Here is a 72,089-nt window from a genome sequence, read left to right on the forward strand (position 1 = left end):
CTTTATAAGAAAAAGGAGAGAGGTTCATACACAGAGACACAGAGGAGGCACTCAGCAAAGAGCCACCATGTGAAGATGGAGACAGAAATTAAAATGATCTGAGTAATGGCCAAGGAAACCAAGGACAGCTGGTCACCACCCTAAACTAGGAGAGGGGCCTGAATAGATTCCCCCTCCCAGACTCAGGAAGTAAGCAGCCCCACTGGCACTGGGTTTCACATGTCCAGCCACCAGAACTATGACAGAGTAGGTTTCAGTTGTTTTAAGCCATACAGTTTATGGTACCCTGTTGCTGCAGCTCTGGGAAACGAACACAACTAGGTGTCTTTTTCTCTCTCCATGTAGCTCAGCATCCTTCCCTTTCATGTGGCTTCACCACCTGTCTCTCTATGTGGTCTCTCCACCTGGAAAACTGAACTTCTTCCATGCATGTTCAGGGTGCGCATGAGCCCAAACTACTCTAAATAAAAGCCATCAGAGTAATGAAAGCTGAGAAGTAGAAGGGGCATTGTGTTACTTCTGCTAAATCTGGTTCAGTTCAGTTCAGTCACTCAGTCATGTCCGACTCTTTGCAACCCCATGAACCGCAACCAGGCCTCCCTGTCCAACACCAACTCCCAGAGCTTACCCAAACTCACGTCCATTGAGTCGGTGATGCCATCCAACCATCTCATCCTCTATCGTCCCCTTCTCCTCCTGCCCCCAATCCCTCCCAGCATCAGGATCTTTTCAAATGAGTCAGCTCTTTTCAAGCAAATCTCAGGTCACACCCAGGTTAGTAGGAGACTGTAGCAGTGATGAGTACCAGTAGTTATATATTTTATCAGTGGCCTCTAGTGTCAGTAGTATAATAGTCTTCTTCACAATTAAAGATAACAAATGTCAAACAGGCAGTATGGATTAAAATATGTTATAGAACATTAAGGTTCTGTTTCAGAACAACTAAGAAACAGTCACGCTCTGAGAAAGAAATCACAATTTAGCAGTTTTGCCTTCTTATTATTTTCTTATGTTACTAATATCTATTAAAATGAAAACTGTTTATCTGTTACATCCATATGGAATCTTCAAAATTTTGACTTGTAGCTACAAAGGACAAGTCAAGTTGTATTGCTTTGGTTTGAACCATTCACATCTGCCTTTAGAGCCCTTTAGTAAATAGACCAAAATTAATGTAAACATAAAAGCCGTTAAGTTTTGAGAATTTTCTCAACACCTCAACTGAGAAATTGCATTGCTGGATAATTGTACAATGTCAAACTTTACAATAGAGGGTAAAGATGACGCTTATAGATAATTACCTTGCCTTAATGAAGCTTTCAGTCTATTGGATGATACAGGCACTATCCAAAAGGAAATATATGTAACAAAAATCCAGTAATAACTGTGATGAAAAGCAAAGCAGGGTAATAAGTCATACTAGTTTCATTAGTGTTCACAAAGTGTTTTCTGAGATGACAAAATTTTGAGCAGAAAGATGAATTAGCTAAGAGTATAAGACACTTGAAGATTTTGGGGAAGCTGCAGGCAGAGAAAATTGTGAAAACAAAGGCAAACAGATGAGAATCCAGTAGCAATTTCTAGAATTTGGGCAGCAGCATTTCAATAGTTTTAATTTGGTCCAAAGATGATTATTGTTTCTTTCATGCCTTACTCTTTTCTGATGTGCCAAAACCACAGTGGCTCAGCTAAAACTGCTATACAAATCCTTGTCAATTACCTTACCATTTAACAGTATCTTGCCAAGGCATTTGATTTTTTATTTTTTCTGAATGGCTTTTAAATCTTAGATGCCAAAAAGAGATTCATTTCTTTAAGGATTTCTTGGCACAAATTGAGACATTGGTCCCATGAAGTTAGCCTCACAACTCAGAATCAATTGAGAGAAATCTTATGTGTGTTTCAGAACCTATGATTTATCTGAATTCCATATGTAACATCCTAAATATAGGTTCCTAAAACTTTTTTAAAGCTCAAAAATTATTTAAGTATAAAACCTGTCATAAAAATTAAGATGGAAATTCTAGTTCAGAACCACTACAGCTCTAGTGTGTGCTCTCCACCTTCAGTTCAGTTCAGTTCAGTTCAGTCGCTCAGTCATGTCCGACTCTTTGTGACCCCATGAATCACAGCACACCAGGCCTCCCCTCTCCACCTTACCACCTCATTAAATAGAACTATCAGAGAGAGATGTAGATTATTTTTTTTAAAAAAAGGATTTACTCACAATGGGCATCATTGAGAATGTTTTGCCAACTTTAAAATAATTGAGAGGAAAACACCCAACAACTACATTATGCTGTCACTTTTGTCACCTGATATCTTGAGAAGAAACATATTTTTCTTTAACAAGCATTTCACTTTCTTTTGTATGGTGGTCACCATTCCAAGTGCTTTGTTATTTCATTTTGTTCATTTGATTCATTTCCCCACAGTTTCCCTTAATTTTTGCCCCCACTGTAGAGCCTTCTGATCACTGAAGTTATCTTGGCCAGCTACAGGTTTTCCCTTTGGAAAATTGTGCAATATGTAGCAGCAGGGGCTCCAAAGGCTGCATTCTAGTTACCAGCAGTGTTCTTTTCAGATTATTTATTTTTTGTAACTGAAGTTAAGATCAATTAATATACTTATAAAATTACCATTACCATCTTGTTTTTTATTAATAATTGGAATATTTAGATAATTTACATTGATATTTTGTGCAATATTGGGGATTCCCTGGTGGCTCAGGGGGTAAAGAATCTGCCTGCAGATCCAGGTTCCATCCCTGGGTCAGGAAGAGCCCCTAGAAAAGGATATGGCAACCCCACTCTAGTATTCCTGCCTGGAGAATTCCATGGGCAGAGGTGCCTGGTGAGCTACTGTCCATTGGATCATAAAGAGTCTAACAACTGAGCAGCTAACACTTTCATTTTTGTGTAATTTGGATATGTTTGGGTTTAAATCTGTGATTTGATATCTATTTTCTAATTATCTAATCTTTTCTTTCTTCTACCTTCTTCTATATAAACTGACTAATTTTTTGTGATTTTATCTTCTTTGCCTCTTGCCTATAACTCTTTGTGTTATTTTAGTAGTTGCATAGGGTTACATTAGAACACTTCAATTTATTACAGTCTGTATTCAAATAATATACTGTATCACATAATTTTTAAGAATCTTGTAAAAATAAACTAGTACTTGTCATTCTCTGGCCTTGATGCTTATGTTGTATGGCCTTTTATTTATATTTATACTGTTTTATATTTGCTTTAATCAGTCCATTATATTGTATAGAGATTTATAATTTTAAAAATTATTTTATATTAATATTTCCTCACAGTTATTATTTTCAGTGTTTTTCATCCTGCTTGGGATCACTTTCCTTCTTGAGAGTTTCATTTGATATTTTTTCTGATATAGGTCAGTTGGTTGTTATTTCTTTCAGCTTTTGTATGTCTGGGGGGGAAAAACTCCTTATTTTTATTTTCTTTTTGAAAGCTAGTTTTACTGGAGATAGGCCCCTATGATGGCAGGTTTGTTTGTTGCTTTTCTTTTCAGTACTTTAAAAATGTTGCTTGTCTGTCTCCTGAGTTAGACTGTTTTCAATGAGAAGTTTCAATGAGAATAAGAAGACTTCTCTTTGTAATTCTGTATGTGGTATGTGTTTATGAGTTCCTGGGTCCAGCGCAGCTGTCCTCTGAGCTACCCTAAGCTCAGTTCCTTCAGCTAGTCTTCTCCCCACCCACCCCACCCCTCCTTCTGGACTCACACTCACTATACTTACTTCCCCCAAGCCACAGCAGTGGTCTACCACTGTACCGTGTGTCCTTCCTGGAAATCCACACATCTGGTCCACACATCTGGCCAGGCCCCGCCCTGGCCTCCGGAGTCCATCATGTTGTTCAGAAGAGGAGAATATCTTCTCTCAGGAAGGGCCAGCCCCACCTAATCCACCATGCTGACAGTTGGACTGGTCAGAGGGAGCAGTGCTCTGAGGCTGTTCTTCAGGGAAAAGGCTCTGCTCAGAGGAAAGACAAGGATGGACTTCCAGGATGAGGAGTAGACACATCCTATACTGCCAGGAGGAACATCTGGCCCCTCGGACATGTGGGAGAGCCTGAGTGTTTTTGTTTGCATGTAAGTGCAGAACTTACTGAGTGAGTATGTGTGTTTGCATGTATTTTTTTCTTTTTTTCTCTACCTTCTATGTGAAGTGCACTTATTTGACTGAGGGATTCACTCTTCTTTGAGAGCAGTATCAGAATGGGGAGCTGGTCCTATGATGCCTTAGGACCAGTTGTAGATGGTATACTTGTTACTATACCTTGGGTTCCAGATATAAGGGCTCTTCTTTCTCTGGGACTCAAAAGAACTGAGGCCATTTCATTCACTGGGATAGTCGCCTAGATATGTTTGTGAGACTATCTAGTTTTCCACAGATCTGGACATCAAGCTATTTTTGTGTTGTTGTTGTTTCACAATAAGGGTCTGAGAGGCTTGGATAGCCTGTGACAAGATACAACATGATTCATGATAATAACATGATATTCTATAACATGTATTCTAATAACATGAATAACAACTATATTCTCTCAGCCACATATCACCATGACACTATACTGAAAGATATCCCTCAGCTCAGTTTTCTACTGGGCTATCCAAAGAGATGAATCTCCTCAATTCAAGACTCTGACACAGAGCAAAACTTTAGGGTCATAATTTTTCTATACAGTGACTTAGTCTGGAGTCAAGGGCAGAGGTGGAAGCATGGTAATATAACACACATATGAATAGTCATACAAAGTGCTAGCTCTGTATTATCAGAAAACAAAACATATACAAAATTTTTACCTTTACAAAGTGTGAATTACTACAGAAATGTAAAATGACTCAATATAGACCATCAGTTAATATAATCACCATATTGATATGATTGAGAAATAAAAATCACATGATTAACACCATTAATGTTTAAATGAACTCAACTAAACACATATTTTGTTTAAAATCACCTATGATTAAATTATGAATTAACATTTAAGAACATTAAAATATTGATACTTATTTCAGAAAACATCATCCTATTTAAAGAGAAAACATTAGAGATGCTATTATAAGTCAGATATATTCATTGCCCTATTATTGAATTAGAGGTATTGGCTAATATAATTAGGAAGGAGATAGAAACCAGTTAATACATATTAGAAACAAAGTAAAATTGTCTCTATTTGTATAGATTACCTGGAATCTATGACACTGTCAAGCATGGTTTATGTGATCAGGAATGAGGAAGAGGAAATCCAGGGTGAAGGAAGGGTGGGAAACTGAGAAAAGGATGAGAAGAAAGGAGTTTGGAGAGCAGTGTTAGGGAGACCATCTGCAAATTGACATGCTTTTTACAGTTGTAAATAAATAATCCTATACTTTCAGTTCAGTTCAGTCATTTCGTCTTGTCTGACTCTTCATGACCCCATGGACTGCAGGATGCCAGGCTTCCCTGTTGATCAGTAACTCCCAGAGCCTCCTCAAACTCATGTCCATTGAGCAAGTGATGCCATCCTCTTCCAGTCCCTTAATGGACCCGAACCTGGCGGTCCGGAGTCGACTATAAGAAAGTGAAAGAGAGAAAGAGAGAGAGAGAGAGACATGGGGACCCAAGCTCTGATGGAGCAAGGGTGCTTTATTAGCAGAAATGTAGGCTTATGTATCTTTAGTAAGATGATTACTCAGCTATTACACAGGGTGAAATTTTACCAATAGCCACTATGAGTTCAGTACAGTTCAGTTCAGTTCAGTCGCTCAGTCATGTCCGACTGTTTGCAACCCCATGAATCACAGCATGCCAGGATTCCATGTCCATCACCAACTCCCAGAGTTCACTCAGACTCACGTTCATCGAGTCGGTGATGCCATCCAGCCACCTCATCCTCTGTTGTCCCCTTCTCCTGCCCCCAATCCCTCCCAGCATCAGAGTCTTTTCCAATGGGTCAACTCTTCGCATGAGGTGGCCAAAGTACTGGAGTTTCAGCTTCAGCATCATTCCTTCCAAAGAAATCCCAGGGCTGATCTCCTTCAGAATGGACTGGTTGGATCTCTTTGCAGTCCAAGGGACTCTCAAGAGTCTTCTCCAACACCACAGTTCAAAAGCATCAGTTCTTCGGTGCTCAGCTTTCTTCACAGTCCAACTCACACATCCATACATGACCACTAGAAAAATCATAGCCTTAACTAGACAAACCTTTCTTGGCAAAGTAATGTCTCTGCTTTTGAATATGCTGTCTAGGTTGGTCATAACTTTCCTTCCAAGGAGTAAGCATCTTTTAATTTCATGGTTGCTGTCACCATCTGCATTGATTTTGGAGCCCCCGAATATAAAGTCTGATGCTGTTTCCACTGTTTCCCCATCTATTTCCCATGAAATGATGGGACCAGATGCCATGATCTTCGTTTTCTGAATGTTGAGTTTTAAGCCAACTTTTTCACTCTCCACTTTCACTTTCATCAAGAGGCTTTTTAGTTCCTCACTTTCTGCCATAAGGGTGGTGTCATCTGCATATCTCAAGTTATTGATATTTCTCCCAGAAATCTTGATTCCAACTTGTGCTTCTTCCAACCTAGTGCTTCTCATGATGTAAGCAGGGTGACAATATACAGCCTTGACGTACTCCTTTTCCTATTTGGAACCAGTCTGTTGGTCCATGTTCAGTTCTAACTGTTGCTTCCTGACCTGCATATAGGTTTTTCAAGAGGCAGGTCAGGTGGTCTGGTATTCCCATCCCTTTCAGAATTTTCCACAGTGTATTGTGATCCATACAGTCAAAGGCTTTGGCATAGTCAATAAAGCAGAAATAGATATTTTTCTGGAACTCTCTTCTTTTTCCATGATCTAGTGGATGTTGACAATTTGATCTCTGGTTCTTCTGCCTTTTCTAAAATCAGCTTGAACATCTGGAAGTTCACAGTTCACATATTGCTGAAGCCTGGTTTGGAGAATTTGAGCATTACTCTACTAGTGTGTGAGATGATTGCAGTTGTGTGGTAGTTTAAGCATTCTTTGGCATCGCCTTTATGGATAGTCTAATGCATACAAGGTCTCTGTTGCTGAAAAAATCACTGAAAGGGAGTTACTGAAAGGAATCCAAGCAGTTACCCTTTCCCATGATCTCAGGCCTGAGAACTGTGTGCCATTTCACTTGTTCCCATTGCCAGGAGCTGATAAGGAACAGAGAATTTATGAGAAATAAAAAACTGTATTCAGGAATCCTGTTAAATGTTCCCTGACACCATCTAACCATCTCATCCTCTGTAATCCCCTTCTCCAACTACCTTCACTTTTTCCCAGCATCAGGATCTTTTCCAGTGAATCAGACCTTCACATCAGGTGGCCAAAGTATTGGAGTTTCAGCTTCAGCATCAGTTCTTTCAATAAGTATTTAGGACTGATTTCCTTTAGGATGGATTGGTTTGATCTCTTGCAGTCCAAGAGACTCTCAAGGGTCTTCTCCAATACCACAGTTCAAAAGCATCAATTGTTCAGTGTTCAGCTTTCTTTATAGTCCAACTCTCACATCCATACATGATTACTGGAAAAACTATAGCATTGGCTAGATGGACTTTTGTCACCAAAGTAATGCTTCTGCTCTTTAATATGCTATCTAGGTTGGTCATAACTTTTCTTCCAAGGAGCAATAGTCTTTTAATTTCAAGGCTGCAGTCATCATCTACAAAGATTTTGGAGCACAAGAAAATAAAGTCTGTTACTGTTTCCAATGTTTTCCCATCTATTTGCCATGACATAATGGGACTGGATGCCATAATCTTTGATTTTTGAGTGTTGAGTTTTAAGCCTGCTTTTTCATTCTCTTCTTTCACTTTCAGCAAGAGGCTGTTTAGTTCCTCTTTGCTTTCTGCCATAAGGGTGGTATCATCTGCATACCTGAGGTTATTGATATTTCTCTTGGAAATCTTGATCCCAGCTTTTGACTCATCCTGGCTGGCATTTTGCATAATGTCCTCTGCATATAAGTAAAATAAGTAGGGTGACAATATACAGCCTTTTTAAACCAGTCCATTGTTCCATGTCCAGTTTAGACTGTTGCTTCCTGACCTCCATGACTATTTCTCAAAAGAAGGTAAGGTGGTCTGGTATTCCCATCTCTTGAAGAATGTTCCACAGTCTATTGTAATCCACACAGACTTTGTCATAGTCAGTAAAGCAGAAGTATATATTTTTCTGGAACTCTAGTGCTTTTTCAGTGATCCAGCAGATGTTGCAATTGATCTCTGGTTCATCTGCCTTTTCTAAATCCACTGGACATTTGGAAGTTCTTGGTTCATGTACTTTTGAAGCCTGTCTCGGAGAATTTGGAACATTCTTTTCCTAGCATCTGAGTTGAGTACAATTGTGCAGTAGTTTTAACATTCTTTGGCACTGCCTTTCTTTGGGAACTTTTCCTGTTCTGTGGCCACTGCTGAGGTTTCCAAATTTCCTGGTATATTGAGTGTAGCACTTCAACAGCATCATCTTTTAGGATTTGAAAAGCTCAACTGAATTCCATCACCTCCACTAGCTTTGTTCATAGTGGTGTTTCCTAAGGCCCACTTGACTTCGCATTCCAGGATGTCTGGCTCTAGGTAAGTGATCATACCATAGTGGATATCTAGGTTATTAAGAATTTCTTGCGTAAATTTTCTGTGTATTTTTGCCACCTCTTCTTAATATCTTCTGCTTCCGTTAGGTCCATACTTTTTCTTTCCTTTATCATGCCCATTTTCACATGAAATATTCTCTTGGTATCTCTGTGTGGAAGTTGCAGGAACATGGCCCCACTGAAGGCAGACAGCATTTTCTTTCCTCCTGCTCAGCTGTTTTGACCTTGGACAAGTCATTTTGTGATATCCTTTTGCCTCTTGTATTTGTAGTCACCTTACCCCTAACATGAATATTAGGAAAACTGGGATAATATGGGAGGGCCAGGAGCTGGGGCAGTCTGTGAAAAAATGTGGTCCACTGGAGAAAGGAATGGCAAGCCCCTTCAGTATTCTTGCCTTGAGACTCCCATGGACAGTATAAATAGTATGAAATCATATTTGTAGAAACTGAAGAAAAAAGTAAAAGTGTTAGTTGTTCAGTCCTATCTGACTCTTTGCAAGTCCATGGACTTTAGCCCACTAGGCTCCTCAGTCCATGAAATTATCCTGACAAGAATACTTGAGTGGTTAGCCATTCACTTCTCCAGGGGATCTTTCCAACCCAGAGAAGGAACTCAGGTCTCCTGCATTGCAGGAGGATTCATTAGCACTGAGCCATCAGGGAAGCCCATTTTTAGAGATTATTAGATTCTAATTAGTAACAAATCATTTGACTGCTGACCAACATGAGTTAGGGTTAAATTTGAGAACCCCATGAAGAATATGAAAAGGCAAAAAGGTATGACACTGAAAGATGAACTCCCCAGGTCAGTAGGTGCCCAAAATGCTACTGGAGATCAGTGGAGAAATAACTCCAGAAAGAATGAAGAGATGGAGCCAAAGTGAAAACAACACCCAGTTGTGGATATGATTGGTGATGGAAGTAAATTCTGGTGCTGTAAAAAGCAATATTGCATAGGAACCTGGAATGTTAGGTCCATGATTCAAGGCCATTGAAAGTGGTCAAACAGGAGATGGCAAGAGTGAACATTCACATTTTAGGAATCAGTGAACTGAAATGGACTGGAATGGGTGAATTTAACTCAGATGACCATTATATCTACTGCTGTGTTCAAGAATCCCTTAGAAGTAATAGAGTAGCCATCATAGTCAACAAAAGAGTCCAAAATGCAGCACTTGGATGCAGTCTCAGAAACAACAGAATGATATCTGTTCATTTCCAAGAAAAACCATTCGATACCACAGTAATCCAAGTCTATGCCCCAACCAATAATGCTGAAGAAGCTGAAGTTGAATGGTTCTATGAATACCTACAAGACCTTCTAGAACTAACACCAAAAAAATATGTCCTTTTCATTATAGGGTACTGGAATGCAAAAGTAGGAAGTTAAGAGAGATACCTGGAGTAACAGACAAATTTGGCCTTGGATTACAAAATGAACAAGCCAAAGGCTAAGAGAGTTTTGCCAAGAGAACATGCTGGCCATAGCAAACTGCTTCTTCCAAGAACACAAGAGAAGACTCTACACATGCACATCACCAGATGGTCAACACCAAAATCGGATTGATTATATTCTTTGCACCCAAAGATGGAGAAGCTCTATACAGTCAGCAAAAACAAGACCAGGAGCTCACATCATGAACTCCTTGTTGCCAAATTCAGACTTAAATTGAAGAAAGTAGGGAAACCACTCCACCATTCAGGTATGACCTAAATCAAATCCATTATGATTATACAGTGGAAGTGAGAAGTATATTCAAGGAATAAGATCTGATAGACAGAGTGCCTGAAGAACTATGGATAGAGGTTCATGACATTGTACAGGAGGTAGGGATCAAGACCAGCTCCAATAAAAAGAAATGCAAAAAGGCAAAATGGCTTTCTCAGGAAGCATTAAAATAGCTGAGAAAAGAAGAGAAGCGAAAGGCAAAGGGGAAAAGGAAAGATATAAGCATCTTAATTCAGAGTTCCAAAGAATAGCAAGGAGAGATAAGAAAGCCTTCCTCAGCCATCAGTGCAGAGAAATACAGGACAATAGAATGGGAAGGACTAAACATTCTTCAAGAAAATTAGAGATACCAAGGGAATATTTAATGCAAAGATGGGCTCGATAAAGGACAGAAATGGTATGGACCCAACAGAAGTAGATGATATTAAGAAAAGGTGGAGAATACACAGAAGAATTATACAAAGAAGATCTTTATAACCCAGATAATCCCAATGGTGTGATCACTCACCTAGAGCCAGATCCTGGAATGTGAAGTCAAGTGGGCCTTAGGAAGCGTAACTACAAACAAAGCTATTTCAGGTGATGGAATTCCAGTTGAGCTATTTCAGATCCTAAAAGACGATACTGTGAAAGTGCTGCACTAATATGCCATCAAATCTGGAAAACTCAGCAGTGGCCACAGGATTGGAAAAGATCAGTTTTGATTCCAATCCCGAAGAAAAGCAATGCCAAAGAATGTTCGAACTACTGAACAGTAGCACTCATGTCACACACTAGCAAACTAATGTTCAAAATTCTTGAAGCCAGGCTTCAATAGTACGTGAACCATAAACTTTCAGATGTTCAAGCTGGATTTAGAAAAGGCAGAAGAACCAGAGATTAAATTGCCAGATCCGCTGGATCATAGAAAAGCAAGAGAGTTCCAGAAAAACATCTACTTTTGCTTTATAGACTATGCCAAATCTTTCAACTGTTTGGATAACAACAAACTGTGGAATATTCTTCAAGAGATGGGAATACTGGACAACCTTACCTGCCTCCTGAGAAATCTGTATGCAAGTCAAAAAGCAGAAGTTAGTACTGGACATGGAACAACAGACTGGTTACAAATCAGGAAAAGAGTACCTCAAAGCTGCACATTTTCACCCTGCTTATTTAACTTATATGCGGAGTACATCATCCAAAATACTGGCTGGGTGAAGCACAAACTGGAAACAAGATTGCCGGGATAAATATCAATAACTTCAGATATGCAGATGACACCACCATTATGGCAGAAAGCAAAGAAGAGCTAAAGAGTCTCTTTTGAAAGTGAAAGAGGGGAGTGAAAAAGCTGGCTTAAAACTCAACATTCAGAAAGCTAAGATCATGATATCTGGTCCCATCACTTCATGGCAAATGGATGGGGAAACCATGGAAACAGTGACAGAGTTTATTTTTGTGTGTGTGCTCCAAAATCACTGCAGATGGTGACTGCAGCCTTGAAATTAAAAGACACTTGCTCCTTGGAAGAAAATCTATGACCAATATAAACAGCATATTAAAAAAGCAGAGACATTACTTTGCCAACAATGTCTGTCTAGTCAAGGCTATGGTTTTTTCAGTAGTCATGTATGATGTGAGAGTTGAACTATAAAGAAATTTGAACGTCTAAAAATTGATGCTTTTGAACTGTGGTGTTGAAGAAGACTCTTGAAAGTCCCTTGGACTGCAAGGAGATCGAACCAGTCCATCCTAAAGGAAATCAGTCCTGAATATTCGTTGGAAGGACTGCTGCTGAAACTGAAACTCCAATACTTTGGCCACCTGATGTGAAGATCTGACTCATTTGAAAAACCCTGTTGCTGGGAAGGATTGAAGGCAGGAGGAGAAGGAGACGACAGAGGATGAGATGGTTGGTTGACATCACCAACATGATATACATGTGTTTGAGTATGCTCCAGGAGTTGGTGATGGTCAGGGAAACCTGGTGTGCTACAGTTCATGGGGTTGCAAAGAGTCCAAAACAACTGAGTGACTGAACTTAACTGAACTAATTAGTAACATTTTTTCCCTTTTAATTTAAGTAGGTTTTCTTAACAGTCTATATAAGTCAGTCAGTAGTACTGCCTTAAATCCAACTTCAATAAAATTCATTGAGAATGGAAAGGATTGTATCATCAATGTTCACTTTCTAAGTAGAGAGTTCACATTTGCGATAAAATGAAAATGCATCTGGAATTAGAATAAGTATGTAAATCTCCTATCAAAAAAAAAGATTAACTGAATAATATTATTAAAGAATCTTTTATTTGGGGGATCATTGAAATTTCAAGCTTGAAAGGGTTTTTTGCTTTCATATTATATTAGCCCATTTTGAACATTTACCTATGGTAATAAATTATATCTTTAGTCTTACCATATGAGGAAATTTCTTTGATTTGAAGAGGCTTTGACTGTGTGGATCACAATAAACTGTGGAAAATTCTGAAAGAGATGGGAATACCAGACCACCTGACCTGCCTCCTGAGAAACCTATATGCAGGTCAGGAAGCAACAGTTAGAACTGGACATGGAACAACAGACTGGTTCCAAATAGGAAAAGGAATATGTCAAGGCTGTATACTGTCACCCTGCTTATTTAAGTTATATGCAGAGTAGATCATGAGAAACACTGGGCTGGAAGAAGCACAAGCTGGAATCAAGATTGCCAGGAGAAATATCAATAAGCTCAGATATGCAGATGACGCCACCCTTATGGAAGAAAGTGAAGAGGAACTAAAAAGACTCTTGATGAAAGTGAAAGTGGAGAGTGAAAAAGTTGGCTTAAAACTCAACATTCAGAAAACTAAGATCATGGCATCTGGTCCCATAACTTCATGGGAAATAGATAGGGAAACAGAGGAAACAATGTCAGACTTTATTTTGGGGGGCTCCAAAATCACTCCAAAAGATGCTTACTCCTTGGAAGGAAAGTTATGACCAACCTAGATAGCATATTCAAAAGCAGAGACATTACTTTGCCAACAAAGGTCTGTCTAGTCAAGGCTGTGGTTTTTCCAGTGGTCATGTATGGATGTGAAAGTTGGACTGTGAAGAAAGCTGAGCCCCGAAGAATTGATGCTTTTGAACTGTGGTGTTAGGAGTCCCCCAGTCCATTCTAAAGGAGATCAGTCCTGGGTGTTCTTTGGAAGGACTGATGCTAAAGCTGAAACTTCAATCCTTTTGGCCACCTCAAGTGAAGAATTGACTCATTGGAAAAGACCCTGATGCTGGGAGGGATTGGGGGCAGGAGGAGAAGGGGACGACAGAGGATGAGATGGCTGGATGGCATCATCGACTCGATGGACATGAGTTTGGATGAACTCCGGGAATTGATGGACAGGGAGGCCTGGCATGCTGCAATTCATTGGGTCGCAAAGAGTCGGACACGACTGAGCGACTGAACTGAATGAACTGAACTGATGAGACAGCTTCATGTATCATGGGGAAAAATAAATTCTACAAATTATGGAACCTACGTTTTGATTCTTGTAACTTTTTCTTTCGTGTAGCATACACTTAGATAGTCTGTATGTATTCACTTGAATGTAAGCTCAAAGAAATTGTAACACCTTGAGATGAAAAATTTTGGGATGTCCTCAGCATTGTAGAACAGATGTTGAAAACACACACATAAAATGTTAGAACTTATTATTCTTTTATAAAATGAATATAATGTTGCTTTGGAACACAAATGTAGTAAATTATGCTTATATTTTAAATCTTTTAACAATACTCATGGAATTCTTGATTTTGAAACCTGTATCTTTGGGAGCAAGAATATCATCTGTCAGATGCTTCTATTGCTCTAAAACTCAGTTTTAAGGATTAAATTAATATTGAATGAAATGCCCTACTTTATTTAGGCAAATACATTTATTTAATTGAAATGAAAGAATGATATGTTCTGACCTTTATTTTCTACTTTTCCAAGATGAGAAAAGGCATAACAGTATTATGAAGGAAAATATGTTCCTGCTCTGAGGTTTGTTATGTAAACAGACCTCTTACTGTTGGTGCATATTATTTTAAATATATATTATTGTTTATCAACCAAAATGTGAATGAAAATATAAATAAAACTTATGTATCAATCCCTCAAGTATATGAAATCATATCAATTACTTCAGATCTCGTTTGGTTAGAAACAAGCTTTATGGAAAATTGAAACCCCAATGTCAACTTATTTCCTAAATTTTTCTCTTAGAGGAAAACATTCTCCTCTATCTGATGTTTATGGGCACCATTTGTTAAATCCTTTCCCTACATTTATATGTTCTCTTAAGCCATATTTAATATTACTTTACCCACTTTTGAAATATATATCATTTTAAAAAGTTTGCCTGAGTGAAGTATAGGATGTTCCAGAGGTTACTGTATATGTTAATTGAAGAAAAAAGTATTTTTCCTCCAATATCATGTATATAGGTTCATATTTTTTTTAATTTGCATGCACCTTTACTAAAATGTTGTCTGTTTTGTATAATGTAGTGTATAATTTATTGAATCCTATTTTTTTCAACTTAATATATTTGTATTATCCTCCTATGTTCAGTATAATAATGACAGGGTTGTCCAGAAATGCAGAGATAAAATGTTTTGACCTTTCTATAAGGTTGCTAGAATTTTTATAGTGTGTACAAAGAAATGTATACAAACTTTCTTTGTTGACATCATTAACACACCCATGTTAAAAAATTAAAATGAAATCCCAAACCCCATACAATCAAATACTATAAAATGCATAATGTCACTGACATTTTTTTGTCTTTCAATTAATTTTTTTTAGATTCTTATCTAATTAGTAGCCAAGAGCAATGAAAGAAATAATGCATATCAGTAAGAATCTTTTATATTTTTCCTAAGATCACCTAATTTTTTTTAATCATAGTGTTTGTTAGTGTTGAATGCTATTTATTTTAAAATTTTCAAATCAATATGTATAATTATATCAGTAAATGCAAGTTAACATTAAACTCACCTATTGAGAAAAAGCATTTCAATTCCAATCATTTTTTTCTATGAGCATTGTTCACCCGATTATGAAAGAAAAACATACTTTGTAATTGGATTGCATTAACTTGGGACAGTTGTAGTTAACTAGTCTTGACCATTAGATCAATATGAAAATAATACAATTCATCTTGTTTAGATTTCTCTAATATATTAAGTATCCGCACACAAATGCTGCTGCTGCTAAGTCACTTAAGTCGTGTCTGACTCTGTGCGACTCCATAACTGGCAGCCCACCAGGCTCCCCTGTCCCTGGGATTCTCCAGGCAAGAAGACTGGAGTGGGTTGCCATTTCCTTCTCCAATGCATGATAGTAAAAAATGAAAGTGAAGTCGCTCGGTCGTGTCCGACTCTGAGCGACCCCATGGACTGCAGCCTACCAGGCTCCTCCGCCCATGGGATTTTCCAGTACTCTTGCCTGGAAACATGTATCAGATAATATAATTGAAAATACAAACATTCCTACCATTTGAAGAGGTTTCAAACAAAAATTGTTTTACATACGGAAGGTTTTTAAAACTATTTCCCCGTAACTTTTTTTCATCTAGCCAACATTTATTCACCCTTTAATCTTCACTGTAATGCTTTAATAATAGCAGAAATTTAATGGTCAGTTTCTCAGTGCCAGACATCTAGTCAGCATCCATAATAATAGTTGTTTGGAATAGTGCCAGTTTGTAATGGCGTTAATAATGTAAGATGATAAAGTAGGCTTTTCACAAAGGTTAATGGCTTCAGTTAGGTACTGGAACTTTATTTTTTAATATACTGAACATATGACCTTTGCATTATTATTGTTTCTTTAAATTGTAGTAAATATTAATTATAGTAGATATTAATGATGCATATCTATTTTTTATTTCAGAAATTTAGAAGACAACTTACTGCATTTTTACTATGAAGTGTTTTGTTTAAGAAAATCATGAACTGCAATTGCAACAAAAGAGTAGCAGAAAAATAATCTTATTTTAACTGGTATTAACAGCCTGTATCACTGAATTATCAAATGGAGAATGACTCACAGTATCTTTGTGTCTTACAGGGAATATTACATAAATGTTTATATTTTTACTGTTGTGTGATCTAACCTATGTTTCTTCCATTTCTTCTATTGAGATATAATTAACATCTAGCTTCATATTAGTTTTAGGTATACAAATTAATATTTGCACATATTGCAAAATGATTACCACAATCAAAAATTCTAGTCAACATCCATCACCATATATAGTTACAGATTTTTCCTGTGCTAACTTTTAAGATATATTCTCCTAATTATATATTTTTAAATTTTATATTTTTAGCACTTTCTGGGCAACATATTTAAGAAAGTAAAAGATATTAAAAGATAATTTAGAGAAAGCTTTGTTTCCATGTTAGAGGGAAAATTGATTTTTGTGAAAAGTGTTTTGGAATATATTCAAAATTTGCAGTCAACTTATTTAGGTTTCTCTTTCAACATTGTTTTTCAACGTATAGCTAGTGGGCCTACTTATATAAAAAGTGATCAAAGGAATTAACTAAGAGTTTATCAATAGATGTTACCAAAGTATAGGTAGAAAAGCAAAAAACATATGCAAAATAAGCCACGTAGAAATAACTAATCCAAGGATAAACATAGAATGTCAGATGTAATTCTAAGACCTGAAAGCAATTAGCCTCTGATCTTAAAATATATGTGTGCTAAGTTGCTATAATTGTGTCTGACTCTTTGTGACACCCATGGAGTGTAGCCAGGCAGGCTTCTCTGTCCATGGGGATTCTCCAGGCAAGAATAGTGGAGTGGCTTGCCATGCCTTCCTCCAGGGGATCTTCCCTGACCCAGGTGACTCCTGCATTGACAGATGAGCCCTTCACTACAATGCCACCTGAGAAGTATGATTAAATAGGTAGTAAATTAACAGAGAAATAATGTAGAAGTTATGTAAATTGAAAAATAGACACCTAAATACCACATGGAAACTAATAGATACAAGTATCAATAGAAAGAAGCTGGTGAAATGGATAAGGAACAAATAGAATGCAGTATGCATATATGTACAGAAGAAACAGAACAAGTGAAAATTTTCCAAAGAAATGTCATTAATATATAAAAAGAAAATCTGAATATACATATTGAACAGTAAGTTGATGTTCTATAGAAAAATAATGTAGTTAACAAACTAAAAGGCCACCAGGGAAACCCTAACAAACAAAAAAACATCCTATTAAAAACACTAAACTTGAAGAGATGATGGGTAAAAGTCACATAATATCCTAAAAAACCCAATAACTTTATATTTGTTATATAAGTCCAAAAGTTTGAATTTATTTTTTCTTAAGAATATAAACATAGTAGAATAAATTAGTATACACAGTATAAAGATACTCTATGTATTATTTCTTGGTGGTAGGATCCTATGTAAAATGATAAATAAAAAGTAATTAAAAATGAAAAATATGTGATTTGAAATGATTGGGATTGCCAAATTAAACACATTTTAATGAACTGTACCTAAATGATTAAGATATTGCTCACTATATAAAATGTAAGTACACTAATTATTAAAAATTAAATTATTTAAAATAAGCAACATTCTATTTGATAACATGGACTTGGAAATCTACTTAATAACACCCTCATCTTTTGCAGTAGTCCATTAAGATGTTTAAAAATTGTAAATCAGAGGATGTTACAAATTGATAAAGCTGGAGATAGACTTTATAAGAGAGTCTGAGAGTCTGTTTTGAGTGCTAAAAGAAACATGTTAAAAGTATGTACTCAGTTGCTCAGTCATGTCCAACTCTTTGAAACCCCATGGACTACAGCATGCCAGGCTCTGCTGTCCATGGAATTTTCCAGGCAAGAATTCTGGAGTGAGTTGTCATTTCCTCCTCAGGTGGATCTTCCTGACCCAGGTATGGAACCCACATGTCCTGCATCTCCTTCATTGGCAGGCGGATTCTTTACCACTGAGCCACATGGAAAGCCCAGTAAAAGTATATTGTATGTTAAAAAGCACAGAAAGTCAAGAAAAATGAGGAGTTCTATAGGAGTATAATCCAAAATGGAGAGTTTGTTTTAAATAAGGGGCTATTATAAAGAAGACATTTGAACAAAAACATGAAGGTGATGGTCAAGCCATCAGTGCTTCTATCTAACAATGCTTCTAGAGGAAGAACACCCCAGAGACAGAGACAGCTGTTGGTACAAAGTGTACTCATTGTAAGCACAATGGATTTTAATTTAAAAGAAATGGGAGAACCATTTGAATTTTGTTATGTTATAAATGATCTGATCTAGTTTGGACTTTAACAGATTGCTCTGGCTGTTTTGAAAATGTTTGCAAATAAGCAAAAGGGAAAGCTTAGAGACAAGTTTGAGATCCCTGCAGTAATTCAGAAGAGAAACAATGGTGAAACAGAACATAATAAAACAATGGACATGCTGAGAAGTGGTTAGTTTATACATATATTTGAATGTAAAGCAGGTAAGATTTTCTGATGGACTGAAAGCAAGGTGAAAGGAAAAGGTGTCAAGGATAATTTGAAGGCATATGGCTTGAGCAAATGGACGGATAGACCTACCAATGGGTGAGATTGTGAAAATCATCTTTTGAGCAGTTTTTGTATAAGAATTCAGGAGTTAAATTTAGGACATATAAAAATTTTAGATGTTTATTACAAATGTTTTATAGTGATGACAATTAGTTTGAAAATGCAAAATTGAAATTCAAGGGACATGCCCAGAGTGGAGATGTACATTTGGAAGGATTAAAGGTATATATTTTAAAGTTATAGCAATGCATATTTCTGTAAGGGAGTCAGTAAAAATAAAGAACAGTAGAGAAAATAATGTTTAAAAGAAGAGTTGAGAAACTTTTCAAGGAGTATGTCCTGGTGTGTCAGAAGTAGAGAATGGGAAGAATAATTGTCAGAATGAGAAAAAATGCTACAAGTTGGGTAGAAGAAAAATCAGATGATTATGATGGCCTGAAGGCCAAATAAAGAAAGCATTTTAGGGAAAGTTTATCATAGTCTCCTGATTAACCCAGTAAAAGGAGTATGTTCAATTGACCATGAGGTTGAATACCATAGAGGTTATTTGCAACTTAAAATATATTTTTGCTAAAGTAATGAAGTTACAGTCTTGATCGGTATAAGGTGAAAAGAAAATTGGGTCTGAAGAATTCAACATAGTGAATATAGGTAATCTTTAATGCAATCTGATATAAAGGGAAATTGAGAAATAAGAGAAATAGACCCAAATAAAATCAACTGATTTTTGACCAAGCTTCAAAGGAAATAAAAATGGACTAAAGAAAGCCTTTTCAGCAAATGGTGGTGGAACAATTGGACATCCAAATGCAGAAAAAGAAATTAAATCAGCATATAGACTATACTTTTTACAAAAATTAACGCAAAATGACTTCCAGACCTAAAATACAAAGCACGAAACTATAAAAATCCTAGACGATAATGTAGGAGGAAACCTAGATGACCTTGGTTGTGACTTATGACTTTCAAGATCCAATACCAGAAACGCAATCTGTGAAAAACGTATTTGATAAGCTGGACTTAATTAAAAATTTTATAAAAGATAGTTTCAAGAGTGTGAGAAAGCAAGCCATAGACAGAGAAGAATATATGACATATATGATAAAGGACTGTTATCAAAAATATATGAAGAACTCTTAAAACTAAATAATAAGAAAATAATCAATCTGATTAAAAAATCTGCCAAAGATACTAACATACATCTCACCAAAAGATATACAGATGATAAATAAACATATGAAAAAATGCTTTATATCATATGTCATTGGGGAAATGCAACTTTAACAAGAAAAAGCTACTATCTAGTGAGCTCCTCTTGTGCCACTAGTGGTAAAGAAACCACCTGCCAATGCAGGAGACATAAGAGACACAGATTTGATCCCTAGGTCAGGTAGATTCCCCAGGAGGAGGACATGGCAACCCATTCCATCATTCTTGCCTGGAGAATCTCATGGGAAAACTGTTTATTAGAGTGTCCTAAATCTGGAACATTGACAACACCAAATACTGGCAACCATGTAGAGCAACAGGAATGCACATTCATCACTGGTGAAATAGTAGAGCCAGTTTTGAAGACACTTTGGTAGTTTTTTTACAAAACTTAACTTACCCTTATCCTATGATCCAGCCATCACACTCTCTAGAATTTTACCTAAAGAAGCTCAAAACATGTGCACACAAAAACCTGCATATTGATCATAATGGCAGATTTGTTCATAATTGCCAAAAATTGTAAGCAACTGTGATGCCCATCAGTGGGTGAATGGGTTAACAAATTGTAGCATTGTTCAGTCACTCAGCCATGTCTGACTCATTGGCAACCCCATGAACTGTAGCACACCAGGCTTCCCTGTCCTTCACCATCTCCCTGAGCTTGCTCAAACTCATGTCCATTGAGTCAGTGATGCCATCCAGCCATCTTCTCCTCTGTCATTCCCTTCTCCTCCTGCCTTCAATCTTTCCCAGCATCAGGGTCTTTTCTAATGAGTTGGCTGTTTGCATCAGGTGACCAACGTATTGGAGTTTCAGCACTAGTCCTTCCAATGGATATTCAGGTTGATTTCCTTTAGGATTGACTGGTTTGATCTCCTTGCAGTTTAAGGGACTACCATATAGATGCAATGAAAAAGTCATGGAGGAAACCTCAGTGCCTATTAGTAAATGAAAGAAACCAATCTGAAAAGCCTCTGTACTGTATGATTCCAACTATATATGTGATATTCTGGAGAAGGCAAAATTCTGGAGACAGTGAAAAGACCAGTGATTCCTAGGGGTGGTGGTAGGAGAAATCATGACTAGGCAGACCACAGAAGACTTTTGTGGCTGTGAAAATACTCCATGTGATATCACAATGATGCATTCACTACACTATACATTTGTCTAAATTCAGAGAATGTAGCATTCCCAAAAAGTAAATAGTCTTATAAACTGACACTTTTGGGTATTTTGATGTGTCAATGTAGGTTCATTAATTATAACACATGCACACTCTAGTAGGGGGTGTTTTCAACAAAGGGTGCTGTGCATATGTGAGTGGCAGGGATATGTGGGAAATCTCTGTCCTTTCAATTACTGTGAACTTGAAATTACAGGGAAATCTGGCATGCTGCAGTCCAAGGAATCGCAGAGTCTGACACAACTGAACAACTAAAACGACATGGAAAGGTAATCTTGAAGATTTTATATATATATATATATATATATATATATATATATATATATATATATATATTTAAATGCTGACCAACATTGACCAACATAGCCTTACTATTTCTCTAAGCTTGGCAAAACTTCAGACAGACTTCTTCCTGCCTCTGGGCCCATGACCTCACTCCTACTCTGGCCCTTGTGAAATCCATGTAGCCTAACCACAGAGGTTCCTCAGCTCTCTTATCCTGGAACATTTACCTTAGAAAACTTGTGTAATTGAACACTTCTTTGCCTCTTTGAGATACAAATCTTTTTAAAAAGTGTCTTACCAGTTTTTCAACCGATGACTGTCTCCGGGACTTGGTGTGTCATCGTCAAGGATGCTACCATCCCTGCCTGCATCCTAGTCTCTGTGGGAAAGATGGAAGCCTAACCTCACACTGCATACTGCTCAGAGTTATAAAACTACCCTATACCTCCCATCATGAAACAGACCAATAAGCAAACACAAATGGCCTAAGATTCCTTGAACTCCACTCTTAAAAATTCTCCTGTCTTTTTTTTTTTTTTTGAGAAGTTGTGTTCAGACAGTGTTATGTTCTCTCTAGTCTGTTCCAAGAGCCTCCAAAACAATCTTCCTTTCCCTGTTTAACTGCAATTTTTGCTTTAACTAAACTTAGTGTCATTTTTGTTTTATGAAATGAGAGTTTCAAGAAAGAACTGTAAGATGAAAAATACAATACAAATGAATAATACTGATTAGAAATAAACTGTATTCGAATAGCCATCCTTTTTGTTTTCTTGAAAATATCCTTCAAAAGCACAAATGTATACAAGTTTGAATTCTAAAACTAGATATAATCGCTTAAAAAGGTTGGACTAGCAGAGCTTTTTTTTTTAGCACATTGTGATTGTAGTTTGGTAATTGTGTTCGTTTTAATACTTCTGATTCAATGCGTAGCCATTGGCATTTGCCCTGAATATAAAGGAAATATCTTGGACTAAAAATCAATAATAGCAGTTTTGAAAATCATTTTCTATTGATGAGATTCTGCTTCCAGAATAAGACTTAGCCCACAATTTGAAACTTTATAGTAACATGGAAACAGTTCACAATTACTGTAATTTAAAATTTAACTCACATTCAAATTGAAATGGGAGGAAAAATAAATCCCTGTATGAAGCTGTTCTCACTGTATGTGTTTTGAAGCTTATTCTAAATGTAAAATCAACATTGCTATTCTAGTCACAGCAATGCACTTTCCCGAATGTCGTATTAAACTCATTACTGGGAGAATGACAAGGCTTGCTAATGTGATTGTTCTTTCCTCATAATAAAGGCAAAAATTACCAGTGCTTCTGAACTTAAAATAAGATGTGATTGGAGTTAGATGAATTAGTTCTGATGAATATGTATTTCAAATGGTTATGTTTAAAAATATGTATCCATGAGTACTCTTTATTTCAATTTTTAAACTGTATTTAGCAGACTAAATTTTTACTTTGAATATTCTCATAATAACTTTCTTGATATCAAAGTTGCTGCAGAGTTGCATATTAAAGAAAAGGTTGACACAATATTTGGTGTAAATTGAAAGGTTTTGACTTTCTTTTTTCTAGTCTTTGTTATTTACTTGCATCATGCTCATATAGTCTTTGTCACTCTAGTTCCCATTTCCTTGACTTCCTTTTAGAACACTATAATGTGTTTTTCTCTTTGTGTTTAGTGAAATGGTTGGTAGAAAACAAAATTGATGGATATTTTATGAAACATTTTAGCTACATAAAACAGACGCCAGTTTTTTTGAAGTAAATTATAATAGACTACAATAAACATTTGCTATCATCTTTCAGCTACATTTGCAACTATTATGCTTAGGACGTAGTAACAATTTTCTGATTGCAACAAATTATGTTATTGATATGTATGAGAACTTTTAGACAAATGATTGAAGACATTTTGAAATTAGAGGAACATTTGAAAAAAATAGATGCATTTTAGTATACAGGTTTAGGTTTTCAAAGAAATATTTTTACATACTACTTTAACTTCTCTTCAATAAATACAGAGTGAATAACTAATATTTTCTCTCTATTGCCCCCTACTGCTTTTTAAAATTATTTCTTTTTGTTTTGTTTTGTTTTTCTCTGCCACTTTACCAAAATGACCTTGCTCAGGTCATTAAATCAAATTGGCATTTTTCAATTTACCCTTTATTGGTTTCTTTATCAACATTCCAAATATTTGACCAACCTCTGGTTTTTGAGATCCTCTTTGCATTCCTTTCCTCAGGGTTATTTTTTCACATTTTACCAGTTTATCCTAGATTGTATCCTTTGCTGAGCTAAAATCTATCTTAAAGAATGTTAAAGGCCCTTAGGTGTGACCTTAGGGTGTTTTCAACTCCTATCCTCCTTTTTTGCTCTAGTTCATTTGCGATCAAGTACAATTAACATTAGAATCACCCAGGGACAACTGAAAGCCTGCACTTTTTGAGAAATCTGCACACAGATTTACTAGTAATGACAAAACAATGCGACAATGCGGGCCGTCTCCATAGCTCTTGGAGTGGATATCAGAGACAGTCCTGCCAGAGTAATAGAAGACCTGAGCTCTAGCCTTTGACCTGCAGAAATGGCTGGAGATGGAATCGGTGCCCAGAACTTCACCTGACCTGTGATAAAGACAAATTTGAACTTCAAACTACTACTGAGTATAATAAATGTGACTATTAAGAATTTCCAGTTTTCTTCCCAGGAAAAGATATTTTGTTGGCGCTGACTCTTTGTATACACACACAAGCTTTTATTATATTAGAGAATCATAATAATATCATTATTCTGAGCTGCATCTATTCTGAGTAGAAGATTCAGATTTTTATATGTTTCATTTAGAAAAATACATCTTCCTTAATGAGGATTATTCATATATTTCTCTGAGATTTGCACTATTTATCTTTGTAAATATTTCTCTCTCTGTTTGAGTATATTGGGATAACCCTCTTATCCTTGTGATTAAGTGATAAAGTGGTAATCTTTATCCTACCCTGGACCAGGAGCTGGAATGTAATGAACAAGCAACAAATTGATATTTGAAAAGTCACACTGAGCTGTCTTGTTTATTGCAGAAAACAGTACCAGAAAAGAAATCTACTTTGGTTTTAGAGACTACAAACTCAGTTCACACATGTAAAAATATCCCTGTGGTCAGAACTTTCTCTTTATCATATCACCTAGCTGCCTGGTTTGAAGTCTTTATTCACTTGATCTGTGCCAGCTGTATATCACTTCTTGGTCTCAGTTACCTCAATGTCTTAACAGTCAGGGAGCAAACTTTATCTTCATTATCTTTTTCCAGCATAATATTTTTTAAAAACAATGATACCTGAAAACATTGCTACATCTTTGAATTTCTCAAGAATTTGATGAAAGCAACAATGGAAACTCTGCTGATGATATGATTATGTAGTGGGTAGGCAGCCTGTTGATAATGAATTTACTCCGGCATTACCATTTCCTGGATATTATTAAAAGGAATCTCTAGTTACCTTTCAAATAATGTCCATCATTGGGTCCCAGAGGCCGAAGGTAGCTAAAAATTGTTGCCATATGCATTCACATCAATAAATTTAGTCTGATAGAAAATTATCTTCTTCTTTTCTTGACAATCATACAAATATGTTTATGCATACACTGAGGTTAGTCCTGTAATACCAGAGATATTTACCATTTAGAAACCCAAGCTTCAGGGTCAAAGGGAATGCAAAAGCATAGGTGTTGCAGAAGTATCACATGGTTGGCGAGATGATTGGCAGTGAAGTTCTACCAACAGGGCAAAGATAGGAGTGATCAAATTCGAAGAGAAAAGAGACCTATGGAGGAATAAGCCCCACATTCTATGATACTTTTCCCTCAATACACCTAATAATCCCTAAGCTTGGCAATTGAGAGACTTTGATTCCAAGTAGAATGTGGCAGTTATGCTAGTCACACAGAAGTTTTGGCAGTCTCATTAATTGAGAACACAGACTTTATTTTATTTTTTTAACCTTTTTTATTTTTGGAGTATAATTGCTTTACAATGCTGTGTTAGTTTCTGTTGTATAGTGAAGTGAATCAGCTATACATATACCTCTCGCCTACCTCCCTTCATTCTTTTTTTTTTTATATATACTTTAAATTTTTATTTTTACTTTATTTTACTTTACAATACTGTATTGGTTTTGCCATACATTGACATGAATCCACCATGGGTGTACATGCGATCCCAAACATGAACCCCCCTCCCACCTCCCTCCCCACAACATCCTTCTGGGTTATCCCTGTGCACCAGCCCCAAGCATGCTGTATCCTGCATCGGACATAGACTGGTGATTCGATTCTTACATGATAGTATACATGTTTCAATGCCATTCTCCCAAATCATCCCACCCTCTCCCTCTCCCTCTGAGTACAAAAGTCTGCTATACACATCTGTGTCTTTTTTGCTGTCTTGCATACAGGGTCATCATTGCCATCTTTCTAAATTCCATATATATGGAGAACATAGACTTTAAAAATGTCCAAGGAGGAGTGCCCCCAGCAAATTTCTTTGACTTTAACTAAAACCCGAGAAAGGCTGTACATTAGAATTAAAGTCAAATAACCCAGCCCTCTTCAAAACTAAAGTTTCACATGAATCAATTCAATCACTATTTAAGGAAAAGAAATCTTAAACTACTATAGTTACCTGTGGAAAAGTATTCATTCCTCTCTGTAGGAATATGCACTCATTAAGACCTTCACATTTTTAAAATATGCTAGTCACTCAGTAAAAAATAAACAAGCCAGCTAATAAACAGGGCCAAATGACAAAAGAAGAGCTCTTAAAAGATGCTTTTAAATAACTAAATCAGGTAAACCCAGGAACTCATTTCTTAACCTTTATAAAGTACATAAGACCTTATTCTATTCAAAATACTTTCATTCAGTTATCTGATTTCATCTACACAGTAGTCTTTGAGCCTAGTGAAGCAGACAGCAGAAATAGACACAGGAGTTTCCAGTATATTGTAGTTATTAGACAGGTCTTTAAAATAATTTTGATTAATTTATTCTCAGAGTAAGTGATGAAGAGAAAAATCACACAGAATAATGTCATCTACTTTATTCAATAGAAGTTTTAAAAAGGCAAAGGAAGTCATAAAATTTAAGAAATAAACATTAATGTGATAGTATTCAAGACAGCTGCAGATAATAATAGTGATGTTGAAGAGTTTGTATTCAAGCCATGATCATTAACCCATATTTTATATAATTCTATTCATTTATATATCTAAAAAGTTATAGTTAATTGGCTTCCCTAGTGGCTCAGAGGGTAAAAAAACCTGCCTGCAATACAGAAGACCTGAGTTCTATCCCTAGGTCAGGAAGTTCCCCTGGAGAAGGGAACAGCTACCCACTCCAGTATTCTTGCTGGAGAATTACAGGGACAGAGGAGCTATATCAAAAATACTTATTTTAATAAAGTCAATGAAAACTCGAGTTAAGAAATTATTTCTTCCTAATGATAAAAGGATTGGTGGGCCACAAAGTCTTTTCTTGACTCTGAAAAATGTACAGATATGTTAGCTTTATTTTCTTTTTTTTTGGTAAGAGAGTTTTGGAAAATAAACTTTCTTTATAAATTTTGAGGCACATTGAAATATGCCAAAGAATAGATGTCAAAAAAGCACAAAACTAAAGTACCTTAGGCTGCAAGGAGATCCAATCAGTCCATTCTAAAGGAGTTCAGTCCTGGGTGTTCATTGGAAGGACTGATGTTGAAGCTGAAACTCCAATATTTTGGCTACCTGATGCGAGGACCTGACTCATTTGAAAAGACCCAGATGCTGAGAAAGATTGAGAGCAGGAGGAGAAGGGGACGATAGAGGATGAGATGGCTGGATGGCATCACTGACTCAATGGACATGGGTTTGGGTAGACTCTGACAGTTGGTGATGGACAGGAAAGCCTGGTGTGCTGCGGTTCACAGGATCACAAAGAGTCAGACACAACTGAGCGACTGAACTGAACTGAACTGAATGATGTAAGAATTCAGAGAATCATTTGTTAGGTGAATACAGCTAAGTACACCTGTGTTGTAGCCTGTCATTGATTTCAGGCTTTTCATTTGTTGGTTGAAAATACATTGCAATGAACATTCCTTTAACCCTATGAAAAATTTAACATTTTTCTAAAAGTGAAAAGAAGTATCCAGTTCACTTCACTTGTATATGAGTCTTCATTTCCCTCTCCTCTCAGTTCAGTTCAGTTCAGTTCAGTCACTCAGTCGTGTCCGAATCTTTGCGACCCCATGAATTGCAGCACGCCAGGCCTCCCTGTCCATCACCAACTCCCAGAATTCACTTAGACTCAAGTCCATCGAGTCAGTGATGCCATCCAGGTATCTCATCCTCTGTCTTCCCCTTCTCCTCCTGCCCCCAATCCCTCCCAGCATCAAAGTCTTCTCCAATGAGTCAACTCTTCACATGAGGTGGCCAAAGTACTGGAGTTTCAGCTTTAGCATCATTCCTTCCAAAGAAATCCCAGGGCTGATCTCCTTTAGAATGGACTGGTTGAATCTCCTTGCAGTCCAAGGGACTCTCAAGAGTCTTCTCCAACACCACAGTTCAAAAGCATCAATTCTTCGGCACTCAGCCTTCTTCACAGTCCAACTCTCACATCCATACATGACCACAGGAAAAACCATAGCCTTGACTAGACGAACCTTAGTCGATAAAGTAATGTCTCTGCTTTTGAATAAGCTATCTAGGTTGATCATAACTTTTCTTCCAAGGAGTAAGTGAGTAGCAGTCATGTTTTTCTTTATCATCATAGTATTACCAAAATATTTCTTTTTTATTTCCAGGTTTCAGCAAGTCATTATCTCAAGATATCCGTACAGTTTTTAAACATTCAAATCAATTACAAAGCTATTTCCTTCCTTACCTTTTATAATTTTCTAAATGTATTTGATGCCATTATAGTTGAGAAGTAGTTTCATGTTGGTCTGTTTATATATCATTGTCTTCACCTTTTGACATAGCTATGAAATGTCATTTAAAAATGAGTGTCATGTATTATTTATAATAACACTTTACATACTTCAGATTTTGCTTAAGTGTTAAATGTTCAATGAGTAGATAAAGAAGCAGGCTGAAACTGGAAGGACAATTTTTCTTTGAAAGTTTTGAGAACAGTTTAAATAAAACTTTTATGTTCAAAATAGTAATATTTGTATTTCACAAGCACGGAAATTGAAACTGCAATCAGAAATCATCCAGCAAACAAAAGCCCAGGTCCAGATGGCTTCACAGCTGAATTCTACCAAAATTTTAGAGAAGAGCTAACACCTATCCTACTCAAAATCTTCCAGAAAATTGCAGAGGAAGGTAAACTTCCAAACTCATTCTATGAGGCCACCATCCCCCTAATACCAAAACCTTACAAAGATGCCACACAAAAAAGAAAACTACAGGCCAATATCACTGATGAACATAGGTGCAAAAATCCTTAACAAAATCCTAGCAATCAGAATCCAACAACACATTAAAAAGATCATACACCATGGCCAAGTGGGCTTTATCCCAGGGATGCAAGGATTCTTCAATATCCACAAATCAATCAATATAAGTCACCACATTAACAAATTGGAAAATAAAAGCCATATGATTATCTCAATAGATGCAGAGAAGGCCTTTGACAAAATTCAACATCCATTTATGATGAAAACTCTCCAGAAAGCAGAAATAGAAGGAACATACCTCAACATAATAAAAGTTATATATGACAAACCCACAGCAAACATTATCCTCAATGGTGAAAAATTGAAAGCATTTCACCTAAAGTCAGGAACAAAACAAGGGTGCTCACTTTCACCGCTACTATTCAACATAGTTCTGGAAGTTTTGGCCACAGCAATCAGAGCAGAAAAAGAAATAAAAGGAATCCAATTTGGAAAACAAGAAGTAAAACTCTCACTGTTTGCAGATGACATGATCCTTTACATAAAATACCCTAAAGACCCCACCAGAAAATTACTAGAGCTAATCAATGAGTATAGTAAAATTGCAGAATATAAAATAAACACACAGAAATCCCTTGCATTCCTATACACTAATAATGAGAAAATAGAAAAAGAAATTAAGGAAACAATTCCATTCACCATTGCAATGAAAAGAATGAAATACTTAGGAATATATCTACCTAAAGAAACTAAAGACTATATATACAAAATTATAAAACACTGGTGAAAGAAATCAAAGAGGACACTAATTGATGGAAAAATATACCATGTTCATGATTCGGAAGAGTCAATATAGTGAAAATGAGTATACGACCCAAAGCAATCTACAGATTCAATGCAATCCCTATCAAGCTACCAGCAGTATTTTTCACAGAACTAGAACAAATAATTTCACAATATGTATGGAAATATAAAAAACCTCAAATAGCCAAAGCAATCGAGAAAGAAAAGTGGAACTGGAGGAATCAACCTGCCTGACAGGTTGATTCTACTACAAAGCCACAGTCATCAAGACAGTATGGTACTGGCACAAAGACAGAAATATAGATCAATGGAACAAAATAGAAAGCCCAGAGATAAATCCACACACCTATGGACACCTTATCTTTGACAAAGGAGGCAGGAATATACAATGGTGTAAAGACAATCTCTTTAACAAGTGGTGCTGGGAAAACTGGTCAACCACTTGTATAAGAATGAAACTAGATCACTTTCTAACACCATAAACAAAAATAAACTCAAAATGGATTAAAGATCTAAATGTAAGACCAGAAACTATAAAACTCCTAGAGGAGAACATAGGCAAAACACTCTCAGACATACATCACAGCAGGATCCTCTATGATCCACCTCCCATAATACTGTAAATAAAAGCAAAAATAAACAAATGGGATCTAATTAAAATTAAAAGCTTCTGCACAACAAAGGAAACTATAAGCAAGGTGAAAAGACAGCCTTCAGAATGGGAGAAACTAATAGCAAATTAAGCAACTGACAAATAACTAATCTCAAAAATATACAAGCAACTTATGGAGCTCAAGTCCAGAAAAATAAATGACACAATTAAAAAATGGGCCAAAGAACTAAATAGACATTTCTCCAAAGAAGACATACGGATGGCTAACAAACACATGAAAAGATGCTCAACATCACTCATTATCAGAGAAATGCAAATCAAAAGCACAATGAGGTACGATTTTACACCAGTCAGAATGGCAGCGATCCAAACGTCTACAAGCAATAAATGCTGGAGAGGGTGTGAAGAAAAGGGAACCCTCTTACATTGTTGGTGGGAATGCAAACTAGTACAGCCACTATGGAGAACAGTGTGGAGATTCCTTAAAAATATTACAAATAGAACTGCCTTATGACCCAGCAATTCCACTGCTGGGCATACATACCGAGGAAACCAGAATTGAAAGAGACCCGTGTATCCCAATGTTCATCGCAGCACTGTTTATACTAGCCAGGACATGGAAACAACCTAGATGTCCATCAGCAGATGAACGGATACGAAAGCTGTGGTACATATACACAATGGAGTATTACTCCATTAAAAATAATACATTTGAATCAGTTCTAATGAGGTGGATGAAACTGGAGCCTATTATACAGAGTGAAGTAAGCCAGAAAGAAAAACACCAATACAGTATACTAACACATATATATGGAATTTAAAAAGATGGTAATGATAATCCTGTATGTGAGACAGCAAAAGAGACACAGATGTATAAAGCAGTCTTTTGGACTCTGTGGGAGAGGGAGCGGGTGGGATGATTTGGGAGAATGGCATTGAAACATGTATACTATCATGTAAGAAACGAATCGCCAGTCTAGGTTTAATACAGGATACAGGATGCTTGGGGCTGGTGCACGGGGATGATCCAGAGAGACGATATGGGGTGGGAGTTGGGAGGGGGTTTCAGGATTGGGAACTCATGTACACCCGTGGCTGATTCATGTATGTCAATGTATGGCAATGCCAGTACAGTATTGTAAAGCAAAAGTAAAAATTAAAATTAAAAAAAATGATCATGTATACTTGCATAATGTATACTTTGTATACTTTGCTCCCCAAATAGAATATACATATACAAGTGATGATTTGAGCTTTTCATGACATTTAATGTTATCTTCCAGAAATTAAAACTACCTTTGATTCAAACTTTTGTGAGATAATTCATGATAAGTTATGAAAGAAACATTGAGAATGATAATGGATATAATATTAAGATGATGGCACAAGCATTGGGTAGAGATTTTAAAATTTTTCTCTGCATAATCCATAACTAAATCAATTTATTTAGTGCAGTGACTTCAAATGGACTCAGTTTGAGCAAACTTTGGGAAATAGTGAAGGACAGTGAAGCCTGACATGCTAGAGTTCATGGGGTCGCAAAGAGTCTGATAAAAATTTGCAACAGAAAAACAACAACAACTCAAATGTTAACATATTTTAGGACTTTTTTGTGCCAGATAAAAATGCTAAGCACTTGACATGGAATATCCCAACTGATCCTCACTACTGAGAACCCTATGCTGAGGAAATTTTAGAATATATTACTGTTTTACAGTTGAGGAAGTGAGAGTTTGAAACTGTGATGTAGACATTGTCACACAGCTATTATTGATAAAATTCAGAACTGAAAATAAGGTTGTCTAAACACTGCAGACTTAAACCTTTCCCATTGGCTAACTTGGGTAGCAAAGAATTTGTAAAATTTTGATAAATATGAAATAGACGAACCATCAATACAGAGAGAGGAAGGGAATATATGCTTCAATTGGTATATATGATATGTGGTTTTGGAAAAAAAATTTTGTGATTTGCACTTTGTGTGTGTGCTAAGTGACTTCAGTCATTTCTGACTTTCTGTGACCCTAAGGACTGTAGCCTGTCAGGCTTCTCTGTCCATGGCAAGAATTCTCCAGGCAAGAATACTGGAGTGGGTTACCATCTCCTTCCAGGGGATCTTCTTGACCCAGGGATCAAACCTGTGTCTCTTATGTCTCTCTCATTGGCAGGTGGGTTCTTTACCTCTAGTGCCACCTGGGAAGCCTGGAAATCATATTAACAGAAGAAAATAAGGATTGTTATCATTATCTTGAGTTATTTAAGTATACCTTATTAAAAGATAATATAAGCCTTTTTGCTTGAAGGCAAGAAGCCTTCAAGCCTTCTGAAGACATAAGCCTTCAAGACTTATGGTGGAAGAAGACAGGAAAAAATAAAAGTTCTGGAAGTCTTAGCTACAGCAATTAGGGAATAAAAATAAATAAATCCAGATCAGAAAATAAGAAGTAAAGCTCTCACTGTTTGCAGATGACATGATACTGCACATAGAAATCCCTAAAGATAGCATCAGAAAATTACTTAAGCTAATCAGTGAATTTAACAAAGTTTCAGAATCCAAAATCAATACACAGAAATCATGTGCATTTCTATATACTAACAATGAAAAATCAGAAATAGAAATTAAGGAATCAATCCCATTCACCATTGCAATTTTAAAAATTAAATATCTAGGAATAAACTCACCGAAGGAGACAGAAGAACTGTACACTAAAAATTATAAGACACTAATGAAAGAAATAAAAAATGACATAAACAGATGAGAGATATTCCATGTTCCTGGGTAGGAAGAATCAATATTGTGAAAATGATTATACTGCCAAATACAATCTACAGATTCAATGCAATCTCTATCAAATTACCAATGGCATTTTTCACAAAACTACAACAAAAAATTTCACAATTCATATGGAAACACAAAAGACCCAAAATAGCCAAAGCAGTCTTGAGAAAGAAGAATGGAGCTGGAAGAATCAACCTTTCTGATTTCAGATCATACTACAAAGCTACAGTCATTAAGATAGTATGATACTGGAGCAAAAATAGAAATATAGACCAATGGAACAAGATAGAAAGCCCAGAAATAAACCCATGCACCTATAAATACCTTATTTTTAACAAAGGAGGCAAGAATATACAATAGGGCAAAGAGAGCCTCTTTAGTTAATGGTGCTGGGAAAACTGGACAGCTACATGTAAAAGGATGATATTAGAACACTTCCTAACACTGTACACAAAGATAAACTCAAAATTTACATTTTTGAGTTGCATTATATTACATTTACTCAAAAATGTAAATTTTTATAGTTTTATAGTTTCTGGTCTTAACTAAATGTAAGACCAGAAACTATAAAACTCTTAGAGGAAAACATAGGCAGAACACTTGATGACATAAATCAAAGCAAGATCCTCTATGACCCCCTCTTAGAGTAATGGCAATAAAAACAATAGTAAACAAGTGGGACCTGATTAAACTTAAAATCTTTTGCAAAGCAAAGGAAACTATAAGTGAGGTGAAAAGACAACCCTCAGAATTAGATAAAGTAATAGGAAATGAAACAACTTTAATTTCCAAAATATACAAGCAGCTCATAGAACTCAATATCTGAAATACAAACAGCCCAACCAAAAAGTGGAAAAAAGACCTAAACAGACATTTCTCCAAAGACATACAGACGGCTAATAAACACATGAAAAGATGCTCAACATTGCTCATTATTAGAGAAATGAAAATCAAAACTACAATGAAATATCACCTCACACTGGCCAGAATGGCATAATCAAAAAGTCTACAAACAATAAATCCTGGAGAGGATGTGGAGAAAAGGGAACACTCTTGCATTGTCGGTGGGAATGTAAATTGATACAGTCACTATGGAAGATGTTATGGAGATTCCTTAAAAATCTAGGAATAAAACCACCAAGTGACCCATCAATCCCAACCCTAGGAATACCCTGAGAAAACCAAAATTGAAAAAGCCACATGTATCCCATTGTTCATTGCAGCACTATTTACAATAGCTAGAACATGGAAGCAACCTAGATGTCCATCGACCGATGAATGGATGAAGAAGTTTAAAAGGAATGCATTTGAGTCAGTTCTAAGGAGGTGGATGAACCTAGAACTTATTATAGAGTGAAGTGAGTCAGAAAGAGAAAGATAAATATCATATTCTAATGCATATATATGGAATCTAGAAAAATGATACTGAGGAATTTATGTGTGGGGCTACGATGGAGAGACAGACATAGAGAATAGACTTACAGACATGGGGAGAGAGGAGGAGAGGGTGAGATGTATGGAAAGGGTAACATGGAAACTTACATAACCTTATGTAAAATAGATAGCCAACAGGAATTTGCTATATGGCTCAGGAAACTCAAACACGAATTCTGTGTAAACCTAGAGTGGTGGGATGGAAAAGAAGATGGGATAGAGGTTCAAAAGGGAGGGGATATATGTATACTTATGGCTGATTCATGTTGAGGTTTGACAGAAAACAACAAAATTCTGTAAAGGACTTATTCTTCCATAAAAAATTAAATAAAAACCTTTGAATGCAGGTAGTTGTATGTAGGATAAAATAAAAAGCAAATGGAGAGTAGGAGGTGCCCTTTTATAAAGGATCCTCTTTTGATATTTGAGAGCTTGAGCTGAGGCCCAAATAAAAAGAGAACACAAGGCTTATAGGTACTACTTATGATCAGTCTGGACATAGAGACCAGCACTCAAAGGCTTGGAGAGGTATCTGTAGTGGGTTTGAGGACTTACAAGGGAGAGGTACAGCTGGAGTCAAGCAAAGAGAACAGGGTGAGTAGAAGATGGTATCAGAGAGGTAACTGGAAAGCATATGTAGGATGGGGAAATCTTTTGATGAGGAGAGTAGTTTTTTTTTTTTTCTTTCTTTCTTTCTTTTTTTTTTTTTTTTTCTTCTTTTTAGTGAAATAAACCTCTGGATGGATTTGTGACTGGAGTGACAGAATCTGTCATTTCTCAATAAGAACATTTTGGGAATTACCAATTTGGGGCAAACATAAAATCAGGGGAACTATTTTCATTTAGGCTACATAGGAATAGTCCAAGAAAGAGATGAGACTGGGTTGGGATAGATAGTGTGTGATACATATTCACATTCTGCATATATATATATATATATATACACACACACATGCACACACACACACACACACACACACCAGAGATGGAGACAGTTTTAACTGCAGATGCACTGGATGAGATATACAAGGAGATGGGTAAAGAATGATTCCAAGATTTAAAGTTGAGCAAATGGAAGAATTGAATTTAGAGCCAAGTTCCAAAACCTAAGTTTAAAAAAATAAAAACAAAAACAAAAAAAAACTTTAAACCTTTGGCTTTCCTAGAAGAGTTATCTTTGATTGTTACTTTCATTCAAACCACCAACTTTCCCAGAAGTAAAACTGTGTGAATAAGCAAACTTAGAGCCATATGACTTCTGTTTAGCTATAAAATGTATGATATTTTTTACTCCACCTTTATTAACAGATAAGCAGTTATGTAAAGTCCTTTATATCCTGTCAAATTTTCTTTTGGGTGAAATACTTAAATCCTTAGGAGTTTTTAGAAATTTAGTTAATTATACAAATAAGCAAAGTGCATTTTCAGGTTGAGCATAAAAGTAAAAGAGATAACCTGAAAAAGTCTTAAACAAGCTAAAATCCTGTGTTTGTGCTAAGTTTGAAATATAAACCTACTTTTCTCCTCTGATGAGAATTATAAAGTTTTACATTTGGGTAAGCTTCCTATTACCTTTGCAGTTTTAAATTTTCCACTTATGATGTAATTAAACACATTTATTTGCAAGTTCATGTATGAGTACTATAGATTGCCAGGCATTTCTGACCTGAGAGATCAAGGATTTGGTCCATTTCTTTTCATGGGCTTATCCAAAGCTGAAATCCTAGCAATGACAATACCATAGCAATACCATGGATGTTTTAAAACTATTGTTAACAGCTATTTTGTTTTAATTTAGTATAAAGAAAGCAAATATCATATTGTAGTATATTTGCTATTATTGAGAGAGTAAATATTGAAATTATTGTACACTTTGAAAAGGTACACTATAAATTTTTAAGATACTTGGCCCCCAAACATGAAATGCAACCACAAATTGCAGCCCAAGGAAGGCAATATGGAGGAATTTGATCTGTTGGTCCTGAATCAGTGATAGATTCACATGCTCATTTCATGTACACCTCAGCTGAATTTATGTTTTACATTTAACCTCTTTTTTAGTATACTTTATAATTTCTTCCTTTAACTTAGTGTTTAGCCTACTGTTTGTATCATCTTTATATATAAAGAAAAAATATATACATAATCATGTAATTATATATATATATATATATATAGAGAGAGAGAGAGAGAGAGAGAGGCCTCTACAAATGAATATTTTCTCCTATTTTCAAGTTACTGTTTGCTTTTACTACACATCATGTTCATCATTTTATCCTAATTATAAAACATATAAAGAATTATAACATACTGTGTTTTCTTTCCAGTGTGAGTCAACCTCTCAATATTTCAATACCAACTCAACAACATTTTCTCTTGGCTCTCCTTGGCTTAAATCAGTCTTGCCTCTCTCCATGGCAGTTTGTTAGCCCATTACCCAGGAATAGGCCTCTTTGTTGCAGTTGAGCACAGTCAACTTCTGTTAGGTTAACACTGCTAGGTTAATTCCCGTGCGACTAAGTACTTTCTTATGTATCTTATATATTAAATTACAGACATATGATAAACTATTAATGAACTGGCACTTATGCATGGAAACTACTTGTCCAGGGACTTCACTCTAGTGAAAATTGAACTGAGAACCATGTTTTCAACCAGAAGCAAATACCATTTAAAGAATGTGGCTTGATGGTTTGCCACATTTATAGTGTCACAGATATCACATCCTTTGAGAGAATTTATTGAAGACAGCTGGTGTGGTCTCATGATAGGTACTTCAGTACTGTTTGTTCTGAATGATCAATGTGGCTAACATGATCTGGAATTGGCAGTGAGGAGTGAGGAATGTTGCTCTCTCATCACAAACCCAATTTAAGACTAGTGTAGAAAAACAAAACGCAACCCCTGGAGAGACTTTCAGCCAAAGTTGTGCTCTCAAGAGAAACACGTGTATGAATCAGACATAGAAACTGAAAGAAGTAGAGGAGGCTCAAGACAGAACATTCTTTATCCACATTGACAGTCAGTGTTTAGAGTTGGGAAAGGGTACATGAGAACGAGATTAGGGAATGTACCGAATTATGTAGGGATGGAAGATATGGGTAATGAGTGACATCCTGGGACTCTGGGATTTCGTGTGGTCACTGATAAAAGAAAGATGGAAGTGGTGAGGGGTTGTGTCCTGACTGTTTCTTAGCCAGATCTCTGGAGTGTTTCTGGCTGTTTGTCGCTAGAGCCATGTGTTAGCATTCTGTTGTCCCTACCTCATTCTTGTTTCAGGAGGCACAGTGTAGCAAGGAACACCTAAATTTCAAGAGTCTGGTTCTCATTCTTGCTCATGGTGCTTTAGAGACAGAAGAATGTTTCTGGGATCATAGTGAGCTCTGCATATCCTTCACTCCTGTCTATTCCTTCAGGCCCCAAAAGTGTATTTACCACATGGAACTTCAGAATGATAATGCAGCATTATTTATTGATGATAGCATAGTAATTTCATATTTTTTAAAGTTTAATATTATAAAAGTTTCATTTACTTAAGAATGCTTATGCTCATTAGCAGAGAATTAGTGCCTTGCTTAACAGAGAAGTGCAATAATTAATATTTAAGTAGTTGTTTGCAAACTTACAGCAAAATGGTACAAGGTATCATTATTTACTCAGGATATTTTTTTTTGCATCTTGATCTTGTACAATAAAAAGATACCTAAGAAAATTATATGGATTAGGACCTGATTCAAATAATGGAAATATAAATGTTTTGAAGAAAAGAAATGTGTAGAGAATACAGAAGACAGTGAACTTCTTTGTGCAGTGTAAATAGCAATCGAGACTGAGTTTTGAGTATAGCCCCCGAATACTACCACTCAACCCTCTTCCTTTCCAGATATTGGAGAGTATTTCCTCAGGAAAGTTGAAATCACAAGACTCATTTTTAAACACAGGCAAGTCTAAGAGTTCAAGATGATTCCACATTACCAGGTAACACTTAAATTCTTTTTTTTTTTTAAGGTTAGATTTAATGGATGTTTAATAAAATTAGACTTTCTTCTTATTCTAATCATGAAAACAAATAAAATGGTAGAAAGATAAATTATATATATATACATATATATATATATTCACAATAGTTAATCTCCTTTCTTTTGTGAAAAGTAATTCATGACTCCTTATCTATAAATATGAATGGTGACTATAAGTAGGGAGATATATGAAAGAGAAAATTTCAGTTTAGCCTAAATGGCAACAGCTTATACTTCTAACAATTTACATAAACAGTCCAGAAAGCTTCCTTTGCTTTCTCAAAGGATGTCTGAAAAAGTTAATGTTAAAGGCAGAGTTGGGCTTATGGTATACGGCATTTCAGTTTCAATCCAGTTGTCTTCCCCTTATACACTGTTCTGTAGTTGATAGGATGTTACAATTAATATAACTAATAAACTGTAAGTGTTTGTTATGTATAGGCATTTTACATGGATAATCTAATTTAATTTAATCACTACTTCAACCCAATTTGATTAGGATTGCATAGCCAGTGAGCTGAAGAGCTCTTATACCATCCTATGGACTCATTACATGAACTGCTTTGCATTGATATCTCCCATTTTTAGATCATCAGGGTCAGAATGAGGACAGTGAGTGTGGCAGGCCAGACAGTGTCTATCCTGACTCAAATAGTGTCTACTTCTCATTTTATAATGTTTCTCTACCTTATGAACATAGTGTGTTTCCAAGTAGGTTGAGTTACCTAACCATAGCATTCTGTGGAATATTTCAGCCACATAAACATGGTATAATACATAAAATGAAAGCAATTCAAAGTGAGTTTGTCCAGGATTTGTCCTTGAAAGCATGCTGAGTGGGTTTGAGAGCTGAAAAAATAATTGAACTTATTTGATAATGGTTGAACTACACATCTGAAATTCTCTATAATCCTAGGGTCAAGCATAATGTTCATAATTATATAAAATACCTTTAATAATATAAAAATCATTGAAGGCCCTATGTTCTGTGGCAGTCTCAATCAAAGTAAGTTCACTGGTGATATGCTTTTAACAGAACATTCAGCAGACCCTGGAGACACCAAATACATCAATCTGAGGGACTCCTAGAACAGGTAAACTGTCATTAGGTTTGGAGGACAGGTCAGCATAGCAGTCATTTTCAAAGCACAGTCAAGTAGAAATGAATTGAATATAATCCTTGGGCTGTATATATTCCAGATCAGCTGCTCCTAATTTAATAGCCTTTTGGATAAAGTAATTTTTAACAGTTACTCCCTCTGGTCAGCCCATTAAAACAGTATCTTGCACATTAACTTTATGAGGGGCAAGAAATCAGAATACACATAAAATGTGAAGGGAGAGAAATTAATCTATGTCATCTATTAAACAACTACCTGAAATCAAGTTTTAAGTATATTGTGTAGTTTAATCTGAATAGAAATACAGTTGTTGTTTTGTTTTGTTTTGTGTTTTAAGAAAAGAGATTGCATGAACATGAGAAAGAAAAATTTCAAGAAAATCTTGTTTCCATATCATACATATCCTTACTTGAAAGCTTCTCTAGTTTATTTTTTCCAACCTTTCCTTATTCTCACATCTTCTTTGTCTAGTAGGAAGAGTTATCTATTCAATGATTATATCCCTATTATTTTTTCTTTCGCTTAGACATCAATAACGTGTTATATAACCAAATCAGTCCATAGCCCTATGGTCTGTAAGCCATTTGCTTAATATTATAATTTCCCAATAATAAGAAAGACCATCTATATCATTGTCTGCATTTCATTTTCTTCAGTGGCACACGAAATTTAGAAAAATAAATTGTTCTTACTCTCAAACAACTTCAATCAAGTAAGGGGAATATAGCATGAACATACATACTTATGGAATGTTATTGTTGATCTCTGTTATTTTTAAAGCCTGATATTATTTTAAAATCTTTTTTAAAAAGTTTTTCTTTACATGAGAGTTAAAGGGAAAAATGATATTAGAAGTCAGAGAAAAATAAGCTGCTTTGAAATAAAATAGGAGGTCAATAACAGATGCCAGGAGAGTATATCCCTCCCTTCTTTCATTTAACAAACATCTAATAAGCATATCACACTGTACTCAAAGTTCCAGGGAAAAGCTTGATGGTTAACAAGATGACTCAGTCTCTGTCCTCATGATACTTAAAAGTTGCTGAGATTGAGAGATGTGAAAAACTTGCATGTAAATTAGAGGAGAGAGAACCAGGACAAATACAGAAAGGAAAAGGCAAATACACTACTTGGGAAAATAATAAATCTACTTACTACCTTAGACAAATATGATTAATCTGAAATAAGATTGGAGAGAGCCAATTAGGAAAGACTCTGAAGAAAATTAAGAACAAGCTTAAATCATACATTTTTTTCCCGTAGGCAATGAGGAGGTGTTGAAAGTTTTTCAACAGAGCATTGGCATAAAAAAGAAGTTTTGAGGAAAATGAATAGCCTATAAGGTGAACACAGGAAAGAGAAGTTGGGAGTGGCAGTTAGGACAGTCTGGGGTACTTGTGATTTATCCCTCCAGAAGGTGGTACCTCTGAACACAGAAAGGAAAAGTTGAAAACTTGAGTAAGAGGAAGGAAAATGATATTTATTGTTTGTGTTGGATATGTGTATTTAATGTGTGAACCTGCTTAATTCTCATAAAAACATTTTATTTCGTTTGATGTGAATAAATAAACTGGGCAAGTTAATTTTTTTTCTTCAAGAGGCAGGGAAATAAAGATTATATTCACTGTGAGGTACCAGAACATACTCAGGAAAATGGCAGAAAAGAAAGAAAGGAAGGAAGGAAAGAGAGAGAGAGGAAGAAAGGCAAAAGAAAAAAGAAAGGAAAAGAAAGGGAAACAAACTGTAAATGCTAATTACTAGGGACATTTTGAAGCATTTGGCATCAGTGCAAAAAGAACATCCTCTTTGGAAAATGGTTTGACACTTTCTTAAAATGTTAAGCATAGTTTTATCATGTGGTTCAGCAACCCAATACTCCTAAGTATTTGCCCTAGAGAGAGAGAGAAAAAAAAAAAAGTATGCTTACATGAAAGCCTGCATACTAATTATTCATAATTGTCAAAATCTAAAAACAAAATATCCATTAACTTCTGAATCAACAAAATGTGATGTATTTACTTAATAGAATACAATTCAGCAGTGTAAAGGAATGAAATACTCATGCATTAAAAAATGTGAAAAGTGTATATGGGGGACATCTTAAAAGCATCATGCAAAGATTAGGAAACCAATCATACAAGACATTTAATTATTTACATGACCTTCTGCAAAAGGCAAAAATCTAAGGACTGAAAACAGATCATTGTTTGCCAAAGGATGTGGGTGGGAAAGGAGTTTATTTATAAACTTGTGAAATTATTTGGGGAGATGATAAGAATATTCTCTCTCTTGGTTCTGGAAGGAGTTTATATGACTTTGTATAGTTGTGAAAGTTCTTAGGATTGTACACATAAAGAAAAAAAGGAACTTTATTGTACCTAAATTATTACTCCATAGAAAACAGCAAATAGTCCATGAGTGCCTAGCAGAGTAGTGGGTTATAAGCTTTAGGGAATGGCCTCCAGCTATTAATATCTACAGGTCTTTGGGAATAAGTGGTTTAGGTGTTCCTCTTGACTATTTTTTACAATTTAGAATAATTACTTAGCTCCTATGAAATTTAATCTCTTCATCTTTGAAGTAAGAATTCAAGCATTCCGTTGTTCATCCAGTGTTTACTGAGCTTCTGCTATTATGAGATACTTATTTTCCTATTAGAAACAAATCAGTGAGGAAGTGACTCAGTGTCCCATTGCTGAACCCCTTGGAACCTTCGTTATATTGAGTTCAAATAGGAAATAAAATAACAGTAAGAATGCCTAATCCATAAGATTGTTATTGAGGTTCATAATTACTATATATTTAACTTGATAGATATATATGCATACTATATATTTAGTATTATTTTTTAGTATCATTATTTTGTAAGTGGCTTTATTTTTTGCTCAGTGACAGATGTTCTGTCATGGCAAAGTGGAATGCCTGGCCTGTCATCATTCAGTCAGACTGTTGGGAGTGGACACAGTCTCACTTAAAAAGTGAGTGTCCTTTTTTTCCTGTGTCAGCTTTCTTAATGCCTTTGTTCTGAGTAGAAACTCTGGCTTAGTGCCTCTAAGCCTTCCTAGAATGTGAAATGAGATAGTCCTCTGGAAGTGGAAGTGAGGATAGAATATCTAGGGGTGCTACAATGCTGCAGCTGACACGGGTTTTTTTTTTAATCTGCCTTCCTGTTTTCAGCCGCACTCACCTTCCCACTTTCATACCAGGCCTCAAAACCTTTCCAAGTTCCACGATGAGAACTGGTGTTTTCCGGAATCACCCTCTGCCAGCAGCTTAGGTTGACCTGCTACATTCATAATCATTTGCTGCTTTAGTCTTCTTTTCTCTTGTTGTGGGTTATGTGCTCTTTCCTCCCTTTGCTGTCACTGACGTGAGCACGGAGGAGGTGTATTAGTTTGCTGGGGCTGAAGTAACACAGTGCTGCAGATAGGTTACTTATGCCATCAATCCCCAACCTTCTTGGAACCAAGGGCTGGTTTTGTGGAAGACAGTTTTTCCACCTGGCTTAAACAACAGAAATATATTTTCTCACAATACTGGAGGCTGCGAGTCTGAGATGAAGGTGTAAGCAGCTGCTTTCTTCCAGATCCTCCTCTTGGCTTGTGGTTGGCCATCTTCTCCCTATGTCTTCACATGGTCTTCTCTCTGTTTTTGTGTCTCTTTAAATCATCTCTTATAAAGACACAGGTCTTGTTGGATAAGGGCCCAGCAATATGACATCATTTTAACTTAATTACCTCTTTCTGAAGCAAAGGGAGTTAGGGCTTCAGCATACCAATTTTGAGGGGAAAGAATTCAATCTCCAACAAACTATTCAAAATCAATTATTTCTATTAGGAAAATTCTGTGAGCCATTTTACATAGTAACTGTATGTAAATAAGGAAATAAACACTCCATGTCATACTTTTTAGAGAAATTTAAAGATTTTTTTTTTATTAAATAGAATTTATCATATAACCTAAAATAGGTTTCTTACAACTAAGAGCTATTTGTGGGAACTTTTCATCCTAGATTCTAAACCAGAGCGATCTGTATTTGACATCAATGTCCTTACTTCTCTGAAATCTTAAATATAATACTAAATTATGTAAACTATAAACTTTTAAATAAATATTTTAGTGAATAAATGAATAATTTAATATTAATGAATTAATTAATAACTCATTAAATAAATGAACCTAGAATATTGGCCATTTTGGGCTACAAATCCTACCTGTGAATTAATTCACAAATAGCTACACACGTAGCTCCTCTTTGGGTCAGAACTTCTTTCAAATAACGGAAAAGTAATTTTTGAAGAGATAAAGATTATAGAATAACACAAATCAGTAGAAGATATCAGTTCAGTCACTCAGTCGTGTCCAACTCTTTGCGACCCCATGGACTGCAGCATGCCAGGCTTCCCTGTCCGTCACCAAGTCCCGAAGTTTACTCAAACTCATGTCCATTGAGTCAGTGATGCCATCTAACCTTCAATCCTCTGTCATACCCTTCTCCTCCTGCCTTAGGTCTTTCCCAGCATCAGGATCTTTTCTAATGAATCAGTTCGTTGCATCAGGTGGCCAAAGTATTGGAGTTTCAGCTTCAGCATCAGTCAGTCCTTCCAATGAATATTCAGGACTGATATGCTTTAGGATGGATAGGCTGGATCCCCTTACTGTTCAAGGGATTCTCAAGAGTCTTCTCCAACACCACTGTTCAGAAACATATTAGGAAGTCAGAAGAAAAAAAGATGGAGGATTTTCTACCAGACATCAAGACTTTTTACGAAGCTAGAATAACTAAATATTTGAATGAAAAATCCTACTGGTAATTAATGACTGTGGATCTTATATTGAACTGTGGAATCTGTAAACCTTAATTAAGTGTAAATTGGTACAGCCACTATTGAAAATGGTATGGAAACAGTCCTCAAATATTTAAAAATAGAATGACCATATGAACTAGAAATTCCACTATTTGCAAATTTTCTGTTTGTTTGATTTATCCATAGGGGTGAGTGGGGTATTAAAGTTTTTCACTATTATTGTGTTACCATTAATTTCCCCTTTCATACTTGTTAGCACTTGCATTACGTATTGAGGTGCTCATGTGTTGGGTGCATATATATTTATAAATATTATATCTTTTTCTTGGATTGATCCTTTGATCATTATGTAGTGTCCTTCTTTGTCTCTTTTCCCAACATTTATTTCAAAGTCTATTTTATCTGATACAAGTATTGCTACTTCTGCTTTTTTTTTTCTTGGTCTCCATCTGCATGAAATAAATTTCCCCAGCTCTTCACTTTCAGCCTGTATGTGTCCCTTGGTTTGTAGTGGGTCTCTTGTAGACAGCATGTATAGGGATCTTGTTTTTGTATCCATTCAGCTAGTCTTTGTCTTTTGGTTGGGACACTCAATCCATTTACATTTAAAGTAATTATTGATAAGGCTGGAAGTTCATGGTTCCTCTTTATTGTGGAGTCTGCTCCCTGTGGGTGGGGTTGGACTAGTGGCTTGTCAGTGTTTCCTGGTTAGGGGAGCTTAAGTCTGTGTTCTGGTGGACAGAATGGATCTTTTCTCTCTGAAGTGCAACATTTAATTTGTTGTTTTGGGTTCAAGTTTATAAACCTTTGCTGTGTTTCTTGTCTAAAGAAGATCCTTTAACATTTGCTCAAGAGCTGGTTTGATGGTGCTGAATTCTCTCAACTTTTGCTTGTCTGTAAAGCTCTTGATTTCCCCTTCATATCTGAATGAGATTTTTGCTGGGTATAGTAATCTGGGTTGTAGGCTTTTCTCTTTCATCACTTTAAGTATGTCCTGTCATCCCCTTCTGGAATGAATCGTTTCCATTGAAATATCAGCTGTTATCCTGATGGAGATCCCCTTGTGTGTTATTTGTTGTTTTTTCCCTTGCTGCTTTTAATATTTGTTCTTTGTATTTTATCTTCTTTATTTTGAGTAATATGTGTCTTGGGGTGTTTCACCTTGGGTTTATTCTGCTTGGGACTCTCTGGTTTCTTGGACTTGGGTGGCCCTTTCTTTCCCCATTTTAGGGAAGTTTTCAACTATTATCTCCTCAAGTATTTTCTCATGCCCTTTCTTTTTGTCTTCTTCATCTGGGACTCCTATGATTTGAATGTTGGGGCATTTGATGTTGTCCCAGAGGTCTCTGAGATTGTCCTCTTTTCTTTTAATTCTTTTTTCCTCTCTGCTTCATTTATTTCCACCATCCTATCTTCCACCTCACTTATTCTATCTTCTGCCTCATTTATTCTACTGTTGTTTCCCTCCAGAGTGCTTTTGATCTCAGATATTGACTTATTCATTATTGATTGATTCTTCTTTATTTCTTCTAGGTCCTTGTTAAACATTTCTTGCATCTTCTCAATCCTTGTCTGTAGTCTCTTTATCTGTAACTCCATCTTGTTTCCAAGATTTTGAATCATTTTTATTATCACTATTCTGAATTCTTTTTCAGGTAGACTCCTTGTCTCCTCCTCTTCTGTTTGGTTTGATGGGCATTTATCATGTTCCTTCACCTGTTGAATATTTCTCTACCTTTTCATTTTTTTCAGATTGCTGTGTTTGGGGTGGCCTTTCTCTAGGCTGGAAGTTCATGGTTCTTTGTTGTGGAGCCTGCTCCCTGTGGGTGGGGTTGGACTAGTGGCTTGTCAGTGTTTCCTGGTTAGGGGAAGCTTAAGTCTGTGCTCTGGTGGACAGAATGGATCTCTTCTCTCTGAAGTGCAATGAAGTGTCCAGTAGTGAGTTTCAGGGTGTTTATGGGTTTGGCATGGTTTTGGGCAGTCTGTCTTTTAATGCTCAGGGGTGTGTTCCTGCTTTTTTTGAGCATTAGTGTGGTATGTCTTGCTCTGGAACCTGTTGGGTCTAGGATGGAGCTTGGTTTCAGTGTGCATATTGAGGCTTTCGAGTGAGCTCTTATCTATTGTGTTGTATGTGTAGACCTAATATAATATTGTGAGTCATTATACTTCAATTAAAAAATCTATATACAGACCTTAAACAACATAGCAATTAATTCAAGATGGATCATAGATCTAAATGTAAAACATGAAATTATTATAATTTAAAAAGATAACACAAGAGTGTTGCAGTCCTTTAATGGATCAGAACCTGGTGGTCTGGAGTCAACGATAAGAAAGTGAAAGAGATAATGAAGCTAATACTCTCTCATTCATACAGAGAATCAATAAAACCCTAGAACAGGGTTTTACAAAGGCACAGGGTGCCCTCTCGAAGGGGTCTTGTAAGCCCAGGCAGGAGAATGAGCTCGGTGGGTTTCTACATTCCAGAGAATTAGCCAGAGGGAGAGAGAGAGAAGGAGAGAGAGGGAGAGATAGAGAGAGAGAGAAAGACACGGGGACCCAAGATCTGATAGAGCAAAGGTGCTTTAATGATCTTTCTGTGAGTATATATAGGCTGTTGTACAAGGAATTTCTTTCAGCGATGATAAAGATCAGAAAACCAAACGTACAGCAACTGTTACCAAGGGAACAAGGGATTAACAATGGTCACAAGGTCAGGAGACAATCCACATCTCAAGAAAGAGGATTGAAACTAAGCAGTTTTGTTGTAAGGAGAATGGTTTACTGAAGGAGATTCAAGCATGTCTCATCCTATGACCTCAGTCCTGGGAGCAGCATGCCGTTCCACTCGTTTCTGTTGCCATAAACTGATAAGAACAGAGGATTTATGAGAAACAGCATGTAGGAATCCTCCTGTTAAACATTCCCTGATAATTCCCCCTTATTTATTTATTGTATTTGTAAAAAGTCCTTACCATTTGAGTTTGTTTAGTTTTAACAATTTTTGCATAAAGGCAATGGTAGACAACAAATATAATTGTCAAGACAATCATCAAAGTTAGTTCCAGACCTGATGCTGTGAGTAATGTTTAAAATCATTTGTGTGGATCTAGCCCAGATAATTGATCAGCTAATTGTTCAGTTAAAGTTTTCAAATTAGTGGAAGAGGCCAGATTTTTGGAAAAGGTTTTAAAGATTTCTTTTTGTAATAATTGTACATTCAGAGAGGCATTATCATGTGTGTCTTGTAAATGAAATTTGATTTGTTCCCAGTTGTAGTCACTATGATTGAATTGAACAGGAGTAACTCAAAATTGAGTAGAATTACAATCACATTTTACCATCACCTGTTTTTGTACATCTATTAGTTGGTCTCCAACCCATTTGATGGCTGTTTTTAGTTCCTGTATTTCATCTTGAATATCCTCATCTATCTGAGCCTGAGTGGCCCACATAGTATAAGCATATTTAGTCCAATTTTGAATAAAATAATGTGTTTGAATTGAGGTTTGTAAAGCAATGCCAGTGATGGCAGCAGTGGTGCAAATAGCCATTAATCCCCAAATGCCAAGAATCAGCCAACCAATGAATCGTTTAGATCACTGGAGCAGTTTATTAAGCAACTGGGAAGCAAGTTCAGCCATGGGACCTTTTTCCCACGGCCGCTGGAGATTTATTGATAACCACAGACTGCATCGAGATTGAAGAATCAAAAGGGATTCATTTCTTAGGAAACAGAAGGGTTAAGACAAGTATACAATTTGCAATTTATATAAGTTACAGCGCATAAAGTCTTATTGAATTGTAAACTTCCTACAGCTAGAACAAAGGGAAGGAGAGGACAAGCTTGTATGAAATATGATTGATTAAAATGAAAGAAATTGTTTCTATGACTATGATTGGTCCCTGAGAAATGTCCAGTCCAAGTCCCAAGTTCTTCGGTGCTCTCAGCAAGTTTAGAGATGTCCCATTGTTCAGGCCCAATCTATTTATCAAGGACAATTCCAGGACAGAGGGCGGGGGGAAACATTTCACCGTCAAGCAACCCAAGAAGTCCTTTGTCATGGTAATGCTCCACTGTAGTGTTAGTAACCTTCCATGTTACTTGAGTAGCATAGTTACACATAGTGTTGTTAACATCGTCTGAGCAGTTAGATAACCACATACCATGGGGTCCCCAATCAACAATGATGTAATTGGCCATAAACATTAATTTCCCTGATTTAACTTGACATTTATCTCAATAAACAGGAGTATATTTAAAGTCTTTATAAATAAACCCCTTACATTCTAACTTTTGTCCTTTTCCTAGAGTTTTGGTAGTATTGACATGGTTTTCATAAAAGGACAGGGCAGTAATCAGTCCAAGAAATGTGTGGAAGTTCCTTTTTGGAGGCAGGACGAAAGGCCATGTTTGTTGACTAACATTAATACATAATTTTGTTGGGCCCATGCATAAAGGAAGGATTTCATAGCCTAGAGAAATGTTAATTAGTCTTCCTTTTTCCTCAAGATGAGAGGGCCCCTCCAAGCTCCAACGAGGGGGCACATGTGTTGAGTCATTAGTGGATATGATTGGTCCTATATCTATCCATTCTACAACCTACAATAAAAGGTGGGGGGTTAGGTACATAAGCCCAATAAGTGTGACCAATCAAGTCAACCTGAGCAGGGAAGCAAAAGCAAGCAAAGAAAGCATAGCAACAAAAATATTATCAGGATTCTGAGGCATTCCCTGTTGAGAAATCAGATTTTCACCTTAATTAGTAAGGGTTTATATCTGTCTCCCAAGTAGGGAGATCATAAGGTCGATAAGGAGTGTGGCATTTTTTTTGGAAATTTTTAAAGCCGTTATGGCTTGTATTGGAATTTCTTCCTCTTGGGGTCTTTGTTGTTACATCTCTAGTTTGAACGCTGGTCAAATCTTCCAAAGTGGAAGCCATGTGAGTTCGTTGGATCCATCTGGAGAAATACAAGCATACCCCTTTCCCTGTAAGATTAGTTTCCTAGATTTCCATTGATTAGTTAACCCATCTTGATACCAAATGGGCAAAGGAAAGGAGATGTCCTGCAATGTCTCGAAATGTTTTTCTGCTTTTGTCAAAATATCTCCTTGCAGTAAGTTTAAAAAATTTAAAACAAATAAAGCTGTATTAACAATAGTTATAGGCTTAAAGAATATATTGCATTGGAATCTAGTAAAGTCTGCTCTGGATAATGAAGAAAAAAGTGTTCATGTGTATTTTCCCTTATTTAATTTTTTTATTTGTAGTTTCAGTATGTGATATGTTTGTTTAATTGTGTCTTGTGTTTGTGGATTATAAGGAATGTCTGCAATATGTTTAAGAGAGCTATTAATTATCTCTATTATAGAGAGATATTAACAGAGAATATTTAGGTGACCTTGAGTTTGGTGGCAACTTTTTAGATACCAAGTCAAAAACACAATATGTAAAAGAAATAATTAATATCAGGTTTCATTAAAATTAATTCTTTTGCTCTGTATAAAATACTCTTCAAAGAGAGGAAAAAACAGACAAGGACAATATGTAAGGGACTTGTATATAAAATATACAAAGAACTCTTAAAAATTCAACAATAATAATAATTTTTGAAAGTTCTTAGTAAATGAGCAAAATGTCCAAAAAGACCCTTCAACCTAGAAGACATACAGATAAAAGATAAAAATATGAAAATATGTTCAATATCATATGTCATCAAGGAAATGCAAATTAAAACACCAATGAGAAATCACTATACACTGAATAGAATGTTTAAAATCTAAAATACTAACAACATCATATACTGGAGAGAATTATGGAACAACAGGAACTCTCATTCATTGCTGGTGGGAATGAAAAATCATACAGCCACATTGGAAAATAATAATAGTTTGGCAGTTTCTTAACCTAAACGTAGTCTTAACATAAAAATGCAAAAATCATGCTACTAGATAATTTTCCCAAATGGTTTAATAACTTAAGTGCACTCAAAAACCTGTAACTACTGTTTCAGGTCTATTCATAATAACCAAGACATGGAGGCAACCAAGATGTTCTTCAGTAGGTAAATTGATAAACTGTGGTACATTTATACCATTCAATATGATTTTTTAAAATTTATTCTTTAAATTTAATTTATTTATTTTAATTGGAGGCTAATTACTTTACAATATTGTAGTGGTTTTTGCCATACATTGACGTGAATCAGCCATGAGTGTAAATGTTTCGCCATCCTGAACCCCCCTCCCCACCCAGTGCACTAGCCTTGAGCACCCTGTCTCATGCATTGAACCTGGACTGGTGATCTGTTTCACATATGATAATATATACGTTTGAATGCTATTCTCTCAAATTATCCCACCCTCGCCTTCTCCCACAGAGTCCAAAATACTGTGCTATACATCTGTGTCTCTTTCACTGTTTCTCATATAGGGTTATCATTACCATCTTTCTAAATTTCATATATATGCTTTAGTATACTGTATTGGTATCTTTCTTTCTGACTTACTTCACTCTGTATAATAGGCTCCAGTTTCATCCACCTCATTAGAACTGATTCAACTGTATTTTTTTTAATGGCTGAGTAATATTCCATTGTGTGTATATACCACAGCTTTCTTATCCATTCGTCTGCTGATGGACATCTAGGTTGCTTCCATGTCCTGGCTATTATAAACAGTGCTGAGATGAACATTGGGGTACACATGTCTCTTTCAATTTTGGGTTCCTCAGTGTATATGCCCAGCAGTCGGATTGCTGGGTCATATGACAGTTCTACTTCCAGTAGTTTAAGGAAATTGCACATTATTTTCCATAGTGGCTGTGCTAGTTTGCATTCCCACCAACAATGTAAGAGGGTTCCTTTTACTCCACACCCTCTCCATTTATTGCTTGTAGATTTTTAGATAGCGTCCATTCTGACCGGCATGGTTTTGATTTGCATTTCTCTAATAATGAGCCATGTTGAGCGTCTTTTCATGTGTTTGTTAGCCATCTGTATGTCTTCTTTAGAGAAATGTCTGTTTAGTTCTTTGGCCCATTTTATTGGGTCGTTTATTTTTCTGGAATTGAGCTGCAGGAGTTGCTTGTGTATTTTTTAGATTAATTCTTTGTTAGTTGCTTCATTGTCTTTTATTTTCTCCCATTCAGAAGGCTGTCTTTTCACTTTGCTTATACATTCCTTCATTGTGCAAAAGCTTTTAATTTTAATTAGATCCCATTTGTTTATTTTTGCTTTTATTTCCATTCCTCTGGGAAGTGGGTCATAGAGGATCCTGCTGTGATTTATGTCAGCGAGTGTTCTGCCTATGTCCTCCTCTAGGAGTTTTATAGTTTCTGGTCTTACATTTAGATCTTTAATCCATTTTGAGTTTATTTTTGTGTATGGTGTTAGAAAGTGTTCTAGTTTCATTTTTTTACAGGTGGTTGACCAGATTTCCCATCACCACTTGTTAAAGAGATTTTCTTTTCTCCATTGTATATTCTTGCCTCCTTTGTCAAAGATAAGGTGTCCATATGTACGTGGATTTATCTCTGGGCTTTCTATTTTGTTCCATTGATCTATATTTCTGTCTTTGTGCCAGTACCATACTGTCTTGATGACTGTAGCTTTGTAGTATAACCTGAAGTCAGGCAGGTTGATTCCTCCAGTTCCATTCTTCTTTCTCAAGATTACTTTGGCTATTTGAGGGTTTTTGTATTTTCATACAAATTGTGAAATTATTTGTTCTCCTTCTCTGAAAAATACCGTTTGTAGCTTGGTAGGGGTTACATTGAATCTATATATTGTTTTGGGTAGTATACTCATTTTCACTATATTGATTCTTCCGATCCATTAACATGGTATATTTCTCCATCTATTTGGGTCCTCTTTGATTTCTTTCATCAGTGTTTTATAGTTTTCTATATATAGTTCTTTTGTTTCTTTAAGTAGATTTATTCCTAAGTATTTTATTAGTTTGGTTGCAAAATGAATGGGATTGTTTCCTTAATTTATTTTTCTGTTTTCTCATTGTAATTGTATATGAATGCAAGGGATTTCTGTGTGTTAATTTTATATCCTGCAACTTTACTATATTCGTTGATTAGCTCTAGTAATTTTCCAGGGGACTCTTTAGGGTTTTCTATGTAGAGGATCATGTCATCTGCAAACAGTGAGAGTTTTACTTCTTTTCCAATCTGGATTCCTTTTATTTCTTTTTCTGTTCTGATTGCTGTGGCCAAAACTTCCAAAACTATGTTGAATAGTAGTGGTGAGAGTTGGCACCCTTGTCTTGACCCTAACATTAGGGGAAATGATTTCAATTTTTCACCATTGAGGGTAATGTTTTCTGTGGGTTTGTCATATATGGCTTTTATTATGTTGAAGTATGTTCCTTCTATTCCTACTTTCTGGAGGATTTTTACCATAAATGAATGCTGAATTTTGTCAAAGGCTTTCTCTGCATCTATTGAGATAATCATATGGCTTTTATTTTTCTATTTGTTAATGTGGTATATTACATTGATTGATTTGTGGATATTGAAGAATCCTTGCATCCCTGGGATAAAACCCACTTGGTTATGGTGTATGATCTTTTTAATGTGTTGCTGGATTCTGATTGCTAGAATTTTGTTAAGGATTTTTGCATCTATGTTCATCAGTGATATTGGCCTGTAGTTTTCTTTTTTGTGTGGCATCTTTGTCAGGTTTTGGTATTAGGGTGATGGTGTCTCATAGAATGAGTTTGGAAGTTTTCCTTCCTCTGAAAATTTCTGGAAGAGTTTGACTAGGATAGGTGTTAGCTCTTCTCTAAATGTTTGGTAGAATTCAGCTGTGAAGCCATCTGGCCCTGGGCTTTTTTTTTTTTTTTTTGCTGGAAAATTTCTGATTACAGTTTCAATTTCCATACTTGTGATGGGTCTTTTAAGATTTTCTATTTCTTTCTGGTTCAGTTTGGAAAGTTGTACTTTTCCAAGAATTTGTCCATTTCTTCCTCCTTATCCATTTTATTGGCATATAGTTGGTGATAGTAGTCTCTTATGATCCTTTCTATTTCTGTGTTGTCTGTTGTGATTTATCCATTTTCATTTCTAATTTTGTTGATTTGATTCTTCTCCCTTTATTCCTTGATAATTCAGGCTAACGGTTTGGTATTTTATTTATTTTCTCAAAGGACCAGCTTTTAGCTTTGTTGATTTTTGCTATGGTCTCTTTTGTTTCTTTTGAATTTATTTCTGCCCTAATTTTTAAGATTTCTTTCCTTCTACTAACTATGAGGCTCTTCATTTTTCCTTTTCTAGTTCCTTTAGGTGTAGAGTTAGGTTATTTGACTTTTCTCTTGTTTCTTGAGGTAAGCTTGTATTGCTATGAACCTTCCCATTAGCACTGCTTTTACTGAGTCCCATACATTTTGGGTTGTTTTGTTTTAATATTCATTCATTTCTAGGCATATTTTAATTTCTTTTTTGATTGCTTCTCTGATTTGTTCGTTATTCAGAAGCATGTTCTTTAGCCTCCATATGTTGGTATTTTTAATAGGTTTTTTTTTTTTTTTCCTCCTTTAGTTGACATCTAATCTTGCTGAATTGTGATCAGAGAAGATGCTTGGAATGATTTCAATATTTTTGAACTTACCAAGGCTAGATTTATGGCCCAGGATGTGATCTATCCTGGAGAAGTTTCCCTGTGCACTTGAGAAAAAGGTGAAATTCATTGTTTTGGAGTGAAATGTCCTATAGATATCAATTAGGTCTAACTAGTCCATTGTATTGTTTAAAGTTTGTGTTTCCTTGTTAATTTTCTGTCTAGTTGATCTATCCATAGTTGTGAGTGGGGTATTAAAGTCTCCCACTATTATTGTGTTACTGTTAATTTCCACTTTCATTCTTGTTAGCATTTGCCTTACATATTGAAGTGCTCCTATATTGGGTGCATATATATTTATAATTGTTATATGTTCTTCTTGGATTGATCCTTTATGATCATTATGTAGTGTCCTTCTTTGTCTCTTTTCCTAACATTTATTTCAAAGTCTGTTTCATTTGATATGAGTATTGTGACTCCTGCTTTCTTTTGGTCTCCATTTGGGTGAAATATCTTTTTCCAGGTGTTCATTCTTAATCTGTATGTGTCCTTTGTTTTGAGGTAAGTCTCTTGTAGGCAGCGTATATGGGGGTCTTATTTTTGTATCCATTCAGCCAGTCTTTGTCTTTTGATTGGGGTATTCAATCCATTTACATTTAAGGTAAGTATTGTTAAGTGTGATCCCGTTGTCATTTACGTTGTTGTTTTGGGTTCATGCTTATACACATTTTCTGTGTTTCCTGTCTAGAGGAGATCCTTTAGCGTTTGTTGAAGATCTGGTTTGGTTGTGCTGAATTCTCTCAGTTTTTGCTTGTCTGTAAAACTTTTGATTTATCCTTCATATTTGAATGAGATCCTTGCTGGGTACAGCAATCTGGGTTGTAAGTTTTACTCTTTCATCACTTTAAGTATGTCCTGCCATTCCCTTCAGGCGTGAAGAGTTTTTATTGAAATTAGCTGTTATCCTGATGGGGATTCCCTTATGTGTTATTTGTTGTTTTTGACCTTGCTGCTTTTAATATTTGCTCTTTGTGTTTGATTTTCATTAGTTTGATTAATATGTGTCTTGGGGTGTTTCACCTTGGGTTTATCCTGTTTGGGCCTCTCTGGGTTTCTTAGACTTGGGTGGCTATTTTCTTCCCCATTTTAGGGAAGTTTTCAACTATTATCTCCTCAAGTATATTCTTATGTCCTTTCTTTTTTTTCTCTTCTTCTGGGACTTCTATGATTCAAATGTTGGGGCATTTGACATTGTCCCCGAGGTCTCTGAGATTGTCCTCATTTCTTTTAGTTCTTTTTTTTTTTAATTTTTTCCTCTCTGCTTCATTTATTTCCACCATCCTATCCTGCACCTCACTTATCCTATCTTCTGCCACAGTTATTCTACTGTTGTTTCCCTCCAGAGTGTTTTTGATCTCAGTTATTACATTATTTATTATTGATTTAATTTTTTATTTCTTCTAGGTCCTTGTTAAACATTTTTTACATCTTCTCAATCCTTGTCTATAGTCTCTTTATGTGTAACACCATTTTGTTTTCAAGATTTTGGATCATCTTTACTATCATTATTTGAATTCTTTCCAGGTAGACTTCCTGTCTCCTCCTCTTTTGTTTGGTTTGGTGAGCATTTATCATGTTCCTTTACCTGCTGAGTATTTCTCTCTTCATCTTGTTTAGATTTCTGTGTTTGTGGTGGCCTTTCTGTATTCTGGAATTCTTTGGTTCCTATTTATTGTGGAGGTTCCTCCCTGTGGGTGGGGTTGGACAAGTGGCTTGTCAAGGTTTCCGAGTTAGGTAAGCTTGAGTCAGTGTTCTGTTGGGTGGAGCTGGATTTCTTCTCTCTGGAGTGCAATAAAATGTCCATTAGTGAATTTTGAGGTGTCTGTGGGTTTGGTGTGACTTTGGGCAGCCTGTTTATTAAAGCTCAGGGCTATGTTCCTGCATTGCTGGAGAATTCCTATGGTATGTCTTGCTCTGGAACTTGTTGGCTCTTGGATGGAGCTTGGTTTCAGTATAGGTATGGAGGCTTTTGGATGAGCTCTTATCAATTAATGTTCCTTGTAGTCAGGAGTTTTCTGGTGTTCTCAGGTGTTGGATTTAATCCTCCTACCTCTTGTTTTCAGTCTTATTCTTACAGTTGCCTCAAGACTTCTCCATCCATACAACACTGATGATAAAACATCTAGGTTAATGGAGAAATTATTCTACACAGTGAGGGACACGCAGAAAGGTTCACAGAGTTACATGGAGGAGAGAAGAGGGAGGAGGGAAATAGAGGTAACCAGGAGGACAAGAGGGGGAGTCACAAGGAGACAGACAGATCTAGCCAGTAATCAGTTCCCTAAGTGTTTCCATAGCCTGGAATACCCAAAGAGATTCACAGAGTTGGGTAGAGAAGGGAGAGGGAGGAGATAGAGGTGACCTAAGGGAAAAAAAGGAGAGTCAAAAGGGGGATAGGGCAATCAAGCCAGTAATCACACTCCTAAGTAAAAATGAGTACTGAAGACTGGGTTCTTAAAGGTACAAAATTAATAACAAATACCAAAAAGCAAAGATTAAAAATCTAGAGTAAAGGTTGCTGCTGCTGCTAAGTAACTTCAGTCGTGTCTGACTCTGTGTGACCCCATAGATGGCAGCCCACCAGGCTCTGCAGTCCCTGTGATTCTCCAGGCAAGAACACTGGAATGGGTTGCCATTTCCTTCTTCAATGCATGAAAGTGAAAAGTGAAAGTGAAGTTGCTCAGTCGTGTCAGACTCTCAGAAATACAATATTGAAAAAACAAAACAAAACCATAACAATTATAAAAATTATATATGAAATTTGCTTTAAAAATAGGGCCTTTTTTTCCCCCAAGGTAATAGTAGGTTATAAAAATGAAAATTAAAGGAATAATAAAAGACTTAAAAATAAAAAATAAAAATTTAATGATAATAGTAAAAATATATCTAGGAATTTCTCTGGAGCTGTTCTAGGCAGTGTGGGTCAGTTCAGTTACAGATAGTTCCTTGTTCCAACTTATACTTCTCAAGGTCTACAGGCCCCTTCCAATGTAGTTGGTGCTAACTACAGGGTTTTAATCTGTTGCACCTGTCACTTCCAAAGCAGGTCCCTCTGTTTATTTTGGCTTCTTCTGTTTGCAAGTATCTTCAGTGTCTAATTTATGCCCTGACACAAGGGGACAAGGTGGTCATTTATTTAGGCTCACTTGTTCAGTTGTGCTGTGGGGAGTGAGGGACACTGCAAACAGATATCACTGGTGTGTGTGGGAATGCTTGCAATTGCTGGGTCACACTGGTTTTGCCCCTGCTCACGGTGTGTGTGCTTTCCTGGTGTACACTGCTCAGGGTCCAGGTTACTCTGCAGGGGAACTGTCTAAAGCAGGCCCTGGGTTGCATGCACTTCCCAGGTCTAAGCTGCTCAGGTTCAGGTTCTTGGGTGCTCCATAAAGGCACAGACTCAGTCAGGCCTGCATTTTGTCCCCTTCCCAGGTCTGAGCAGCTCCGGCAACCCAGTGCTTGGCGAGCACAATCTCCCCAGGTGGGGCGGTGTGTCTTATCACCTTGCCGGTCCCAGCCACTCAGTTTCCTGGGTGCTCAGTGGAGGCGCCGTCTCAAGTAGGCCATGTGTCTCTTCTGGGGAGCTAATCTCTGACTGCAACCCTCCCAGCAGATGTCAGCCATCCAGGATCCCAGGAAGACTTGGTTAACAACTGGGAGCCTGCTAACAGTTTGGTAGGGGATGCCATCTCTGGGGCCAATATTGCCCCTTTCCTGCTCTGGCTGTTGCCTTCCTGACTCTCTGCCTCTGGTAGGGGATGGACCAGTCCACAGCTGGCTAGCTCTCCTCTGGTATTTGCTCAGTCCTTTGTTCTGTGAGTGGGCCCAGCAGTGCTTTTCACGGGAAAGTTCTCTCTCTCTCTTTTTCTCTCTCTCTGTCTATCCCACAGTTTGGGTTGCTATCTCACCTTAGCTCCCTCAGATTGTCCTCAGGGCATTCAGGCCCAGTCCTTACCCTAAGCAATGCAGCCCAAGCCTCCCTGTTCAGCCCCTGCTTGCTGATGGAAGAAGCAAGCATCTGGGCTACTTCTCCACTGGGATTTGCAGTTAGGCATGCAATCTGTAGGTTTTATTTATTTTTCCTCCTGTTTATGTTGCCCTCTGAGATCCCAAAACTCCCCACAGACCCACCAGTGATAGGATTTCGTGGTGTTAAAGTGCTGCACTCAATATGTCAACAAATTTGGAAAACTCAGCAGTGGCCACAGGACTGGAAAAGGTCAGTTTTCATTTCAATTCCAAAGAAAGAAAGTGCAAAAGAATGCTCAAACTACCGCACAATTGCACTCATCTCACATGCTAGTAAAGTAATGCTCAAAATTCTCCAAGCCAGGCTTCAGCAATACGTGAACCGTGAAGTCCCTGATGTTCAAGCTGGTTTTAGAAAAGGCAGAGGAACCAGAGATCAAATTGCCAACATCTGCTGGATCATGGAGAAAGCAGGAGAGTTCCAGCAAAACATCTATTTCTGCTTTATTGACTATGCCAAAGTCTTTGACTGTGTGGATCACAATAAATTGTGGAAAATTCTGAAAGACACGGGAATACCAGACCACCTAACCTGCCTCTTGAGAAATCTGTATGCAGGGCAGGAAGCAACAGTTAGAACTGGACATGAAAAAACTGACTGGTTCCAAATAGGAAAAGGAGTACATCAAGGCTGTATATTGTCACCCTGCTTATTTAACTTCTATGCAGAGTACATCATGAGATTCGCTGGACTGGAAGAAACACAAGCTGGAATCGATTGCCAGGAGAAATATCAAGAACCTCAGATATGCAGATGACACCACCCTTATGGCAGAAAGTGAAAAGGAACTAAAAAGCCTCTTGATGAAAGTGAAAGAGGAGAGCAAAAAAGTTGGCTTCAAGCTCAACATTCAGAAAACGAAGATCATGGCATCCGGTCCCATCACTTCATGGGAAATAGATGGGGAAACAGTGGAAACAGTGTCAGACTTTATTTTTGGGGGCTCCAAAATCACTGCAGATGGTGATTGCGGCCATGAAATTAAAAGACGCTTACTCCTTGGAAGAAAAATTATGACCAACCTAGATATTATATTCAAAAGCAGAGACATTACATTGCCAACTGAGGTCCATCTAGTCAAGGCTATGGCTTTTCCTGTGGTCATGTATGGATGTGAGAGTTGGACTGTGAAGAAGGCTGAGTGCCAAAGAACTGATGCTTTTGAACTGTAATGTTGGAGAACACTCTTGAGAGTCCCTTGGACTACAAGGAGATCCCACCAGTCCATTCTGAAGGAGATCAACCTTGGGATTTCTTTGGAAGGACTGATGCTAAAGCTGCAACTCCAGTACTTTGGCCACCTCAATGGAAGTGTTGACTCATTGGAAAAGACTCTGATGCTGGGAGAGATTGAGGGGCAGGAGGAGAAGGGGACGACCGAGGATGAGATGGCTGGATGGCATCACGGACTCGATGGACGTGAGAAAGTGGTCTCCCTGTCCTATTCCTCTGCCATCTTAGGACCATCCCCTTCACAATTCAATATGATTAAAAGAAATAAAAAGATGTACTATCAAACCATGAAAATACATGAAGGAATCTGAAATGCATAGAAATGCTAAGAAAAAGGAGCCAGTGTGAAAGACCTACATGTTGTATGATTCCACTTTATGCCATTCTTTACAGGGAAAAGCCATAGCAATGTAGAAGATGAGGATCTTCCAGGAGTTCAAGAGGAGTTAGGTAGGGATGAGTACATGGAGCACAGGGAGTTTTAGGGCACTGAATCTCTTCTGTGTAACACTGTGATGGTGGATACATGGCATAGTGTGTCTGTCACAACCATAGAATGTATAACACAAAGAGTGAACGCTTACATAAATAACAGATTTTAACTAAAAATGATGGATGAGTATTGGTACATCATTTGTACTAAATTCCCAACAATTATGTAATATTTTAATAATAGAAACAACTGTGTGTGAGGAAAGTGGATATATATGGGAACATTCTGTGCAGCTTTTCTGTAAACCTCATTTCAGTCTTTCAGTTGTGTCAGACTCTTTGTGACCCCATGGACTACAGCATGCCAGGCCTCCCTGTTCATCACCAAATCCTGAAGCTTACTCAAACTCATGCCCATTGAGTCGGTGATGCCAACCAACCATCGCATCCTCTGTCATCCCCTTCTCCTCCTGCCTTCAATCTTTCCCAGCATCTTTCCCGGGGTCTTTTCTAATGAGTCAGTTCTTTGCATCAGGTGGCCAAAATATTGGAGTTTCAGCTTCAGCATCAGTCCTTCCAATGAATATTCAGGACTGGTCTCCTTTAGGATGGACTGGTTGGATCTCCTTGCAGCCCAAGGGGCTCTAAAGAGGCTTCTCTGACACCACAGTTCAAAAGCATCAGTTCTTTGGTGCGCAGCTTTCTTTATAGTCCAACTCTTACATTCATACATGACTACTGGAACCATAGCTTTGACTAGATGGACCTTTGCTGGCAAAGTAATGTCTCTGCTTTTTAATATGCTGTCTAGATCGGTTGTAACTTGTCTTCCAAGGAGCAAGTGTCTTTTAATTTCATGGCTGCAGTCACTATCTGCAGTGAGTTTTGGAGCCCCCTAAAATAAAGTTTGTCACGATTTTCACTGTTTCTCCGTCTATTTGCCGTGAATCCTAAGCTTCTCTAAAGCTAAACTCTATTAAAATGTATTTTTTAATCTTTACTTCTGGGGGTCCTTTTCTGTTATAAAGTGTTGTATCTACATGAAAATATATAGTAAATTGCTTTCTGAAAATAAGTTATTTTTTAAATAACTTAAAAAATTATTTAAATAAATAAAATAAATAAGTTAATTTAAAAGATTGGGAAATCATTACTTTGAAACTTTGTTTTTGAATGTTCTTATAAATATTTTAAAATATTTTTCTTCCTGTATTTCTGCCATTCAGGCTCTACCAACAGTAAGAAATATGTTGTAAAACCTTGGAACTTTCTTCATTTGTGCATTTGTTTGTGTGCCTTTGTAGTGTGCAAGTACTCTTATAAACCTGACACCTATTAAACAGTGCTTATTTCAAGCAGAACTTAATGCTTTATTTCCAAAGTAGTTGAATTAATCTTTCGTTTAACAAAAGTTGGAATAAAATACTATAGACTAATATTAATTATGGCAATCACTCACAAATATTTTGGTTTTAAATACATGTTATGTTAATTCTTTAAGAGAAACCATAGTTGATCAAATGAAGTTCACATCTAAAAATGAAATATGGTGTTACCAGCGTTAACCAAACCAGAATTTGACTTGTGGACTCTATCTGTATCTAGATGAAACTCTTCTAGCATAGAAATAACAAGTATTCACTAATCTTCAGGTAAGCTTTGCTATAGAACAACTGTGGTGGTAAATACCTATTATTACCGAAAATTATAACCCATTCAAAGAGCAGTCCATCATTGTTTCTTTAATGTGAATTTAATGATGTTAAAAGCAAATAAAATTTTATCTACATTCTTCCTTCTGGTTTACAATATTATTGTACATGATATCATATTTCTTAGATTTTCTCTTTTCTTAAAGTCATGGAGAAAGTTAAGAAAAATAAAAAGTTCCCCAACAGTAGGTATAAATACTGAGTATTATGCCAAGCCTCCATTTAACTCATATTTAAGTTGTATCCTTGGAAACAACAAGGGATTGTAATCCATCTGCATTTTAATTTCATTTTTAAGGCAGCTTTCTTTGGGATAACTAAACTCCAGAGAGAACTTTGTATTAATTCCTTCAGTGGCTCTGAACTGCGCCATATCCTCTTTATGACCCTTTAGGTATGCTAAAGAAATTGAGTTCACAGAAAAGAGACAATTTTACAAATTATTCATAAAAATCCTGTTTGCTTTGTCTTATTCTGGTTGGAGAATTGTGACACAAAGCAAATAGAGTATCTGCATTGATTTCTGAAATATGTGATCTTGGGCAAGGTTTAACTCAACTTCAGTGCTCTTTTCTTATCTTAAGTATACCTTAAATCAGGTATTGGCATCACTGACAGAAGTAATTATATTTTCCTGCTAAATTCAGTGTCTGGAAGGGCTCAGATTCTTTGGAGCAAAACTAAGCTCAATGGTGATGTTCTTGATAATATTTTATAACTTTTGTTTTGTGATTCATTAATTAAACATTTGAAAACAGATGTTTAGGGGAAAAAAACTTTTCATCAAAGATTGCAGGGCTCACTTTTTTTTTGGCTGTTGTTGAATAAGTTGACACTTTGAGACTGCTTATGAGATGAGTCAGCAAATGAGGGAATTAGGCATCTGGAGCCAATGAGTAGAAGTTCTTCCCTGATATCTCTTAAAATAGTCATTTTAAAGCTGAATTTGAAAAAACAGTCTATCCTGGACAAAATTCAAGATGAGAGGGTATGTTACAATGCATTTAATTTATAACCAATGGTTGTTAAAGAGTGTGCTCTTCAAATTTCACAGACTGTCTGCTGAATGTTTTGACAATATAAGTCCTTAACGTGTGAGGTTATGGTACGTATGAAATGGAATGTATCTTTTCCTCCCTTTCACTTCTAGCATAACTGTGGTGAAGTTAATATTTATTATTAGATATGAACACGTTGTTGCACTTGTAGGGTTGTCACTAATACTTCTCATAAATAAACTTTGAACTCTCAGAAATGAAGAAAAAGCACATTCTAAAGAGACCAGTTCTTCTTGTATAGAAAATATATTGAAAAACATAATTAAGGAGACTGACAGGTAAAACAGCAAGTAGCCAGTAATATAACATCTACCATAATCAATACTCTTCTAGATGGAACTATGTCTTTTGATGTTAATTCCAGTTAAGATTTTAGGATAAATTTCTCTATTGTTTAATCAAGAGGGAAAAATGAATTAAGCAGCTCTGTTACTCATTTGGACAGGTCATAAGTTTAGTCTACTGTATTTAAAAAAATAAACCTATTTTCTCTTGACTCATACTATCATTGGATTACAGCAATGTTGAAAATATATTTTTTTCTCATGCAAGCATAAATACAGATATAGGAAATAAAAGTATTTTATTAAATTATCTTAAACTGTCATTCCATTCTTTTCTTTTTCCCCCAATAACAGCTGTAGTTATTGTCAATATATTAATCATGGATAGTTCATGAGAATTTGTCACAGAATTTCATGGGACTATAACTCTCAATATTTACATAAAATTTTTATATCCAGGAAAATGGACCTTATGTTAAAAATAAAAGCAGAAAGATTAATGCACTTTTACTGAAAACTAACTTGCACTGAATACATTATATATACATATTATTTATTTCTTAAAATTCTGTGAGATATTTCCCTCATGTTACAGATAAGAAAGCTATTTAAATAGTTTAGGTAATTAGTTTACAAATTTGCAAAACCAAGATTCACGTCTGCTCTGCCTCACCCAAGGGTGTGCTTGTAACTATTTTGTGACACTGCCTTCCAGAAAGTCCATTTACACAAAAATAATAAAATCGAAGTATTTAGTGATATCATTACAAAGTGTTCTCAATGACCGTTAGATATTTGCAACTTGAGTTTTTTGTTATTATTAAAACAACCTTCATTTACAAGGAAGTAAATCCCTCTTATTTAGTAATTCAATACCTGTAATAACAAGTTTCAGATACTATTTAAAGAAAATGAAAATGTCCCCCTGACATTTCAGTATCAGTGGTGCTCCAGCTGTTCAGTGTTCTCTTCTCTGCCCCATGAGTGTGCCCAGCTTTTGCAGCTGTGGAGCTGAAATATGAGTTGGCATCTAACCATGCCCAATACAGAATGCTGCATTAATAGGAACTGCATTGCATTCAGTACCTTCTGTATTGGTAATTTAGGAGAGTTGCTTTTACACAAGACATATGGTTAGCTTATAATTTTTCCTATTGTGCATAAGATCAAGTAAGTTACTTCTCTTAACTTTTGTAACAGTACAGCTATTAGGCACACTCGACCTGCAGAAAAAGTCTGAAAAGACTTTCAACCCATTCCTTCCCCCATGGCTTAAGAAAATCTGCTTTTCTTTTCTTGGGATTCAGTCAGAGTAGATCAGAGAGGCTGTGTATAAAGAAAATAAATCTTGGTTCCCTTAGAGAAATATCACTATATGGGATGAGATTGCCTGAATTAGTACTCCAGGCTCAAGGCAAGAGCCTAGGCATTCCTTATGTTGCCTGTTACCAGCGCAGAGTTCAAAGTCTTTCTGCTGAATCCAGCAGGCTCTATTCTCTTAAGAAGTATAGAGCATGTTCTTGTGAAGTAATGAGTATAAACATGCAGGCCTTGGTTGGACATAATCAGAGTGTTGCTACATCTGTGCCTAAGTATTCATTGTTATGTGTAGTTTTGTCATTAATACAAATGTGTTGTGGCAGCAACACATGTAAAACTGTCCAGGTTTCTGAATTTGGAACAATATGATTTAAAAATGAAGTAAGGTCCAGATAATTTCAAGAAGAAAAAAAAATTAGATTGCCTATACTTGAGGCAGTTGGAAACCTGGAAATTAGAGAGATTTGTATTGATTTATATTTTTCAATTAAATAAATAAAGATGTCAAGCATTGTTTAAAAGCTGAAACCAGTATCTAATTTCCTATTGTTAAACTAGCCAAGTTTACTGTATTTCCAGGTAGACTCAATGGGATTTTATGTTAATATTTCATATCACTAAAAATAAGAATTATCCACCTTACATTTATCTTTTGTTAATTCTGAATAAAGCTATAAGGTAATCACAGAACTGACCATTTCTATCATAGTAAAACAAGGTAAAGGAATGCTAATTAGAATAATGTCCTTTTATGACCAAACATTATATGATTATATGCCCTTTAATTTGCTTTAACATTTTTTTGCAGTAAAATTTCCATATTAAGGAATTCTAATAGTACTTCTTACCAAAATGCCATATTTACAGAGATAAAAGTTCTGCTTCCCACTATTTATAATTTAATCAAGGAAGCAAGTGGTCAATAGAAGCATTGTTAAAATTTAAGCCATTAATAATACAGGTATTTCACAAATACCAGGAATTTATGCTACACCCTAATAGCGTGCATCTAAGTTTAATAGAACTCTTTGGTGAGTCTTCCGGTCTCTGGAGGATATAGATAGATAATATTTGGTGCTAAGTTCTGAGCTCTGCACTTACAAGATATTTTCTACATCTTTCTCACACTTTGTTTTGAGTCCATTGTCAAAAGAAATCTGTCCTTAGAGTAATTGAAAACTGCTCCATATTGTCATTGGAAGATATACAGCAATACACTTTGATTACAGTAACAGACATTTTAATCTTTTACCATCATATTGAACTGTCAGACATTTTTCTCTTTTACCATCACATTGAACTGTGAATATAAATGATTTGTCAACTGTTGACAAGCAGTTAATTGGTGTAGTTTGTTCAACTGAAATTACGTCTATTTTTTAGATCTTCTTCATGGTTAAAGATACTAATACCATAAGTCACATTTCAATGGAAATTTGATAGCCTTACAAAGTCCTCTAAATTCTAATCAGAATTTGTTTTCCTTCACTGTTATATATTGTTTACTAAAAGCAAAAATCACACATCTTAGCAGTATTGCCAAGATAACAATTTATTCGATCAATGGTTTAGGAATCATTTGATAAGTACACTGTGCATTTAATTATTTTGACTTCACTTAGATAATAGTCTTAAAGAATAATTTAAATACAACAGACTGCATTCCGTAAATTTTCATGTGTTGGAAAGCTTTGAGTGTTTCAAGTGAACACGTTTGGGTTGTTCAAGACATCAGTACAAAGGATCCTAGTGAAACCAGGCTCCAAAGCTACTATAAAGTTGCTAATATAATGCTATAAAATACAAATGTAGTAATAATAAACTCATTTTTAAATCCTACAAACTATTGTGAATTTATACATTTCTATAGGTTAGTACAAAAGAATGACAATCTTAGTTTTCAGGAGAAATATGAACACCAGACAGTTCTAGTTGCAAATTCTTACACTGAATCACAAATCAGATTTCAAAAAATGTGGTTTTATTCCTTGTATTATATATGATACATGCATATACATATGTATATATTATACATGTGTGTATATATATATATATAAGGGCTCCCCTGATGGCCCAGATGGTAAAGAATCTGCCTGCAATTCAGGAGACCAGGGCTCCATCCCTGGGTTGGGAAGATCTCCTGGAGAAGGTAACGGCAACCCACTCCAGTATTCTTGCCTGGAGAATCCCATGGACAGAGGTGCCTGGCAGGCTACAGTCCATGGGGTCACAAACATACACACAATGTGTGTACAGATGTATGTTAAATATCTATAATGAATACATAAACATATGTGTATACTAATTTTATATTGGACCAGAATGCATGAAATAATGTTAATGTTTTGTTTGGTATGTTTATGCTATTTTGAATCAAAGCATAATCTTTCAAAATAATATAAATTAGAAAATAGCAGCTTGAATACAGCAAGGGTTTATAGAAAATATATTTTATACAAACCCTTTACTCCAGCCACAAGGATCACAAGAGGCCTATTTTGAAAAGCTTCCCAAAGCTGAGATAGTGAATGACAGAAAAAGAATAATGAAAGCTATTGGCAGTTATTATTGAAGAGCTATTTTATTTTAATTGAGTAAATTTGTTGTACCAAAATCAGACACACACATTGGAGACTGTGCATTCTGTTCCAGGCCACCCCAATGAAATGAGTTTCATGATAAAGCAAATCATATAATTTTTTGTTTCCCAGTTCATATAAGTTATGTTTACAGTATGATATTAAGTGTGAAATAGCATTAAGCCAAAAAAAGAACATACCCTAATTTTTTAAAAAGTGAAGTTGGGAAAATGGCACCAATAGCTTTGTTCCATGCAAGGTTGCCACAAAACTTCAGCTTATTAAAAAAAAAAAAAAGCAATATATGAAAAGTGCAATAAATCAAAGTTCAATAAAATAAACTATGTCTGTATTGGAAATATATATTCAGATTGTCAGTTTGCATTTATTTTCATGATGGGCATATGAAACATCAGTAGACAGCACTGAGCTCATATAGACTTACTGCTGCTGCTGCTGCTGCTAAGTTGCTTCAGTAGTGTCCGACTCTATGTGACCCCACAGACGGCAGCCCACCAGGCTCTCCCATCCCTGGGATTCTCCAGGAAAGAACACTGGAGTGGGTTGCCATTTCCTTCTCCAATGTAAACTTACATGTAGTCATAATTATAAGTTGTTCTTATTGTTCAGTCTCTAAGTTGTGTCTGACTCTTTGGGACCCCATAGACTAATGCACGCCTGGCTCCTCTATTTCCCACTATCTCCCAGAGTTTGCTCAAATTTATGTCCATTGAGTTAGTGATGCTATCTAACCATCTTATGCTCTGATGCCCATTCTTCTTTTCCTTTAGTCTTTCCCTGCATCAGGGTCTTTTCCAGCGAGTCGGGCTTTTCACATCAGGTGGCCAAAGTCTTTTTATATACATTTACATGCTTTCATAATTATAAGTAGTTACATATAAATATGTATATATAAGGGGATTCCCTGGTGGCTCAGATGGTAAAGAATCTGCCTGCAATACTGGGGACCTAGGTTCAGTCCCTGGATTGAGAAGATCCCCTGGAGAAGGAAATACCGACTCCAGTATTCTAGCCTGGCTAATTCCATAGAGAGAGGAGTCTGGCGGGCTACAGTAGTCCATGGGGTCACAAGAGTCAGACACAACTTAGCAATTAATAATTTGAATGCATTTAGGAATTCCTATTCGATTAAGTTGGTGAAAATCAGCATAGAGGAATTTAAGTGGTTTGTTAAAAATAAGATTCTTATTTTAATAGATTATATAACAAACTATTGAAACAAATAACTTGATTAAAAAGTTTAGTTAAATTATCCTTTAATTGGTTGTAAAATTTTATTAAACCCAACTTATTATTGTTGTTTGCAAGCAGTGCCCAAAATCTGTATTGGCTGCTGTATATCCTGTATTTTTTTAAAAAAAGTTATTTCTATTCTTTCTATTCTGCTTATATAAAGAAAAATTTTATTTAGAGTTTCCTTTTGTCTAATTACAGATTTTTGAGGCATATTGCATACAATATTGTTGTTAGGGCCAAGAAAGTCTTAGTTTTTTTACAGGCATTTTATTTTCAAAATTCCAAGTTTTCATAAGAAAATTACCAGCATATTGAAAAAGCATTAATTAAACTATCAGGATTTATCTGACTGCGATTTTTAAAGATGTTGTGGTGTTGGTGTGGACTCATTGTATATAAGCTGTTATTATTTTATAAAGTATAATATTCCCTTATTCAAAATTATAGGTTTTTTCATGTCTCTGTAATCTGCTTTTATTTTTTTCTCTTTAAATTACAGTATCTAAAACTATGTTGAGACTGTTAATCATATGTCAGGGAAAAAGAAAACCTTAACATTAAACAAAAACAACTTATATATGAATATGTATGAATAGAATGGCAATATGTAGACTCTAAAAATGTCAGTGCAAGTAATCTTAAAAATCAATGGGATAATGATAATTGCTCTGTGACCCTTTTGTTTGTTATAGTTGTTAAAACACTAAAAACTCTCTAACAGATGGGGAAAAGCTCTCTAACTGCTGATCAAATACACAGAATTATTTAAAAAGCCCAGTACAGCTAATAGGTATTTAGAATACTCTAATACTAAACAATAGAAATATTGAGTATTAGAGTATTACTTTTCTGTTGTTTTTAATCTTATCAAGTTTGAAAAACACTCTCCTTTTCTCAACATAAGATTTATGAAACATAGTATCTTTCTATGCTTTGATGACTTATGACTCCTTCCTAAGTTTGGATAAGCTTTCAACAATTTAACCTTTGCAGTTTTAAATGTCATGAAATATATCTCAGTTCCTTTAATGAGAAGTTTTTGCCAGTGTCACTTCCTCTGGAACATTTTCATCTTTTTGTCACAATCATTTTTCTCATTTATTTTGATAATGTTGCCTAGACTAAGTTTCTCTGTATGCATATCTAGTCTCTGTAGAATGACAACTGTGTCAACATTCCCATGGTCAACTATTTCTTCTATAACTTCATATACCTTCAATTTAAATTTGAAATCCAGCATTATCACTTTTATTTACTGCAGTTTCATCTTTGTTGGATAACTCTCTTTTGATTATCCATTTTTGTAAAATTGCACATAAATTAAGCACTGGGTATATAACTGGAAATAACTGATTATGAATACAACTTTCCTGTCTGTGCAAGACTTAAGAAAAACAAATGAACCAAACAACATACTGCTAAAAAAAGAATTTGGACTATTAGAGAAGGTTAGGAAACAAGAGATTAGAGAAAATTCAGGGAAGGATATGGTTACAATTTATGCTATGAGTTTGGGGCACGAGTGCCCAACAACAACAATAATGGTTGTTGTTCAGCCACTCAGTCATGTCTGACTATTTGCAAACCCATGAACTGCAGCATGCCAGGCTTCCCTGTCCTTCACTATCTTCTGGAGTTTCTCAAAATCATGCCCATTTAATTGGTATGCCATTCAACCATCTCATCCTCTGTTACACTCTTCTCCTCCTACCCTCAATCCTTCCCAACATCAGGGACTTTTCCAATGAGTTGGCTCTCTGCATCAGGTGGCCAAAGTATTGAAGGTTCAGCTTTACCATCAGCCCTTCCAATGAATATTCAGGGTTGATTTCCTTTAGGATTGACTGGTTTGATCTCCTTCTTGTCTACGGAAATCAAAGAGTCTTTTCCAGCACCACAGTCCAAAAGCATCAATTATTTGGTGCTCAGGTGGGACTTCCCTGGTAGCTTAGACAGTAAAGCATCTGTCTACAATGCAGGAGACCTGGTTTCGATCACTGGGTTGGGAAGATGCCCTGGAGAAGGAAATGGCAATCCACTCCAGTACTATTGCCTGGAAAATCCCATGGACAGAGGACCCTGGTAGGCTGCAGTCCATGGGGTCGCAAAGAGTCAGACAGGACTGAGCGACTTCACTTTCCTTTTCACTTTAGCCATTTTTATGGTCCAGATCACTCATCCATACACCACTACTAGAAAAAGCATAGCTTTGACGATATGAACAGACCTTTTTGAGTCAGTTTTTTAATTCTATTCTTTCACATTCATCAGGAGGCTCTTTAGTTCTTTGCTTTTTGCTATTAGGGTGGTGTTATCTGCATATTTGAGGTTGTTGATATTTCCCCCAACAATCTTGATTCCAGCTTGACTTAATCTAGCTCAGCATTTCACATGATGTACTCTGCATAAAAGCTGAATAGTGTGTGAAAGTCACTCATTCATGTCTGATTCTTTGAGATCCCATGATCTCTACAGTCCAGAATACTGGAGTGGGTAACCATACCCTTCTCCAGGGGATTTTCCCAACCCAGTGATTGAATCCAGGTCTCCCACATTGCAGGCAGATTCTTTACCAACTGAGCCACCAGGGAAGCCCATAATTTAAATAAGCAGGTGACAATATACAGCCTTGAGGTAGCCTTCCCCAATTCTGAACCAGTCCTTTCCATGTCCAGTTCCAGCTGTTGTTTCTTGACCTGTATATAGGTTTCTCAGGAGACAGGTATAGTAGTCTATTATTCTTATCTCTTTAAGAATTTTCCATAGTTTATTGTGATCCAAACAGTTAAAGGCTTTGGCATAGTCAATAAAGCAGAATTAGATGCTTTTTCTGGAACTCTCTTGCTTTCTCAATGATCCAACAGGTGTCAATTTGATCTCTGATTCCTCTGCCTTTTCTAAACCCAGCTTGAACACCTGGAGGTTCATGGTTCACATACCGTTGAAGCCTGGCTTGGAAAGTTATGAACATTACTTTGCTAGCATGTGAAATGAGTGTAATTGTGTGGTAGTTTGAACAATTTTCAGCAGTGCCTTTCTTTGGGATTGGCATGAAAACTGACCTTTTCCAATCCTGTGGCCACTGCTAAATTTTTCAAATTTTCTGGTATATTGAGTGTAATCAGAGATCAAATTGCCAACATCCGCTGGATCATGGAAAAAACAAGAGACATCTATTTCTGCTTTATTGACTATGCCAAAGCTTTTGACTGTGTGGATCACAATAAACTGTGGAAAATTCTGAAGAGATGGGAATACCAGACCACCTGACCTGCCTCTTGAGAAACCTATATGCAGGTCAGGAAGCAACAGTTAGAACTGTGCATGGAACAACAGACTGGTTTTGAATTGGGAAAGGAGTATATCAAAGCTGTATATTGTCACCCTGCTTCTGTAACTTATATACAGAATACATCATGAGAAATGCTGAGCTGGAAGAAGAACAAGCTGGAATCAAGATTGCCAAGAGAAATATCAAGAACTTCAGGTATGCAGATGACACCACCCTAATGGAAGAAAGTGAAGAGAAACTAAAAAGCCTCTTGATGAACGTGAAAGAGGAGAGTGAAAAAGTTGGCTTAAAGCTCAACATTCAGAAAACGAAGATCATGGCATCTGGTCCCATCACTTTATGGCAAATAGATGGGGAAACAGTGTAAACAGTGTCAGAGTTTATTTTGGGGGGCTCCAAAATCACTGCAGATGGTGATTGCAGCCATGACATTAAGACACCTACTCTTTGGAAGGAAAGTTATGACCAACCTAGATAGCATATTAAAAAGCAGAGACATTTCTTTGCCAACAAAGGTCCATCTAGTCCTGGATAGCATATTAAAAAGCAAAGACATTACTGTGCCAACAAAGGTCTGTCTACTCAAGGCTATGGTTTTTCCAGTGGTCATGTATGGATGT

The sequence above is a fragment of the Ovis canadensis genome, chromosome 12, assembly GCF_042477335.2.
Source record: "Ovis canadensis isolate MfBH-ARS-UI-01 breed Bighorn chromosome 12, ARS-UI_OviCan_v2, whole genome shotgun sequence".
NCBI lineage: Eukaryota > Metazoa > Chordata > Mammalia > Artiodactyla > Bovidae > Ovis > Ovis canadensis.